General features: G+C 44.3%; 2 protein-coding genes across 2 annotated transcripts; one reads left to right on the top strand and one right to left on the bottom strand.

Moving 5' to 3' along the window:
• Positions 1-19,082: 19,082 nt before the first annotated feature.
• On the top strand, positions 19,083-20,780 carry LOC311138583 (G-protein coupled receptor 22-like; the record flags this gene model as incomplete). Its single annotated transcript, XM_084173332.1, has 1 exon — positions 19,083-20,780. One exon carries the CDS (start codon positions 19,083-19,085, stop codon positions 20,778-20,780), a length of 1,698 nt encoding a protein of 565 aa, XP_084029458.1.
• A 23,708-nt stretch (positions 20,781-44,488) lies between these two features.
• LOC311138809 (transmembrane and coiled-coil domains protein 2-like) lies at positions 44,489-62,789 on the bottom strand (the record flags this gene model as incomplete). The annotated part of the gene is made up of 4 exons (XM_084173622.1): positions 44,489-44,788; positions 44,944-45,639; positions 46,087-46,497; positions 62,745-62,789. 4 exons carry the CDS (start codon positions 62,787-62,789, stop codon positions 44,489-44,491), a joined length of 1,452 nt encoding a protein of 483 aa, XP_084029748.1.
• Between the last annotated feature and the right edge of the window lie 9,300 nt (positions 62,790-72,089).

Below are 72,089 nucleotides of genomic sequence, written 5' to 3'. Positions count from 1 at the left end.
TATATCTCCTTCTATTTCTTCTGTGCCAATCATTGTTGAATAAAATCCTCTTGAACATAAAGCACCTTTAATCTCTAAGTCTTCATCTTCCCGAACCTCATTCTTCTCTTAGTTTCCAGACATCTCGGTTTTTCCTTACTTCTGGAGTTTTGGATTCATCTTTCTGGTCGTTTCTGCTTGTCCTCTATCTATTATTCGTTCATCTTCATCTCTGATGCAATAATCACCCTGCTGGATGATCCCTGGAAGCTGAGGATAAACATCCCTAAGCTCTACTTTCTTCTCATAAGGTGGGTGTCTTTTTGCTGAATCCGTATGTGAGAAAGGTGTACTAACTTCTGCCATTAGTTTTTCTGTCGCCTTTTCTTCCTTTAGCATTTTCTCTATACCTTTATCTTATCGCTGGAATCTTTTATCAGTTTTTGTTTGAGAATGAAGGGCAACTTTTGTTTCATTTGCCGGATAACCTAACACTACTTTAGTTAAAGGATTACTATTTTGTACTATATAAACCGGTGTAATCACTTTCATAGCCTTGATGTCGTTTTTCCCCATTGTAACAACCCTTTTATATTCCTTTATCGTGAATTATTTTATTTTAGACTATATAGCCTATGGCTTCCCCCCTTTAGTTATTAATATAAACCTAACCTTTAATTATTTTTAAACCAATCAACCAAAATATGAATATGAAAAAATTCAATTAATTTTTTTATTCAAAAACCATTTCTAATTAAAATAAAAAATCAATTAAAAAATCAATTAAAAATTATGAATAATTAAAACCAATTTTGATTTCTATATCATATCTTACCAATTTATATGTTCTAATATTAGTGGTGGTTATCTTACCACAACCCATCAGGAAAGTAAATGTAAGTTAGTCAACTTCAAAGCAATCCCAAAAACAAAGCCTTCTAACCTTACAACACTACAATTCCCATAAACCCCCTTGCTCTATAAGCACCTAATTATCTTAATTTTACCGAATAATGTCAGTACTCGATTCCCAACACAACTCCAATCAAAGTGATGAACATAGCCTCCAAAATGCAATTTTTAATGAATCAGTATTTGCCAAGCCTATGTGAAACTGTCATAACATCAGACATCCTGTAGGGGAAGATTTTGTAACCAGACCAGTACCAAAACCCCGTGACTCGATCCTCTGTCGCGTCACGTGACGTCACGTCAGCACCCACTCTCTTTCTCTCTCTCTCTCCTGTCGTATCGTCCTATTGCTCCTCTCATATGACAAGGGAACAAAACGGGACAGACAAGCATTTAAAGTTTATACACTTAACTAAGTTATCCACATTCAATATTCCCCCACTCATATTCGCTATAAGACTTAATTCAGGACTAAATAGCTCAATAACATTTTTATTTAATTTTTATTTATTTTAATCGTCTTTTAATTTAATTTATTATATCCGTCAACATATATCTAATTTATAAATTCACTACATCTCAACAAATAGTTTCATTTTCGAACAATAGTTTCTTTAACGATTAGAAGATTCGTGTCCAAATCTCTCTTGTCTGTGGCTATTTCTCTGTCTCTTCCTGCAGCACGCAACCCCACAGAAATATGACCCTTTACCCACAATCCCGTGTTGTAGTTTAACCAATCTCCTCGTGTTGTAGTTTTAGCGCCGTAAAATCAAGCGCATGCGCAAATCCATTTAACAATACGATTGCCACACAATAGAACGCCAGCGTTCTACCTCAGTTCTCTATTTTACACTTATAGTCAGACAATAACTTAACAGAGCTCACACACACACAAACACATTTAAGAGGGTTATCCTATCGCAATGGGACCTCTAAGGACACCCGTTAGCATGTAGCACGCAACACAATTAGCATTTAGCCTTAGCATTTAGCATTAGCCTTTATGTACAATGTGACCTGAACCAACATTTAGCATTAGCATTAGCATTAGCCTTTAGCTAACTGCGGCCTACCCCACACAAATAAGCCTCCTGCACTGCCCTTTTTCTTTTTGACTTATTATCCTACCGTTTTGTGCTACCGTGGATTTAATGACCATTCACCGAGAAATTACACCCAACAGACCCCCCGTCGGACGAAAGTCGAGCAATAATCACAAATCAGATAAATTCCATCAACCCGAGTTTTCTTTAAAACCCACCGACTGCACATTCTAACGTGCAACCGGATTTGTCGGCCCATTTCTAAATGGCCCCCCAGGGGTCTTAAGCGGTACAGTGCTCTAATGTATGCATATCTGCCTTAATTGTACACCTGCCAATACTTAATTCCTACCGTTTTGTGCTCTAAAATTCCAATTATCTACCGTTTACCAATGCAACCACATTTTAGAATAATTATTACAGACTCCTAGTCGACCACAATAGCACCACAGCCCAATCCCAAGTAATTTTAACGGTGCATACTATCCAATTCCCCCCAATGAATCAGCGGAATAACTAATGCCCAAATTTTGTGAGTAATCTCACCTTTAAAGCCGGCTTGAGCAGTAGTCAACTCGCGACTCAGGAAGGGAACCAAGAACGATGCAATCAATATCTCAGCGGAGCCTCCATTGTGTCGTGTCCCGTCGGCTGTTGGTGGCTTATTGCTGTCAATCAAAGAGTCCGCTTAGGCTGCACCGTGATTAGAGGCTTTTATTAATATCACAAGGTTACAGCATAAGTTACAGACCCGCGGTGTCTGGAGAAGACCCCCCCTTTGTCTAGCTCCTACTTATAAACAATGGCAAAAATGGGTTGCTCCCTCTTTCGTCCAATCACCGGTCTCCCCTGGGGCGTCACCCTACAACTGCTACATTTAAACTAAGATAAACAGTTTTTCTTTGTCCCTCAAGACTAGTCATAATCTTCATACACGACACTAGCACCAGTTAGCCTTGAGCTAGCCTCGAACCAGGACCATCTCCCGGCTATCCACCCCTCTGTCAACCGGACGGGACCTCCTAGTGTCGACACGGAGCCCCGCCGATCCATCACGACTGGTCTGCCGACGTAATCGTCTGATGTGGTTACAACAGGCTTCCCAGTGCGACGGCCACGAAGATCCATCTGCTAGCACCGGCCCGCTAGCACGCGCAATCAACAGCCGTGCCTCCTGCTCGCCTGTGCTGTAGCAGCCTTTGAACTGCTCCTGGACTTACCTATTGCTGTTCACTGGACCTTATGATCACTCAGCTAAACATCTGCTGTCCGCTTGACTGTTCCTTTACAGAGTACCTCATCCTGGGTATCTGTTTAGCCTCAGCCCAAACTTTCGTCGCCATTACCAGTTGTTGTCTTAGCTCTCTCAAATAACACCTGTGATTGCATTATGTCTCTCTCCCGTGTCAATATGCCTAGCCTATTGCTGTTTGGGTTAGTTGTTACTGTACTATTTCACTGTAAAGCCCCCAGTCCCGCTCAACCTGCCTCAGATAGCTTCTTTGTCCCACCCTCCATACACGCGGAGACCGGCTCAATCGGTACCTCCAGTGATGCTATCTCTTTCATCGTTACCCAATGCTTAGGTGTACCACCACTGTACTCATATCCTTCCATATCCTTGTCTGTACATAATGCCCTGAATCTATTCTACAACGCCCGGAAATCTGCCCCGTTTATTCTCTGTACCCAACGCACTAGAAGACCAGTTCTTAAAGCCTTTAGCCGTATACTTATTATATTCCTCCTCTGTTCGTCTGGTGATGTAGAGGTTAACCCAGGCCCTGTAGCCCCCAGTATCACTCCTACAACCCCAGGCGCTATCATTTGTTGACTTCTGTAACCGTAAAACCCTTGGTTTCCTGCATGTTAACATCAGAAGCCTCCTCCCCAAGTTTGAGTTATTCACTGCGTTAGCACACTCTGCCAACCCTGATGTTCTAGCAGTGTCTGAATCCTGACTTAGGAAGGCCACCAAAAATTCTGAAATTTCCATCCCGAACAACAACATTTTCCGTCTAGATAGAACTGCCAAAGGGGGCGGAGTTGCAATCTACTGTAGAGATAGCCTGCAGAGCTCTATCATACTATCCAGGTCTGTGCCCAAACAGTTTGAGCTTCTACTTCTAAAAATCCACCTTTCCAGAAATAAGTCTCTCACTGTTGCCGCTTGCTACAGACCCCCCTCATCCCCCAGTTGTGCCCTGGACACCATATGTGAATTGCTTGCCCCCCATCTATCCTCAGAGTTCGTACTGCTTGGTGACCTAAACTGGGATATGCTCAACATCAAGATTTCCTCATTACTTTTTATTTTTTTCGACTTTGTGTGTGTGAGTGCCATTGACGGTATTAACTGTAAAATACCATATTTGGAGGAGGATTTGTTTTTTGGGGGGAAGTATTACATTTGACAGATGTTGGAATCTGTCTCTTGGGTCTGACAATCTAAACTAGATGCCCTCAATCTCACACAAATGATCAAGGAACCTACCAGGTACAACCCTAAATCCATAAACAGGATCACCCTCATAGATATCATAATGACTAATTTACCCTCTAAATACACCTCCGCTGTCTTCAACCAGGATCTCAGCAATCACTGCCTCATTGCCTGCGTCCGTAATGGGTCCGCGGTCAAACGACCGCCCCTCATCACTGTCAAACGCTCCCTAAAACACTTCAGCGAACAGGCCTTTCTAATTGACCTGGCCCGGGATCCTGGATGGATATTGACCTCATTCCGTCAGTAGAGGATGCCTGGATGTTCTTCAAAAGTGCTTTCCTCCATCTTAAATAAGCATGCCCCATTCAAGAAATTCAGAAATAAGAACAGATATAGCCCCTGGTTCACCCCAGACTTGTCTGCCCATGACCAGCACAAGAACATCCTGCATTAGCATCCGCTGCAACTTGCCCATGCCCCCCCCCCCCCCCCCGCTTCTCCTTCACCCAAATTCAGATAGCTGATGTCCTGAAAGAGCTGCAAAATCTGGACCCCTACAGATCAGCTGGGCTAGACAATCTGGACCCTTTCTTTCTAAAATTAGCCGCCAAAATTGTTGCAACCCCTATTACTAGCCTGTTCAACCTCTCTTTCATATTGTCTGAGATCCCCAGAGATTGGAAAGCTCTTCAAAGGGGGTGACACTCTAGATCCAAACTGTTACAGACCTACACTGCTCAAAAAAATAAAGGGAACACTTAAACAACACAATGTAACTCCAAGTCAATCACACTTCTGTGAAATCAAACTGTCCACTTAGGAAGCAACACTGATTGACAATACATTTCACATGCTGTTGTGCAAATGGAAAAGACAACAGGTGGAAGTTATAGGCAATTAGCAAGACACCCCCAATAAAGGACTGGTTTTGCAGGTGGTGACCACAGACCACTTCTCAGTTCCTATGCTTCCTGGCTGGTGTTTTGGTCACTTTTGAATGCTGGCGGTGCTTTCACTCTAGTGGTAGCATGGACGGAGTCTACAACCCACACAAGTGGCTCAGGTAGTGCAGCTCATCCAGGATGGCACATCAATGCGAGCTGTGGCAAGAAGGTTTGCTGTGTCTGTCAGCGTAGTGTCCAGAGCATGGAGGCGCTACCAGGAGACAGGCCAATACATCAGGAGACGTGGAGGAGGCCGTAGGAGGGCAACAACCCAGCAGCAGGACCGCTACCGCCGCCTTTGTACAAGGAGGAGCAGGAGGAGCACTGCCAGAGCCCTGCAAAATGACCTCCAGCAGGCCATAAATGTGCATGTGTCTATTCAAACGTCAGAAACAGACTCCATGAGGGTGGTATGAGGGCCCGACGTCCACAGGTGGGGGTTGTGCTTACAGCCCAACACCGTGCAGGACGTTTGGCATTTGCCAGAGAACACCAAGATTGGCAAATTCGCCACTGGCGCCTTGTGCTCTTCACAGATGAAAGCAGGTTCACACTGAGCACATGTGACAGACGTGACAGAGTCTGGAGACGCCGTGGAGAACGTTCTGCTGCCTGCAACATCCTCCAGCATGACCGGTTTGGCGGTGGGTGTGGGGTGGCATTTCTTTGAGGGGCCGCACAGCTCTCCATGTGCTCGCCAGAGGTAGCCTGACTGCCATTAGGTACCGAGATGAGATCCTCAGACCCCTTGTGAGACCATATCCTGGTGCGGTTGGCCCTGGGTTCCTCCTAATGCAAGACAATGCTAGACCTCATGTGGCTGGAGTGTGTCAGCAGTTCCTGCAAGAGGAAGGCATTGATGCTATGGACTGGCCTGCCCGATCCCCAGACCTGAATCCAATTGAGCACATCTGGGACATCATGTCTCGCTCCATCCACCAACGCCACGTTGCACCACAGACTGTCCAGGAGTTGGCGGATGCTTTAGTCCAGGTCTGGGAGGAGATCCCTCAGGAGACCATCCGCCACCTCATCAGGAGCATGCCCAGGCGTTGTAGGGAGGTCATACAGGCACGTGGAGGCCACACACTACTGAGCCTCATTTTGACTTGTTTTAAGGACATTACATCAAAGTTGGATCAGCCTGTAGTGTGGTTTTCCACTTTAATTTTGAGGGTGACTCCAAATCCAGACCTCCATGGGTTGATACATTTGATTTCCATTGTTAATTTTTGTGTGATTTTGTTGTCAGCACATTCAACTATGTAAAGAAAAAAGTATTTAATAAGATTATTTCATTCATTCAGATCTAGGATGTGTTATTTTAGTGTTCCCTTTATTTTTTTGAGCAGTGTATATCCATCCTACCCTGCCTTTTGAAAGTATTTGATGGCCAAGTTAACAAACAGATCACCGACCACTTCGAATCCCACCGTACCTTCTCCGCTATGCAATCTGGTTTCCGAGCTGGTCATGGGTGCACCTCAGCCATGCTCAAGGTCCTAAACGATATAATAACCACGATTGATAAAAGACAGTACTGTGCAGCCGTCTTCATCGACCTGGTCAAGGCTTTTGACTCTGTCATTCACCGCATTCTTATTGGCAGACTAAATAGCCTTGGTTTCTCAACTGACTGCCTCGCCTGGTTCACCAACTACTTTTCAGATAGACTTCAATGTGTCAAATCGGAGGGCCTGTTGTCTGGACCTCTGGCAGTCTCTATGGGGGTGCCACAGGGTTCAAATCTCGGGTAGACTCTATTCTCTGTGTATATCAATGATGTCGCTCTTGCTGCTGGTGACTCTCAGATCCACCTCTACGCAGACGACACCATTTTGTATACATCTGGCCCTTCATTGGACACTGTGTTAACAAACCAAACGAGCTTCAATGCCATACAACACTCCTTCTGTGGCCTCCAACTGCTCTTAAACGCTAGTAAAACTAAATGCATGCTCTTCAATCGAACGCTGCTTGCTCCCGCCCGCCCGACTAGAATCACTACTCTCGGCGGGTCTGACTTAGAATACAGTGGGGGAAAAAAGTATTTAGTCAGCCACCAATTGTGCAAGTTCTCCCACTTAAAAAGATGAGAGAGGCCTGTAATTTTCATCATAGGTACACGTCAACTATGACAGACAAAATGAGGAAAAAAAATCCAGAAAATCACATTGTAGGATTTTTAATGAATTTATTTGCAAATTATGGTGGAAAATAAGTATTTGGTCAATAACAAAAGTTTCTCAATACTTTGTTATATACCCTTTGTTGGCAATGACACAGGTCAAACGTTTTCTGTAAGTCTTCACAAGGTTTTCCCAGATCGAGGGAGATTATCAGTGGTCTTGTATGTCTTCCATTTCCTAATAATTGCTCCCACAGTTGATTTCTTCAAACCAAGCTGCTTACCTATTGCAGATTCAGTCTTCCCAGCCTGGTGCAGGTCTACAATTTTGTTTCTGGTGTCTTTTGACAGCTCTTTGGTCTTGGCCATAGTGGAGTTTGGAGTGTGACTGTTTGAGGTTGTGGACAGGTGTCTTTTATACTGATAACAAGTTAAAACAGGTGCCATTAATACAGGTAACGAGTGGAGGACAGAGAAGCCTCTTAAAGAAGAAGTTACAGGTCTGTGAGAGCCAGAAATCTTGCTTGTTTGTAGGTGACCAAATACTTATTTTCCACCATAATTTGCAAATACATTCATTAAAAATCCTACAATGTGATTTTCTGGATTATTTTTTCTCAATTTGTCTGTCATAGTTGACGTGTACCTATGATGAAAATTACAGGCCTCTCTCATCTTTTTAAGTGGGAGAACTTGCACAATTGGTGGCTGACTAAATACTTTTTTCCCCCACTGTATACCCTTTGTTGGCAATGACACAGGTCAAACGTTTTCTGTAAATCTTCACAAGGTTTTCACACACTGTTAGTGGTATTTTGGCCCATTCCTCCACGCAGATCTCCTCTAGAGCAGTGATGTTTTGGGGCTGTCGCTGGGCAACACGGACTTTCAACTCCCTCCAAAGATTTTCTATGGGGTTGAGATCTGGAGACTGGCTAGGCCACTCCAGGACCTTGAAATGCTTCTTACGAAGCCACTCCTTCGTTGCCCGGGCGGTGTGTTTGGGATCATTGTCATGCTGAAAGATCCAGCCACGTTTCATCTTCAATGCCCTTGCTGATGGAAGGAGGTTTTCACTCAAAATCTCACGATACATGGCCCCATTCATTCTTTCCTTTACACGGATCAGTCGTCCTGGTCCCTTTGCAGAAAAACAGCCCCAAAGCATGATGTTTCCACCCCCATGCTTCACAGTAGGTATGGTGTTCTTTGGATGCAACTCAGCATTCTTTGTCCTCCAAACACGACGAGTTGAGTTTTGACCAAAAAGTTCTATTTTGGTTTCATCTGACCATATGACATTCTCCCAATCCTCTTCTGGATCATCCAAATGCACTCTAGCAAACTTCAGATGGGCCTGGACATGTACTGGGTTAAGCAGGGGGACACGTCTGGCACTGCAGGATTTGAGTCCCTGGCGGCGTAGTGTGTTACTGATGGTAGGTTTTGTTACTTTGGTCCCAGCTCTCTGCAGGTCATTCACTAGGTCCCCCCGTGTGGTTCTGGGATTTTTGCTCACCATTCTTGTGATCATTTTGACCCCACGGGGTGAGATCTTGCGTGGAGCCCCAGATCGAGGGAGATTATCAGTGGTCTTGTATGTCTTCCATTTCCTAATAATTGCTCCCACAGTTGATTTCTTCAAACCAAGCTGCTTACCTATTGCAGATTCAGTCTTCCCAGCCTGGTGCAGGTCTACAATGTTCTTTCTGGTGTCCTTTGACAGCTCTTTGGTCTTGGCCATAGTGGAGTTTGGAGTGTGACTGTTTGAGGTTGTGGACAGGTGTCTTTTATACTGATAACAAGTTCAAACAGGTGCCATTAATACAGGTAACGAGTGGAGGACAGAGGAGCCTCTTAAAGAAGAAGTTACAGGTCTGTGAGAGCCAGAAATCTTGCTTGTTTGTAGGTGACCAAATACTTATTTTCCACCATAATTTGCAAATAAATTCATTAAAAATCCCACAATGTGATTTTCTGGATTTTTTTTCCTCAATTTGTCTGTCATAGTTGACGTGTACCTATGATGAAAATTACAGGCCTCTCTCATCTTTTTAAGTGGAAGAACTTGCACAATTGGTGGCTGACTAAATACTTTTTTTCCCCACTGTATCTCCCTCATTAACTTTAAGCATCAGTTGTCAGAGCAGCTTACCGATCACTGTAGCTGTACACAGCCCACCCAACTACCTCATCCCCATATTGTTATTTATTTTTGCTCATTTGCACCCCAGTATCTCTATTTGCACATCATCTTCTGCACATCTATCACTCCAGTGTTAATACTAAATTGTAATTATTTTGCACTATGGCCTATTTATTGCCTTACCTCCATAACTTACTACATTTGCACACACTGTATATATAATTTATATTTTCTATTGTGTTATTGACTGTACGTTTTTGTTTATTCCATATGTAACTCTGTTGTTGTTGTTTTTATCGCACTACTTTGCTTTATCTTGGCCAGGTCACAGTTGTAAATTAGAACTAGTTCTCAACTGGCTTACCTGGTTAAATAAAGGTTAAAAAAAAAAAGTAAAAAAAAAAAAGTGTTGAGAAAAAAAGAGCAGAAGTAAAATAAAATAACAGCAGGGAGGCTATATACAGGGGGGTACCGGTGCAGAGTCAATGTGCGGAGGCACCGGCTAGTTGAGGTAATATGTATATGTGGGTAGAGTTAGAGTATGCATAAATAGTTAACAGAGTAGCAGCAGCGTAAAAAGATGGGGTGGGGTGGGGTGGGGTGGGGGGGCGCAGTGCAAATTGTCCGGGTAGCCATGATTAGCTGTTCAGGAGTCTTATGGCTTGGGGGTAGAAGCTGTTGAGAATCCTTTTGGACCTAGACTTGGCGCTCCGGTACCGCTTGCCGTGCGGTAGCAGAGAGAACAGTCTATGGCTAGGGTGGCTGGAGTCTTTCACAATTTTGAGGGCCTTCCTCTGACACCGCCCGGTATAGAGGTCCTGGATGGCAGGAAGCTTGGCCCCAGTGATGTACTGGGCCATACGCACTACCCTCTGTAGTGCCTTGCGGTCGGAGGCCGAGCAGTTGCCATACCAGGTGGTGATGCAACCAGAGTGTATGTAAACTTCTGACCCACTGGGAATGTGATGAAAGAAATAAAAGCTGAAATATATCATTCTCTCTACTATTATTCTGACATTTAATATTCTTAAAATAAAGTGGTGATCCTAACTGACCTAAGACAGGGAACTTTTACTAGGATTAAATGTCAGGAATTGTGAAAAACTGAGTTTAAATGTATTTGGCTAAGGTGTATGTAAACTTCCGACTTCAACTGTAGGTATTCCGTGCAGCTCCAAAAAATAATAGATATTGAGAGAATTTGAAAAATGTCTCTTCCTCTCATTTGGGTTGCCAACCCCTGGTTTAGAAGATAATAATAATAATAATAACTTTATTTGTATAGTGCTTTTCAATACAGTAACCAGTGGTGTAAAAATACTTTAAAGTACTACTTAAGTCGTTTTTTGGGGTGTCTGTACTTTACTATTTTTGAAAACTTGTACATTTACATTTTAGTCATTTAGCAGACGCTCTTATCCAGAGCAATTAGGGTTAAGTGCCTTGCTCAAGGGCACATCTACAGATTTTTCACCTAGTCGGCTCAGGGATTAGAACCAGCGACCTTTCGATTACTGGCACAACGCTCTTACCCACTAAGCTACCTGCCGCCCCTTCACTACATTCCTAAAGAAAAGAATGTACTTTTAACTCCCTGACACCCAAAAGTACTCGTTACATTTTTAATGCTTAGCAGGACAGGAAAGTGGTCCAATTCACACACTTATCAAGAGAACATCCCTGGACATCTCTACTGCCTCTGATCTGGCAGACTCACTAAACACAAATGCTTTGTTTGTAAATTATGCCTGTGTGTTGGAGTGTGTCCCTGTCTGTCCATAAATAATAAAAAACACATTGTGCCATCTGGTTTGCTTAATATAAGGAATTTGAAATTATTTATACTTTTACTTTTACTTTTGATACTTCAGTATATTTTAGCAATTACATTTACTTTTGATACTTAATTATATTTAAAACCAAATACTTAAAGACTTTTACTGAAGTAGTATGTTACTAGGTGACTTTCACTTTTACTTGAGTCATTTTATATAATGGTATCTTTACTTTTACTCAAGTATGATAATTGGGTACTTTTTCCACCACTGCAAGTAACAAGGTGCTTCACATTATAAAATAATAAACTAAAAGTACAAAAAATAAAGAGAGCTAATTAAAATCATATACACTCAACAAAAATATAAACGCAACATGTAAAGTGTTGGTCCCATGTTTAATAAGCTGGGGAAAAAAATCCCTGAAATGTTCCATACGCACAAATAGTTGATTTCTTTATATCCCTGTTAGTGAGCATTTCTCCTTTGCCAAGATAATCCATCCACCTGACAGGTGTGGTATATCAAGAAACTGATTAAACGGCACGATCATTACACAGGTGCACCTTGTGCCAGGGACAATAAAATACCACTTTTAAATGTGCCACAAATGTCAAAAGTTTTGAGGTAGTGCGCAATTGGCATGCTGATTGCAGAAATGTCCACCAGAGCTGTTGCCAGAGAATTGAATGTTCATTTCTCTACCATAAGCTACAGCCAACATCGTTTTAGAGAATTTGGCAGTACGTCCAACCGGCCTCACAACCGTAGACCATGTGCAACCACGCCAGCCCAGGACCTCCACATTTGGCTTCTTCATAGGTGGGTCCTGGGCGGGGTGCTGAGGAGTATTTCTGTCTGTAATAAAGCCCTTTTGTGGGGAAAAACTCATTCTGATTGGCTGGGCCTGGCTGCCAAGTAGGTGGGCCTATGCCCTCCCTGGCCCACCTATGGCTGCACCCCTGCACAGTCATGTGAAATCCATAGATTAGGGCATAATTAATTTATTTTAATTGACAGATTTCCTTATATGAACTGTAACTCAGGCAAATCTATGAAATTGTTGCATGTTGCGTTTATATTTTTGTTCAGTATATAAAGTCATACATTAAATTCAATTTTCTAAAAGTGTCTTCAGCAGGGATGTAAAAAGAGGCACTGAATCTGCAAGCCTGATCTCCTCTAGGGACCCTAATGGCAAATGTCCGGTCTCCTTTCGTTTTCAACCTAGACATTGGCTGCGTCCTGGCTCATAGGGAGATAAAATATCTGAGATATAGGATGGGGCTAAACCAAGCATAGCTTTAAACGTGATTAATACAATTATTTTATGTGTTCTAAAAGTGACTGGTAGCCAAAATTGGTGTGATATTGTTACGTTTCCTGGTGCCTGTTAAAAGCCGAGCTGCAGCGTTTTGGACAAACTGTAGACAATGGAGTGATTCTAACTGAGACAGGTTTACAAAGAGTTACTGTAATCTAGGTGTGCGGAAATAGGTGCGGGCCCAATACAACAACCTCTGATTTTTTATCATTGAGCTGGAGAAAATTGTCAGACATCCAACATTTTATATCAGCAAGACACTTGTGAAGGGTAGCTAAGCTAGCTTGGTCACTTGGTCTGATTGGTAAAGAGCTGCGTGTCATCCGCATAGCAGTGAAACTGAATGTTATGATTGCAGATGATGTCACCAAGGTCAACAAGGATGTTACGATAAATAGTGTAAAATGTGTCACTGAGATCCAAAAGAACAAGAATAGAGCATTCACCATCATCCGCAGTCAACAGAAGGTCATTACTGACTTTCAATAAAGCAGTTTCCGTGCTGTGAAGTGAGTGGAAGCCCGACTGGAATTTGTCAAATAAGCTGATTCATACTCAAATGAGCCACCAATTGCTTGAAAACAACTTATTTCTAAAATCTTGGATAAAAAAGGAAGCTTAGAAATGGGTCTATAATTATTCAGTGAGGAGGGGAATAGATTGGTATTTTTAAGGAGAGGTTGAACCAGAGCAGTTTTAAAGTAGACTGGAATGGAGCCAGAGGTCAGGGAACTAGGTGTTCATGTGAGCAACAGTATGCAGGTTTCTATTGACCCAAGTTTATTCAACAAAAGCAATGTCGCAAAAAAAAAGTGTGACGTGTAATGGAAACGGCAGATATGGGAGACATTTTCTAAAGATCGATAAAAAATTTATCTGTCTGACAGGATTTTACTTTTCTCTAACTTTCTTTACTGCAACAAATGTTGATGGAAACTGTGTTTTTCAGATAAATGATGATTGCCGAATACTTTTGAAGGTACACGGAGCACGTGATGCCATCACGTAACTATAAGCTCCACTCCACATTTAATTCTAAATGCCTACTGCTTGCAAAATCTATTTTTCAACTATAAAAATAATGTTTCTTTGCAGGACATACGTTGGCAGATGAGAATTATTAGAATAAAATATGGTAAATATTAGTCAGTTATTGCATTCTATCCATGCTGGCTTTCACATGCTTCCTGAGACATGAAACAGATAGGTGAGAGGGCATACAGGCTGTTGCCTCTTTATTAATGCGCAATTAGCCTAAATGGGTATTGGAAACACTTCAACCACTACATTTTTATTCGACACTGTAGGTTTTAGAGATAATTTCTTTTTTTTTGGGTGTGACGTCATTACATCAAGCTGTTTTTATTGACACAAGATAGTTTAATGGAAACACACCCTAGCAGGCAATTGTCTCGTCTGTTGTCATGCAAACTTTCTAGAAGCAAAAGGAAGCAGACGGTCTCAGAGTAGTAGCCTCAAGTGCCTCCTGTCCAGAAATGCTGGTATGGGGCCTAATATTTTCTATATTTTCTGTAATGAATTGTACAACTGTTGACAGAGATCAGGGGATGCGAACATGTCACTGTTAAGGGGGGCAAAAACAACACGCTCAATTGTCAAACAGAATTTTCTAGTTAATAATTAGGTAATTTCTCATCAGATCCTTCATTTCTTATAGACTACTTCAAGTTTGCAGGCCTTCCATTTACATTCAGCTTTTCTAAGTTCAATTTTTAAAGCACGAGTGTGGTCATTGAGACACTGGCAGACAATTTATTATTGGTTTTAACTGGTGCCACTGAGTATGCAAAACGTATCATACTGTGACACTTTCTGTATTTTGATATGTCTATATCTTGAAAACTTGATTGCTGACATGCAAAACATTTTGGGACTGTATCCATAGTGAACTAATGAAACAAATACTAAAAGAAAAAAGTGTTTGGGTGGATTTTTCCTTTAATATAGAATTATGTAGTAAACTGTAGTATACTGTAGGATACTATACTACACACTGTAGTATCCCTCAATGATGTGTAGTACTTACTATATAATTGTTTAGTATACTGTAGAATACTACAGTATTATCCACACAAAAAAAACACTGTAGTAAACACTACAGTCCTCAACAACACTACCATTTTTTAGCTATAGTAAATACTACAGTATTTATTAAGCATATACCTTGCCCATTCCCCTCCACCATATCCCAATTTGTGCCACCCATAAGTGAGAAACCTACAGTGGGGAGAACAAGTATTTGATACACTGCCGATTTTGCAGGTTTTCCTACTTACAAAGCATGTAGAGGTCTGTAATTTCTATCATAGGTACACTTCAACTGTGAGAGACGGAATCTAAAACAAAAATCCAGAAAATCACATTGTATGATTTTAAAGTAATTAATTTGCATTTTATTGCATGACATAAGTATTTGATACATCAGAAAAGCAGAACTTAATATTTGGTACAGAAACCTTTGTTTGCAATTACAGAGATCATACATTTCCTGTAGGTCTTGACCAGGTTTGCACACACTGCAGCAGGGATTTTGGCCCACTCCTCCATACAGACCTTCTCCAGATCCTTCAGGTTTCGGGGCTGTCGCTGGGCAATACGGACTTTCAGCTCCCTCCAAAGATTTTCTATTGGGTTCAGGTCTGGAGACTGGCTAGGCCACTCCAGGACCTTGAGATGCTTCTTACGGAGCCACTCCTTAGTTGCCCTGGCTGTGTGTTTCGGGTCGTTGTCATGATGGAAGACCCAGCCACGACACATCTTCAATGCTCTTACTGAGGGAAGGAGGTTGTTGGCCAAGATCTCGCGATACACGGCCCCATCCATCCTCCCCTCAATACGGTGCAGTCGTCCTGTCCCCTTTGCAGAAAAGCATCCCCAAAGAATGATGTTTCCACCTCCATGCTTCACGGTTGGGATGGTGTTCTTGGGGTTGTACTCATCCTTCTTCTTCCTCCAAACACAGCGAGTGAAGTTTAGACCAAAAAGCTCTATTTTTGTCTCATCAGACCACATGACCTTCTCCCATTCCTCCTCTGGATCATCCAGATGGTCATTGGCAAACTTCAGACGGGCCTGGACATGCGCTGGCTTGAGCAGGGGGACCTTGCGTGCGCTGCAGGATTTTAATCCATGACGGCGTAGTGTGTTACTAATGGTTTTCTTTGAGACTGTGGTCCCAGCTCTCTTCAGGTCATTGACCAGGTCCTGCCGTGTAGTTCTGGGCTGATCCCTCACCTTCCTCATGATCATTGATGCCCCACGAGGTGAGATCTTGCATGGAGCCCCAGACCGAGGTTGATTGACCGTCATCTTGAATTTCTTCCATTTTCTAATAATTGCGCCAACAGTTGTTGCCTTCTCACCAAGCTGCTTGCCTATTGTCCTGTAGCCCATCCCAGCCTTGTGCAGGTCTACAATTTTATCCCTGATGTCCTTACACAGCTCTCTGGTCTTGGCCATTGTGGAGAGGTTGGAGTCTGTTTGATTGAGTGTGTGGACAGGTGTCTTTTATACAGGTAACGAGTTCAAACAGGTGCAGTTAATACAGGTAATGAGTGGAGAACAGGATGGCTTCTTAAAGAAAAACTAACAGGTCTGTGAGAGCCGGAATTCTTACTGGTTGGTAGGTGATCAAATACTTATGTCATGCAATAAAATGCAAATTAATTACTTAAAAATCATACAATGTGATTTTCTGGATCTTTGTTTTAGATTCCATCTCTCACAGTTGAAGTGTACCTATGATCAAAATTACAGACCTCTACATGCTTTGTAAGTAGGAAAACCTGCAAAATCGGCAGTGTATCAAATACTTGTTCTCCCCACTGTACATGCTAAATCTAGATCATATATTGTGTTCCCTACCTATTCCAAAAATGGAGCAGAAGCACTGTACTATCCGTTGAGACCTGAGTTCTTCCTACCTGCTTACAGGTTATGTAAAATGTGCTATTTAAAAATGATCCAGTAGGTTTCCTCACGGAGAAAGCTTCCACTTCTATGTCAAAGATAATAAAACAAAAACACTACAGTCTGCAAAAACTCTACAGTATACTACAATACGCAAAAACACTACAGTAATTACTATAGTATATACTACAGTTTTCTTTTACTATAATATTTATAATATATTTAACTGTAAATACTCAGTGTTAGAAAAAGTACCCAATTGTTATAATTGAGTACAAGTAAATATACCTTAATAGAAAATGACACAAGTATAGGTGAAAGTCACCCAGTAAAATTATTAGTAGTTGTTTTTTTGTTGTTGTAATTTTGTTGTAATTTTTGTTGTTGGATCGAACCCCAGGCTGTAGTGACGCCGCAACACTGTGATGCAGTGCCTTAGACCGCTGCACCACTCGGGCGGCCCACCCAGTAAAATTCTACTTGAGTAAAAGTTTAAAAGTATCTGGTTTTAAATATACAGTACTTAAGTATCAAAAGTAATAGTAAATGCTAAAATATACTTAAGTATCAAAAGTAAATGCTATAAATAATTTAAAATTCCTTATATTAAGCAAACCAGAAGGCACGATTTTCAAGTTTGTTTTATTTACGGATAGCCATTAGCACACACCAACACTCAGACATAATTTACAAACAAAGCATTAGTGTTTAGTGAGTCCTTCAGATCAGAGGCAGTAGAGATGAACACGTGTTCTCTTGATAAGTGTGTGAATTAGAGTACTTTTGGGTGTTAGGGAAAATTTATGGGAGTAAAAAGTATACATTTTATTTAAGACTGTAGTGGAGTAAAAGTAAACTTTGTGAAAAAATAGTATACTATTTATACCATAGTATAGAAATAGAAGGTTCAGGAGACATTATCTATAGGAGGCATGCAGGAGAGAGGAATAACAATACAACACTGAAGTGCCCTAAGTGAGTTCTGTATTGTCATTTTATCTGACCAGAATGAATTTAGCCCTCGATTAAGTGTGTGTTCTGATGCAGTTTGAACATGAAAAGGTCCACCCAGTCCACCAGAGAATTTGTGCTATTTCAAGCTGAGCAGTTAGTTTAACCAATTCAACTTGGTTACATGAGGTTCTGAGGGAGGGAGGGAGGAAAGAGATGGAGGGAGGTAGGGAAGAGATGGAGGGAGGGAGGGAGGGAGGGAAGAGATGGAGGGGAGGGAGGGAGGGAGGTAGGGAAGAGATGGAAGGGAGGGGGGAGGGGGGGGGGGGAGGGAGGGATGCTGCTGGTTCTTGTTTATGTGCCACTGTCTGTGGCTCATTGACCCATTCGTCTTCATTACGACACGCCCCTCTGAAAACTATTAACTGTCGCCCTGTACACTCTCTAACGCACCCCAACAAGGAACGCTGAAACCTGCTCATCAACATGGCAAACCTCTCCTCTCGTTAGCTATCCACGGTTGATATTAAGCAATGAAAGCGTGGGATTTAACAGAGATTTGGAGGGTGTTTGTTTTGTAAAAAGGGTTAATTGTGTTTCACCTTCTCATCTGTGGGCAGAGAAAGACTGGCTGGACTCATATGTAGATTGATCATCACCGATATCATTGGAACAGTGCTTGAATGTGTCTCCTATCTGGAGATGTATTTATGAGATTTTTTTGGAGAAAATATGACTTTTCCATAACATACGCATGTTATCTGACCTAGTTAATGGAGGGTGTATGTTGTGTAAGGATGAACCACCCACCCACTCACTCAGAATGTGAGCAGTGAGAAATGCAGCTCCTCCTTACTGGTTCAGGGATACAGCCAGGCTGCAGAATACAGGAGGTAAGGAGTTCTGTAGGCCAATATCTCCCCATTGGCTTGTTAAAAAGCTGTGGGGGCTGTTTGTGGCACTTCCATCTGCTCACCTCTAACTGCACGGCACTCACTCACACACACACACACACACACACACACACACACCTACCACACTCCGTGCCATCCTCAGAGAGGGAAAAGTACTCCCACCACTCTCTACCCCCCAGAACTATTTCCACTGCCTCCATGATACATGTTGTTGTCTCAGCTCTGATTATACATCATACCTCTAGTCTAGTCTATACAGTCAGTTATCTGCCAAGAAAACAGATCAAACTGATCACACTGTTTCTGTCGTCTCTCCTCATAGCTCCACCCTATTTCATGAAAAAAAAATTTTTTTGTCACATATTTGTTGTTAGAGGCTTCAGAGGAGCTCTAGGTCCTATAGCTATACGGTGATAGATACTAGCTGAGCTATTCACCCTCCTCTCCCTCTCTCTCCACAGAACTTCAGAGAGCTGCAGACCTGTCAATTACCCTCATCAGCGTCCAGTCAAAGCCAGGAGAAAAGGAGAGGGCGGGGCATGGACTGGCGTGGCCGTTGCTATGCATGAGCGAATGCCACGGTGTCCATGGAGACCAAGGGCTTTACTGACCTCCTGGAGACCAGCGATGGGCAGGGGTCGGGGCTTCTGGAGAAAGGGGACGTGCCGGGGACTGAGGAGGGCTGGAGCATCCCCTTACCCCTGGGCTTCCAGGTATCCCTCACCACCGTGCTGATGCTGGAGCTGGTGCTCGGCTTCAGCAGCAACCTGACCGTGCTGGTGCTCTACTGCGCCCAGTCCAACCTGGTCGACTCAGTCAGCAACATGGTCACGGTCAGCTTGCACGTGCTGGACATCATGGTGTGTGTGCTGTGTCTGCCGCTGACCGTGGCGATCATTCTGCTCCCAGTGGACGGTAGTGGCGGGGGCAGCCTGGCTACGCTGTGCTGCTTCCATGAGGCCTGCGTCACCTTCACCAGTGTGGCCACGGCCATCAATGTGCTGGTCATTAGTCTGGACCGCTACGACATCTCTGTCCGTCCGGCCACGCGGCTGCTGACCCCTCGACGTGCTGCGCTCCTCCTGGCTGCCGTCTGGGCCGTATCACTGGCTGTCTTCTTCCTGCCCTTCCTGGAGGGGGACTTCTTCTCAACGGGGTCCGACGTGGAGGACAGAGAGGTTGGAGGAGGGTGGGAGATGGACATGGGGGATCTGATCCCTGAGTCTGATTCTGAAGACCCTACTGGGCTGACCCCCACTGGGCAAAACCACACTGGGCTGACCCTCACCCCCTCCACCCCCTACTACTCCCACCCCCTGCCGCCATTGTGGCAGAACCGTACGCTGCTATGTGTGGGCGGACAGGGCTACCACACGGGCCTGGCCATGAACTACCACCTCCTGCTGCAGGTGCCCTGCTTCTTCATCGCCGTGGTCGTCATGCTGTTCACATACTCCCGCATCCTACAGGCCCTCAACATCCGCATCGGCACCCACATCAAGAGGGGCCCACGGGCCTCCAATAAGGACTTAGGCTGCAGGATCCGCAGGCGGAGACGAAGGAGGAAGGGGCTGAGTCTGGCCACAGAGGGGGGAGGTTCCTCCAGCCAGAACCAGCACCTCACCCACCCGCCCCTCATCCCATCCCCCAGCTCCCTCCCGCCCCTCTCCTCCATGCCCCTGGTCACCTCTGACAGCGGGGCCACGGGGGTCACCAACACCGCCGCCACCACCCCCAGCGCCACCACTCCAGCAACCTGTGCCCCCCAGGCCCCAACCCCCACTGACATCATCTCCCTTCCGCCGGCGGCAGAGCGCCCAGGCGTCCAGGCTTCTGTGTCGGCTATCATCGCCCTGAGGAGGGCTGTGAGGCGCCATCGGGACCGGCGGGAGCGCCAGCGGAGAGTCTTCAAAATGTCCCTGATCATCATCTCCTCTTTCCTGGGCTGCTGGGCTCCTCTGTCCATGGTGAACGTGTTGATACTATGTCTGGGCCCCAGTGATGGCCTGGTACGCGTGAGGCTCTGCTTCCTGGCCATGGCATACGGCACCACCATCTTCCACCCGCTGCTCTACGCCTTCACCAGGCAGAAGCTACGTAAAGCGCTGAAGACCCATGTCAAGAAGAGGGTGGTGTCCCTGCTGCAGGTGGACACGGCGCCCAACGGGGGAACTGTTATTCACAACTCCTGGGTGGAGGGGGGTGGACAGAGGAAGGGACGCAAGCCCCGACTGGAGGGCAGTGACGCCACCAGTAACTGTCTAACAGTGGCTGTGAGAGAATGAGAGGGCGTGTAGCTGTGTGTGTGCGTGCGTGCGTGAGTATGCATGTGTATGTGATAGTTGACAAAGGTCACAAGACATCATCAGCACCTCCCTCCATCCAGATGTGATGATGGCAGGTGGGCCCAGAGCTCTAATTAACATCAGACCTGCTCTGTGATCTATGTACACAGCTCATCATTAGTCCCCCAGGCAACCACAAGATGTCCTCTCCTTCTCCATGGCAATTCCAAGCTACAAAGCAATATGTGACATCACCTGCGTTGTCGCAACCTTAGTTACTGTATATATACATCCCTGTATAGGTACAGAGCAAAAATATCCACACACATTTATCAACCTGTTGTCATTCACGGAACAAGTAAGCACACAATATCTACCTGCACACATCTCAATGAGAGTCAATATCCAGTGACAGTTTATCATTTGATTAGTCATACATTAAAGGAGAACTTTTCTTTTTTACAACCTATTTTTGATGTACTGTAAATGGCATGTTATAGAAGGGTCCAGACACCTTTTTTGTGATTTCATTTTTTGTTTTACTTACCCCAAACAGCAAATCGCATCCTCATCCTCGTTGTGTAGTATGGGGGCCCCGAAAAACATGAACAAAGGCTCCAAAAACACCTAAATAAAATAAAATAAACATGTATTTGTCGCATACAGATATTTAGCAGATGTTATTGCGGGTGTAGCGAAATGCTTGTGTTCCTAGCTCCAACAGTGCAATAATACATAACAATACAAACAATTCTAAAAAGTAAAACTATGGAATTAAGAAATATATAAATATTATGATGAGGAGTATATATATATATATATATATATATATATATATAATATAAGTGTGTGTGTGATGGGCTGTATAGACAATATGGATGGTATATGGATAGAATATGTAGTATATATGAAGAATAGTATATGTACAGCAATAGTTAAATAGGATAGGCCTTGACTAGAATACTGTATATACATATGAAGTGGGAAATCAGTATGTAAACATTATTAAAGTAACCAGTGTTCCATTATTAAAGTGACCAGTGCTATGTAAACTGCTAAAAAAAATAAAGGGAACACTTAAACAACACAATGTAACTCCAAGTCAATCACACTTCTGTGAAATCAAACTGTCCACTTAGGAAGCAACACTGATTGACAATACATTTCACATGCTGTTGTGCAAATGGAATAGACAACAGGTGGAAATTATAGGCAATTAGCAAGACACCCCCAATAAAGAAGTGGTTCTGCAGGTGGTGACCACAGACCACTTCTCAGTTCCTATGCTTCCTGGCTGATGTTTTGGTCACTTTTGAATGCTGGCGATACTTTCACTCTAGTGGTAGCATGAGACGGAGTCTACAATCCACACAAGTGGCTCAGGTAGTGCAGCTCATCCAGGATGGCACATCAATGCGAGCTGTGGCAAGAAGGTTTGCTGTGTCTGTCAGCGTAGTGTCCAGAGCATGGAGGCGCTACCAGGAGACAGGCCAATACATCAGGAGACGTGGAGGAGGCCGTAGGAGGGCAACAACCCAGCAGCAGGACCGCTACCTCCGCCTTTGTGCAAGGAGGAGCAGGAGGAGCACTGCCAGAGCCCTGCAAAATGACCTCCAGCAGGCCACAAATGTGCATGTGTCTGCTCAAACGGTCAGAAACAGACTCCATGAGGGTGGTATGAGGGCCCGACGTCCACAGGTGGGGGTTGTGCTTACAGCCCAACACCGTGCAGGACGTTTGGCATTTGCCAGAGAACACCAAGATTGGCAAATTCGCCACTGGCGCCCTGTGCTCTTCACAGATGAAAGCAGGTTCACACTGAGCACATGTGACAGACGTGACAGGGTCTGGAGACGCCGTGGAGAACGTTCTGCTGCCTGCAACATCCTCCAGCATGACCGGTTTGGCGGTGGGTCAGTCATGGTGTGGGGTGGCATTTCTTTGGGGGTCCGCACAGCCCTCCATGTGCTCGCCAGAGGTAGCCTGACTGCCATTAGGTACCGAGATGAGATCCTCAGACCCCTTGTGAGACCATATGCTGGTGCGGTTGGCCCTGCGTTCCTCCTAATGCAAGACAATGCTAGACCTCATGTGGCTGGAGTGTGTCAGCAGTTCCTGCAAGAGGAAGGCATTGATGCTATGGACTGGCCCGCCCGTTCCCCAGACCTGAATCCAATTGAGCACATCTGGGACATCATGTCTCGCTCCATCCACCAACGCCACGTTGCACCACAGACTGTCCAGGAGTTGGCGGATGCTTTAGTCCAGGTCTGGGAGGAGATCCCTCAGGAGACCATCCGCCACCTCATCAGGAGCATGGCCAGGCGTTGTAGGGAGGTCATACAGGCACGTGGAGGCCACACACACTACTGAGCCTCATTTTGACTTGTTTTAAGGACATTACATCAAAGTTGGATCAGCCTGTAGTGTGGTTTTCCACTTTAATTTTGAGGGTGACTCCAAATCCAGACCTCCATGGGTTGATACATTTGATTTCCATTGATCATTTTTGTGTGATTTTGTTGTCAGCACATTCAACTATGTAAAGAAAAAAGTATTTAATAAGATTATTTCATTCATTCAGATCTAGGATGTGTTGTTTAAGTGTTCCCTTTATTTTTTTTAGCAGTGTACATAGGGCAGCAGCCTCTAAGGTGCATGGTAGAGTAACCGGGTGGTAGCCGGCTAATGACAGTGACTAAAGTTCAGGGCAGGGTACTGGGTGGAGGCCGGCTAGTGGTTATTATTTAACAGTCTGATGGTCTTGCGATAGAAGCTGTTTTCCAGTCTCTCGGTCCCAGCTTTGATGAACCTGTACTGACCTCGCCTTCTGGATGGTGGCGGGGTGAACAGGCCGTGGCTCGGGTGGCTGAGGTCCTTGATGTTCTTCTTGGCCTTCCTGTGACACCGGGTGATGTAGATGTCCTGGAGGGCAGGCAGTGTGCCCCCAGTGATGCATTGGGCAGACTGCACAACCCTCTGGAGAGCCCTGCGGTTGCGGACGGTGCAGTTGCCGTACCAGGCGGTGATACAGCCCGACAGGATGCCCTCAATGGTGCATCTGTAAAAGTTTGTGAGGGTCTTAGGTGCTAAGCCACATTTCTTCAGCCTCCTGAGGTTGAAGAGGTGCTGCTGCGTCTTCTTCACCACACTGTCTGCGTGGGTGGACCATTTCAGATTGTCAGTGATGTGTACATCCTTTAGAAACTGCAAAACTCTAAGGATAGTAATGCAGGTATTTATATGTTGTACACATGAAATTGTATAATTCCAAACTTTATCTGCAATGTTATATTCCCTTTTGCGCGACTCGATCTCTTTCCCCTATCCAGCTGTTCCATTCTCCTTGTAGCCTGCTGCTACAGGTAACTACCAAAATAAAGGAAAGACCAACATAAAGTGTCTTAATAGGGCATTGGGCCACCATGACCCGCCAGAACAGCTTCAATGTGCCTTGGCATAGATTCTACAAGTGTCTGGAAATTCCTGTGTGGTAGCACCTGCTTTCAATATGCTTTGTATCCCTCATTTACCCAAGTGTTTCCTTTATTTTGGCAGTTACCTGTATAATAGACCGAGTGGTATCGCTAGAGATGCAACAAAATTGAATATAACATTACGTAAATTCAGAATTACACAATTTCATGTTTACAACATCTAAAGACCTGCATCACTATACTGAGTGCTTTGCAGTTTCTAAAAGGACGCCTTTGTTCATGTTTTTTCGGGGCACCCATACTACACAAATAAGATGAGGAAGTGATTTGGTGTTTGTGGTAAGTTTCTCAAAAACATGTGAAATCACAAAAAAGGTGCCTTGACCCTTCTATGCCACTTACATCAAAAATAGAGATTTGGAAAATAAAACTAGTTTAGTTCAGTTCCCAATTGATTCTGAATGTTTTACTGTACAGTCATGGTCAAAAGTTTTGAGAATGACACAAATACTAATTTTCAGAAAGTTTGCTGCCTCAGTTTTGATTATGGCAATTTGCATATACTCCAGAATGTCATGAAGAGTGATCAGATGAATTGCAATGAATTGCAATGTCCCTCTTTGCCATGAAAATTAACTTAATCCCCCAAAAACATTTCCACTGCATTTCAGCCCTGCCACAAAAGGACCAGCTGACATCATGTCAGTGATTCTCTCGTTAACACAGGTGAGAGTGTTGACGAGGACAAGGCTGGAGATCACTCTGTCATGCTGATTGAGTTAGAATAACAGACTGGAAGCTTTAAAAGGTGGGTAGTGCTTGAAATCATTGTTCTTCCTCTGTTAACCATGGTTACCTGCAAGGAAACAAGTGCCGTCATCATTGCTTTGCACAAAAATCGGGGCACCACTAGTGCAGAGCTTGCTCAGGAATGGCACCAGGCAGGTGTGAGTGCATCTGCACGCACAGTGAGGCGAATACTTTTGGAGGATGGCCTGGTGTCAAGAAGGGCAGCAAAGAAGCCACTTCTCTCCAGGAAAAATATCAGGGACAGACTGATATTCTGCAAAAGGTACAGGGATTGGACTGCTGAGGACTGGGGTAAAGTCATTTTCTCTGATGAATCCCCTTTCCGATTGTTTGGGGCACCCGGAAAAAAGCTTGTCCGGAGACAAGGTGAGCGCTACCATCAGTCCTGTGTCATGCCAACAGTAAAGCATCCTGAGACCATTCATGTGTGGGGTTGCTTCTCAGCCAAGGGAGTGGGCTCACTCACAATTTTGCCTAAGAACACAGCCATGAATAAAGAATGGTACCAACACATCCTCCGAGAGCAACTTCTCCCAACCATCCAAGAACAATTTGGTGATGACCAATGCCTTTTCCAGCATGATGGAGCACCTTGCCATAAGGCAAAAGTGATAACTAAGTGGCTCGGGGAACAAAACATCGAAATGTTGGGTCCATGGCCAGGAAACTCCCCAGACCTTAATCCCATTGAGAACTTGTGGTCGATCCTCAAGAGGCGGGTGGACAAACAAAAACCCACAAATTCTGACAAACTCCAAGCATTGATTATGGAAGAATGGGCTGCCATCAGTTAGGATGTGGCCCAGAAGTTAATTGACAGCATGCCAGGGCGGATTGCAGAGGTCTTGAAAAAGAAGGGTCAACACTGCAAATATTGACTCCTTGCATAAACTTAATGTAATTGTCAATAAAAGCCTTTGACACTTATGGAATGCTTGTAATTATACTTCAGTATACCATAGTAACATCTGACAAAAATATCTCATAACACTGAAGCAGTGAACTTTGTGAAGACCAATACTTGTGTCATTCTCAAAACTTTTGACCACGACTGTATGTCTTGTGTTTACAAGAATGTAGTGTGTGTCTGTCTGTGTGTGTGTGGTTCTATATAGTGCCAAATAAGGGTTATTTGGCTTGTAAATGTAGCGGATTCCTTTTTGGTGCTATATAGAATCCTTTTTTGAAGGTTCTGTAAAGAACCATGCTTATAGGGTTCTAAATGGAACCTTTATGGTGCTATAAAGAACCATTTCCTATGGTTCTATATAGCACCAAAAAGGGTTCCGCTATGTTAACAACCTTTTTGGGGGCTATATAGAACCTGTTTTAAAGAACCTTTGTCAATCTCAAAGGTTCTACAGAGACCCTTTTGAAGAACAATACAGGGTTTTTCATTTTGGTTAGAAGCCATTTGATATTGTTACATTTCCAAAGGTGTTAATTCACAAGTTGAATCAGGTGTGCTAGCTCCAGAACAGCTCAGGGTCCTTGAGGAGAAAAATGAAAATCATTGATTTAGTCAACAGTTCATAGTTGAAACAAAACCTTATGTTAGTCTTTCAAAAGACATCATTATTGGCCTGTTATTTTAAACATGCAATGACATAACACAACAGATTAGATAAACTGGAATGGCACTCTCACTCATGGTTACACAAAAAGAGCTGTGAGCAAACCACACCCCAAATATATTCTAATGAGCCACTGCCACTACATTTTAATTATCACTAAAAGATGAAATAACCCTTTTCTGAACTGCAAAGAACCATTGAAGGGCTCAAAGGGTTCTTTGAGTCATTACGGTTCCACATAGAACCATCACCCTTACCAAAGAACCCTTGAGGAACCCTATTTTTCTTAGTGGGCAGATGGTTGCACCACTGTGAACCATCCCAAGCTTCAGAGGTAGACAGGTCTTGGAGCAGCTTTTAGAGGTTGTTTTCTATCTGTGTCTACCTCCTCTTCAGGGCTTTATATCTAAAATAGATGGCATTATATTGTTATGATTTGTTAGATGTTTAATGTGTTAGAATTGGTTTTGTTTATGTAACTTTTCTAAACTTAATATTTGAACTTGATTATTGAATGATTTCATTGAACAAACAAAAAAACACAAGAACAAAATAAACTGGTAATGACTTTTGGAAAAATAACAAATAGAATGACTTTTATATCTACAGTGCTTTTGTAAAGTACTCAGACCCCTTTACTTTTTCCACATTTTGTTACGTTACAGCCTTATTCTAAAATTGATTAAATAGTTTTTCCCCCTCATCAATCTACACACAATACCCCATAATGACAAAGCAAAAACAGGTTTGTAGAAATGTTAGCATATTTATAACACATACAAAAACTGAAATATCACATTTACATAAGTATTCAGACCCTTTACTCAGTACTTTGTTGAAGCACCTTTGGCAGCAATTACAGCCTCGAGTCTTCTTGGGTATGACGCTACAAGCTTGGCACACCTGTATTTGTGCAGTTTCCCATTCTTCTCTGAAGATCCTCTCAAGCTCTGTCAGGTTGAGTGGGGAGCATCGCTGCACAGCTATTTTCAGGTGTCTCCAGAAATGTTAGATCAGGTTCAAGTCCGGGCTCTGGCTGGGCCACTCAAGGACATTCAGAGACTTGTCCCGAAGCCACTCCTGCGTTGTCTTGGCTGTGTGCTTAGGGTCGTTGCCCTGTTGGAAGGTGAACCTTCGCCCCAGTCTGAGGTCCTGAGCGCTCTGGAGGTTTTCATCAAGGATCTCTCTATACTTTGCTCCGTTCATCTTTCCCTCGAGCCTGACTAGTCTCCCAGTCCTTGCCGCTGAAAAACATCCCCACAGCATGATGCTGCCACCACCATGCTTCAGCGTAGGGATCGTGCCAGGTTTCCTTCAGATGTGACGCTTGGCATTCAGGCCAAAGAGTTCAATCTTGGTTTCATCAGACCAGAGAATCTTGTTTCTCATGGTCTGAGAGTTCTTTAGGTGCCTTTTGGCAAACTTCAAGCGGGCTGTCATGTGCCTTTTACTGAGGAGGGGCTTCTGTCTTGCCAGTCTACCATAAAGGCCTTATTGGTGGAGTGCTGCAGAGATGGTTGTCCTTCTGGAAGGTTCTCCCATCTCCACAGAGAAACTCTGGAGCTCTGTCAGAGTGACCATCGGACACTTGTAGGACCAAGGCCCTTCTCCCCCAATAGCTCAGTTTGGCCGGGAAGCCAGCTCTAGGAAGAGTCTTGGTAGTTCCAAACTTCTTCCATTTAAGAATGATGGAGGCCACTGTGGTCTTGGGGACCTTCAATGCTAAAGACATTTTTTGGTACCCTTCCACAGATTTGTGCCTCAACACAATCCTCTCTTGGTGCTCTACGACCAATTCCTTTGACCTCATGGCTTGGTTTCTGCTCTGACATGCACTGTCAGCTGTGGTACCTTACATAGACAGGTGTGTGCCTTTCCAAATCATGTCCAATCAATTGAATTTACCACAGGTGGACTCCAATAAAGTTGTAAAAACAGCTCAAGGATGATCAATGGAAACAGGATGCACCTGAGCTCAATTTCGAGTCTCGTAGCAAAGGGTCTGAATACTTACGTAAATAAGGTATTTCTGTTTTTTTATTTTTTATACATTTGCAAACATTTGTAAAATCCTGTTTTCGCTTTGTCATTATGGGGTATTGTGTGTAGATTGATGCAGATTTTTATTTATTTAATCCATTTTAGAATAAGGCTGTAACATAACAAAATGTGGAAAAAGTCAAGGGGTCTGAGTACTTTCCGAATGCACTGTATCTCCCTCTGAAGCATGTTGAACATATACAGTTACACGACCGCACCAGTCCTCAGTTATTGTTATACGTATTAGCCTAGTTATAGCCATGAAGTAGGTAGGCTACATGTGATCAACAGTTTGGGTAGACTATGTATGGCTCTCAAGTGTGAAGGAGCTTTTTTAGTCTCTTTTGTGGGGTACTATGATATACAGTTGAAGTCGGAAGTTTACATACACTTAGGTTGGAATCATTAAAACTTGTTTTTCAACCACTCCACAAATTTCTTGTTAACAAACTATAGTTTTGGCAAGTCGGTTAGGACATCTACTTTGTGCATGACACAAGTAATTTTTCCAACAATTGTTTACAGACAGATTATTTCACTTATAATTCACTGTATCACAATTCCAGTGGGTCAGAGGTTTACATACACTAATTTGACTGTGCCTTTAAACAGCTTGGAAAATTCCAGAAAATGATGTCATGGCTTTAGAAGCTTCTGATAGGCTAATTGACACCATTTGAGTCAATTGGAGGTGTACCTGTGGATCTATTTCAAGGCCTACCTTCAAACTCAGTGCCTCTTTGCTTGACATCATGGGAAAATCAAAAGAAATCAGCCAAGACCTCAGAAAATACAATTGTAGACTTCCACAAGTCTGGTTCATCCTTGTGAGCAATTTCCAAATGCCTGAAGGTACCACATTCATCTGTACAAACAATAGTACGCAAGTATAAACACCATGGGACCACGCAGCCGTCATACCTCTCAGGAAGGAGACGCGTTCTGTCTCCTAGAGATGAACGTACTTTGGTGCGAAAAGTGCAAATCAATCCCAGAACAACAGCAAAGGACATTGTGAAGATGCTGGAGGAAACAGGTACAAAAGTATCTATATCCACAGTAAAACGAGTCCTATATCGACATAACCTGAAAGGCCGCTCAGCAAGGAAGAAGCCACTGCTCCAAAACCGCCATAAAAAAGCCAGACTACGGTTTGCAACTGCACATGGGGACAAAGATTGTACTTTTTGGAGAAATGTCCTCTGGTCTGATGAAACAAAAATAGAACTGTTTGGCCATAATGACCATCGTTATGTTTGGAGGAAAAAGGGGAAGGCTTGCAAGCCGAAGAACAAAATCCCAACCGTGAAGCATGGGGGTGGCAGCATCATGCTTTGGGGGTGCTTTGCTGCAGGAGGGACTTGTGCACTTTACAAAATAGATGGCATCATGAGGAAGGAAATGTATGTGGATATATTGAAGCAACATCTCAAGACATCAGTCAGGAAGTTAAAGCTTGGTCGCAAATGGGTCTTCCAAATGGACAATGACTCCAAGCATACTTCCAAAGTTGTGGCAAAATGGCTTAAGGTCAACAAAGTCAAGGTATTGGAGTGGCCATCACAAGCCCTGACCTCAATCCTATAGAAAATGTGTGGCCAGAACTGAAAAAGCATGTGCGAGCAAGGAGGCCTACAAACCTGACTCAGTTACACCAGCTCTGTCAGGAGGAATGGGCCAAAATTCACCCAACTTATTGTGGGAAGCTTGTGGAAGGCTACCCAAAACTTTTGACCCAAGTTAAACAATTTAAAGGCAATGCTACCAAATACTAATTGAGTGTATGTAAACTTCTGACCCACTGGGAATGTGATGAAAGAAATAAAAGCTTAAATAAATCATTCTCTCTACTATTATTCGGACATTTCACATTCTTAAAATAAAGTGGTGATCCTAACTGAACTAAGACTGGGAATCTTTACTAGGATTAAATGTCAGGAATTGTGAAAAACTGAGTTTAAATGTATTTGCTTAAGGTGTATGTAAACTTCCGACTTCAACTGTAGGTCCTCCTTCTCTCCTCCTGTTCCCTCCTGCTTCACTTTGGAGCCAGATGGAGGGAATTAAGTCCTGTGTATTTATATATGTACATGTTCAGGGATGTAAATATTCTAATATCTAGCTCTTAGGGGTTTGAGTGGAAGGATTATTTTGGGTTGCAGCAGTCATCTGCTGGCCAGAATATCAGCCGTGCTGAGTGAGAGGGTAAGAAAACACACATGGAAGAGATCAAACATCTAAATGTATTTTGTTTCTGTATATGCGTACCGTACTGTACATTTATTGCCATGTATATAGAGATAGTATTGTACATGATTTCTATTGTGTTGTTATATTGTATTTCTTATTAGAACAGAACAAAATCTGTATTAATAAAAAAAAAAGACTATTTATGCTTTTGTGCCTATCGTTTGTATGAAGGGCAAAGTTAGGTTTAGGTATCACTTAGCAACATACTGCTCCTGAGCTGCCATGTGCACATGCCTACGTGGACGCATTCCTTTTCATTTACATAGTGAGTTGTTTACAGAGAGAGAGGAGCTTGAGCGTGTGTGTGGGAGAGAGAGCACTCCCAGTCCCATCATGCACCTGTCCTACTGTCAATAAACTGCACAGCACAAATTTCATTCCATTGGGATTGTGGTGAGACCTGATTCATTGTATTGTAGGCTACATGGTTTGCCATTTTCGATTAATGTTAGCTGCTCAGTTAGCCTTGACTGTGGCTCTGAGCATTCAGGAATTGGTGCTGTTCGATGTTTAGTGTGAATAGCTCTTATAGGACCTAAAGGCAGTCAGTATGATGCATGTGATGAAAGTTAAAATGTATCACATATCCTTTAAAACCAATCTCTGTTACAATTTCCATGTTGATTAAAATCTCTGACAGGACGCTCTGACAGGTTCCTCGAATTAATCAGGTATTTAACCTTTTGACGACATGGGGCCTACAATATTAATCATTAACAACTATTGACTTACAATTTCTATGAATATTGCAACGAGATTGACACAAAAAAACCAGTCATTGACAATCGATGTAACACCACTCTTTACATGCTGTAAAATAATAAATGTACCATTTGCTAGCTATGGAGTCAAGTTTTGCTAGGATTGTCACAAATTATGTTTTGTGCAGGCTAATGTAGCGGATGTTGGTTTCTCCCGTTGGAGACCTGGGTTCAGATCCCACCCATGACACAAACACTTGTGGAGAGATTGACCTTCCTTGCAGAGCTATAGCCATATAATATACAGAGCTTGGGTCTCAGCAGTCCAATCTAGCTTAGTCAATAGGAGGACCTGTCAGGTCTGCTTAGCCCTGGACTGACTTTATAATCATCCATTCCAACTGTCCAAATCTCTTTCTTTCTACCCCTGACTGTCCCTCCCCTTCTCCATTCTCCATCCCCTGCTACCACGCTCCCTCTTCTCTCTCTTGCTCTGATCCCTACATTTAGCAGCTCTGTCCCAGATTCTTACAGTATTTACTGCTGACTGCAGGCACTCTGCTTTTCTTGAATAATAATATATGCGTCATCCCTCCCTCATTCCCTCTCTCCAGTGCTGTGACAATAGGAAACTAATGAAGATTACTGCTGGTGTTCATGTAAACTTGTCCTCTACCAACATCTTTCACCACTTTACCAGGCAATTCTTTGTTACTGGGCCAGGAATTGTATTGGGTCATTTAATTTCACTATGTGGGTGAGTAGAGAGGGAATCTGCCCTAGGGTCAGATTGCTTGCTCTTACTTAAATCCATGGCTGTCTTATCTGATGAGACACTGAAACTAGCTTATGGCCTTTTGTCTCTCTCTTCAAACACAGTGAAGGGAGCGGCACCAGGGTTGAATAGAGTTTGGGCTAGACCTTTGTCTCCTTGGTATCTTCTTGATTAATTAAAGCATGAGGGCGTGAGGTTTGTGTATGATTCAAGAATGTAGGGCCTTGTCATGTTTAAACTAAACATGAGTGTGTGTGCAAGACAGGGGAGTGAGTGATTGGTTGGAGTAATAGTTCAGCCATCTTCAGGGACAAAGGAAGTGGGTGTGGAGTGATAAAGAGCGGGAAACTGAAGAGGGAGGGATTTAGAGCTAGAAGAGTTGGGGATGATGGTATATAATGTGATGTGAGGGAGGGAAAACGGGGTGCCACTCTGCAGACTGGTATCGGCTTTGTTGAAAACTTTAATAAAGTAATTTCTTGATGTAACAAAAACTCTGTAAGACCTTATTTGTAATAAAGTATAGTGGTTATTTTCCACAACAAGGTTCACCTTCCAGCAGGACAATGACCCTAAGCATACTGCTAAAGCAACACTCGAATAGTTATGCAGGCTCAAGGTTTCAGTTTTTATGTCTTATTTCTTGTTTGTTTCACAATAAAACATATTTTGTATTTTCAAAGTGGTAGGCATTTTGTGTAAATCAAATGATACAAACCCCCAAAAAATCATTTTAATTCCAGGTTGTAAGGCAACAAAATAGGAAAAATGGCAAGGGGGGTGAATACTTTCGCAAGCTACTGTAAGAATGATGGGGGCCACTGTGTTCTTGGCGACCTTCAATACTGCAGACATTTTTTGGTACCTTTCCCCATATCTGTGCCTCGACACAATCCTGTCTCGGAGCTCTACGGGCAATTCCTTCGACCTCATGGCTTGGTTTTTGCTCTGACAAGCATTGTCAACTGTGGACCTCATATGGACAGGTGTGTGCCTTTCCAAATCATGTCCAATCAATTGAATTTACCACAAGTGGACTCCAATCAAGTTGTAGAAACATCTCAAGGATGATAAATGGAAACAGGATGCACCTGAGCTCAATTTCGAGTGTCATAGCAAAGGGTCTGTATACTGATGTAAATAAGGTATTTTTTTGTTTTTATAAATGTGCAAACATTTATAAAAACCTGTTTTAGCTTTGTTATTATGGGGTATTGTGTGTAGATTGATGAGAAAAAAATATAATTTAATAAATTTTAGAATAAGGCTGTAACGTAACAACATTTGGAAAAAGTAAATGGGTCTGAATGCACTTTAGCCATGTTATTTTTAACGATATATTTATTGTACTGTCCTAACGAATAGAAATGTAACAATGACATTTGGCTAAGCAAAAATTCACTTGGTTAAGTCCACAAAACTGAAAATGAACAGATTCAACAACCATATCTCTGTCACTCACAAATACAGTCATTGGTGGTAATTCTACAATTAACTCAGAAAGGCAAGGCACACCGGGAAAGTATAATGGAGGCGTGGCTTAGTAGGGGCGTGGCTTTCAAATTGTTTTTGGCCACCCGTGAGTGGAAGTGTTGTACCAGTTTAAGTGTTGGTTATGGTTATGCTAATGAAATTAAAGTTTGAGCATGTTTACTGCAAGGTCTGAGGAATTCGTAAATGCTTATGTAAGCGCATGTGGCATTCTAAACTATTAAATAATATTGTGATGCCCTTTAATCCAACAAGAGTGACCTTGTCAAAATATATGGTTCTCTTTATGTGATGGTTAAAAATACTGTATGTGCAAACTATATACCCTTCCTATTGTTAGAAATACTACGTGAGGTGTTATTGCGTGAGACTAAAAGAGTTGATGCTCTAACACTGACGAAGTGTAATAGCATCAGCACTGAGCAAAATGTTAATTTAACCCGTATAAACACAGTGTTAAGTTCAAAAACTGTCAGTGTTGATTTAACACTGGAGAATTTGCTGTGGGTGTTTGAAGGATGTACATTTGTAAGTCCCATTGCATTGAGTGTAATTTCCATCCAGTTGAGGTCCAAGGATACTTTGTGAGGGGGTATTTTGGGGTGGTAAATCTTTTGATCTCTGAGATTTATGCCCTGCTAGAAAACGACGAAGGGAGGGTCCGAAAACACATTACTGATACTGTCATCGGATCTTAGAATGTGCCATTGTTTGTGAACGATTCCCTTAATTTGTTCAGAGCATTTTGAGTACCGTGTAGTGAGAATGCAATAATGATTATTTTAGCAAAACTGTGCATGTAAGACATCAGGTCTCGATTTGTTTAGGATTTTTTCAACTGCAGTATTGATCTGACAATCTTTGTACCCCTTTAATTTCATTTTCTTAGCATTTCAACCATGTTTCTGTCAGAGTCTGATTGTTTTTTTGCTAATTATTTTGATTAGACAGAATTGGCTGTAGGGCAAACAGTTTTTCAAGGGAATACGGAAGTGGTCCAATGAAGCGGATGCTAAGCTACAGGACTGTTTTGCTAGCAGATCCTGGAAAATGTTCTGGGTTTAGTCCAATGGCATTGAGGAGTTTACCACATCAGTCACTGGCTTCATTAATAAGTGCATCGACGACGTTGTCCCCACAGTGACTATACATACTGTATCCCAACCAGAAGCCATGGATTACAGGCAACATCTACACTGAGCTAAAGGCTAGAACTGCCGCTTTCAAGGAGCAGGACACTAATCCGGACGCTTATAAGAAATCCCGCTACACCCTCCGACGAATCATCAAACAGGGAAATTGTCAATACAGGACTAAGATTGAATCCTACTACACCAGCTCTGACTCTTGTCGGATGTGGCAGGGCTTGCAAACTATCACGGATTACAAAGGGAAAACCAGCCAAGAGCTGCCCATTGACGCAAGCCTACCAGATGAGCTAAATGCCTTCTATGCTCACTTTGAGGCAAGCAACACTAAACCATGCGTGAGAGCACCAGCTGTTCCGGGCGACTGTATGATCACGCTCTCCGTTGCCAATGTCAGTGAGAGGTTTAAACAATTTATCATTCACAGGGCCGCAAGGCCAGACGGATTACCAGGATGCGTATTCAGAGCATGCGCTGACCAGCTGGGGTCTTCACTGACATGTTCAACCTCTCTCTGACCCAGTCTGTAATACCTACATGTTTCAAGCAAGCCACCATAGTCCCTGTTCCTAAGAACGCCAAAGTAACCTGTCTAAATGACTACCGCCCTGTAGCACTCACATCTGTAGCCATGAAATGCTTTGAAAGGCTGGTCATGGCTCACATTCACACCATCATCCCAGAAACCCTGGACCCACTCCAATTCGCATACCGCCCCAACAGATCCACAGATGACGCAATTATATTGCACTCCACACTGCCTTTTCCCACCTGGACAAAAGGAACACCTACGTGAGAGTGCTGTTTATTGACTACTGTTCAGCGTTCAACACCCTAGCGCCCTCCAAGCTCATCACTAAGCTAAGAACCCGGGGACTGAACACCAGGTGGGGAGGGTAGGCAACAACACATCCACCACGCTGACCCTCAACACAGGGGCCCCTCAAGGCTGAATGCTTAATCCCCTCCTGTACTCCCTGTTCACCCATGACTGTATGGCCACGCATGACTCCAACACCATCCTTAAGTTTGCCAATGACACAACGGTGGTAGGCCTGATCACCGATGACGATGAGACAGCTTATAGGGAGGAGGTTAGAGACCTGGCAGTGTGGTGCCAGAACAACAACTGCTCCCTCAACGTGGGCAAGACAAAGGAGCTTATCGTGGACTACAGGAAACGGAGGGCCGAACACTCCCCCATTCACATCGACAGGGCTGTAGTAGAGCGGGTCGAGAGCTTCAAGTTCCTCGGTGTCCATATCACTAAGGACATATCATGGTTCAAACATACCAACATAGTCGTGAAGAGGGCACGACAACGCCTCTTCCCCCTCAGGAGGCTGAAAAGATTTGGCATGTGCCTTCAGATCCTCAAAAAGTTATACAACTGCACCATTGAGAGCATCTTGACTGGCTGCATCACCGCTTGGTATGGCAACTGCAGTACATCACTGGGGCCGAACTCCCTGCCATCCAGAACCTCTATACCAGGCGGTGTCAGAGGAAGGCCCTAGAAATGGTGAAAGTCTCCAGCCACCCAAGTGATATACTTTTCTCTCTGCTACTGCACAGCAAGCGGTACCGGAGCACCAAGTCTGTGACCAAAAGGCACCTGAACAGCTTCTACCCCCAAGCCATAAGATTGCTGAACAGTTAATCAAATGGCTACCTGGACCATTTACATTGACCCCCTTTATTATTTATTTATCTTAATTATTTTGCACTGACTACCTTGCACTGGCTCTATGCACACTCACTAGACTCTACCCACACACTCACACATTCTACACTGACACTGCAATACACACACACACACGCATATTGACGCCACACCCTCACACATAGACACACTTTACATACGCTGCTGCTACTCTGTTTATTATATATCCTGATTGCCTAGTTACTTTTACCCCTTCCCACATGTACAGTCGTGGTCAAAAGTTTTGAGAATGACACAAATATTAATTTTCACAAAGTCTGCTGCGGGTGGGCATTCCTCCTCGGAGGCGGTTCCGGCTCCGGGCTTGACCCCCACCCTCCAACAAACCCCCCAAAGCGCCCCTAGTCCGGTCTGGCCCTGCTGGCCAAGCAGCTTGGTTTGAAGAAATCAACTGTGGGAGCAATTATTAGGAAATGGAAGACATACAAGACCACTGATAATCTCCCTCGATCTGGGGCTCCATGCAAGATCTCACCCTGTGGGGTCAAAATGATCACAAGAACGGTGAGCAAAAATCCCAGAACCACACAGGGGGACCTAGTGAATGACCTGTTGAGAGCTGGGACCAAAGTAACAAAGCCTACCATCAGTAACACACTACGCCGCCAGGGACTCAAATCCTGCAGTGCCAGACGTGTCCCCCTGCTTAAGCCAGTACATGTCCATGCCCGTCTGAAGTTTGCTAGAGTGCATTTGGATGATCCAGAAGAGGATTGGGAGAATGTCATATGGTCAGATGAAACCAAAATATAACTTTTTGGTAAAAACTCAACTCGTCGTGTTTGGAGGACAAAGAATGCTGAGTTGCATCCAAAGAACACCATACCTACTGTGAAGCATGGGGGTGGAAACATCATGCTTTGGGGCTGTTTTTCTGCAAAGGGACCAGGACGACTGATCCGTGTAAAGGAAAGAATGAATGGGGCCATGTATCGTGAGATTTTGAGTGAAAACCTTCCATCAGCAAGGGCATTGAAGATGAAACGTGGCTGGGTCTTTCAGCATGACAATGATCCCAAACACACCGCCTGGGCAACGCAGGAGTGGCTTCGTAAGAAGCATTTCAAGGTCCTGGAGTGGCCTAGCCAGTCTCCAGATCTCAACCCCATAGAAAATCTTTGGAGGGAGTTGAAAGTCCGTGTTGCCCAGCGACAGCCCCAAAACATCACTGCTCTAGAGATCTGCATGGAGGAATGGGCCAAAATACCAGCAACAGTGTGTGAAAACCTTGTGAAGACTTACAGAAAACGTTTGACCTGTGTCATTGCCAACAAAGGGTATATAACAAAGTATAGAGAAACTTTTTTTATTGACCAAATACTTATTTTCCACCATAATTTGCAAATAAATTCATTAAAAATCCTACAATGTGATTTTCTGGATTTTTTTTCTCATTTTGTCTGTCATAGTTGACGTGTACCTATGATATAAATTACAGGCCTCTCTCATCTTTTTAAGTGGGAGAACTTGCACAATTGGTGGCTGACTAAAGTATTTAGTCAGCCACCAATTGTGCAAGTTCTCCCACTTAAAAAGATGAGAGAGGCCTGTAATTTTCATCATAGGTACACGTCAACTATGACAGACATTGAGAATTTTTTTTCCAGAAAATCACATTGTAGGATTTTTAATGAATTTATTTGCAAATTATGGTGGAAAATAAGTACCTACAAACAAGCAAGATTTCTGGCTCTCACAGACCTTTAACTTCTTCTTTAAGAGGCTCCTCTGTCCTCCACTCGTTACCTGTATTAATGGCACCTGTTTGAACTTGTTATCAGTATAAAAGACACCTGTCCACAACCTCAAACAGTCACACTCCAAACTCCACTATGGCCAAGACCAAAGAGCTGTCAAAGGACACCAGAAACAAAATTGTAGACCTGCACCAGGCTGGGAAGACTGAATCTGCAATAGGTAAGCAGCTTGGTTTGAAGAAATCAACTGTGGGAGCAATTATTAGGAAATGGAAGACATACAAGTGTCACACCCTGGCTCTGGGGACTCTATATGTTGAGCCAGGGTGTGTAGATTCTATGTGTTTATGTTCTGTGTGGGAGTTCTAGTTGTTGATTTTCTATGTTGGCCAGAGTGGCTCCCAATCAGAGGCAACGAGTGTCAGCTGTTACTGGTTGTCTCTGATTGGGAGCCATATTTAAACAGTCTGTTTCCCTTAGTGTTTGTGGGATCTTGTTTCCGTTTGGTTTGTTTCTTTGTTAACCGTAGGACTGCACGTTTGGTTTATTGTTTTGTTGTTATATTATCACTTAAGATAATAAAGTTCAGTATGTTCGCAACCAACGCTGCGCATTGGTCTACTCTCTACGACGATCGTGACAGAAGATCCCACCATACCAGGACCAAGCAGCGTGTCCAGGAGCAGGCAGCCTGGACGTGGGAGCAGATCTTGGACGGGCAGGGGTCCTGGACCTGGGAGGAAATCCAGGCCGGGATGGATCGCCGGCCATGGAAGGAGACGGTAGAGGCGCGACGGAGAGAGGAGCAACGGCGTAAACAGTGTCGTCGTCCGTCGGACGAGAGGCAACCCCAAAACATTTTTAGGGGGGGGCACACGGCATGGGCGACTGGGCAGCAGGAGGCTGCCACAGGGCGATTTGGGAGATTTGGAGAGGAGGCCACCGGGTTTGGGGGGCCAGAAGGCAGGTTGGCGGAGCCTGGATGGAGAGCGGAACCAACTTCCTGTACTCAGGCATGGCAGCATGGGACTGGGCAGGTTCCGCGGTATGCGGAGCGGCGTACTGTGCCACGAGTGGTCCGGCATAGTCCGTTACGTCCTGTGCGAGCACCCCGCACGTGTCGTGCGAAGGTGGGCATGCAGCCAGGACGGAGTGTGCCGGCTCAGCGCTCGTGGTCTCCAGTGCCTCTCCTCGGTCCCGGATATCCTGCGCCAGTGTCGCGTGCTGTTATGCCAGTACGGGTACACAGCCCTGTGCGTCCTGTGCGGATGCCTCACACAGAGTGTGTGAAGGTAGGCATTCAGCCAGGACGGGTTGTGGCCGCTCTTCACTCCAGGTCTCCTATCCGTCTCCACAGCCCGGTCCGGCCTGTTCCTGCCCCTCGCACCAAGCCTACGGTGCGCGTCGCCAGCCCGGCCCGGCCTGTTCCTGCCACTCGCACCAAGCCTACGGTGTGCGTCGCCAGCCTGGCCCGGCCTGTTCCTGCCACTCGCACCAAGCCTACGGTGCGCGTCGCCAGCCCGGCCCGGCCTGTTCCTGCCACTCGCACCAAGCCTACGGTGCGCGTCGCCAGCCCGCCCCGGCCTGTTCCTGCTCCTCGCACCAAGCCTACGGTGCGCGTCGCCAGCCCAGCCCGACCTGTTCCTGCTCCTCGCACCAAGCCTACGGTGCGCGTCGCCAGCCCGGCCCGGCCTGTTCCTGCCACTCGCACCAAGCCAGGGGTGCGAGTCGTCAGCCCGATACGGTCCGTTCCTGCTCCACGCACCAAGCCAGGGGTGCGTATCGTCAGCCCGGTCCCGCCCGTTGCTGCTCCACGCATCAAACCAGGGGTGCGCATCGTCAGCCCGGTCCGGTTTGTTCCTGCTCCACGCACCAAGCCAGGGGTGCGTATCGTCAGCCCGGTCCGGCCCGTTGCTGCTCCACGCACCAAGCCAGGGGTGCGCATCGTCAGCCCGGTCCGGTCCGTTCCTGCTCCACGCACCAAGCCAGGGGTGCGCGTCGTCAGTCCTGCACAACCCGTGCCTGGGTCACCGGTGCCTGATCAGGTACCGGTCAGCTGCTCCACAACGGAGCTTAAGCAATCCGCTCCTTCGATGTCCAGTCCAGCTCCAGCCAGCGGGGCCAGACCGGACCAGGGGCGCTACGGGGGGATTATTGAAGGGTGGTGGTCTAGCCCGGAGCCGGAACCGCCTCCGAGGAGGAATGCCCACCCAGCCCTCCCCTGTTTGGGTTTTGTTGAGGCGCGGTCGCAGTCCGCGCCTTTGGGGGGGGGGGGGTGCTGTCACACCCTGGCTCTGGGGACTCTATATGTTGAGCCAGGGTGTGTAGATTCTATGTGTTTATGTTCTGAGTGGGAGTTCTAGTTGTTGATTTTCTATGTTGGCCAGAGTGGCTCCCAATCAGAGGCAACGAGTGTCAGCTGTTGCTGGTTGTCTCTGATTGGGAGCCATATTTAAACAGTCTGTTTCCCTTAGTGTTTGTGGGATCTTGTTTCCGTTTGGTTTGTTTCTGTGTTAACCGTAGGACTGCACGTTTCGTTTATTGTTTTGTTGTTATATTATCACTTAAGATAATAAAGTTCAGTATGTTCGCAACCAACGCTGCGCATTGGTCTACTCTCTACGACGATCGTGACAACAAGACCACTGATAATCTCCCTCGATCTGGGGCTCCACGCAAGATCTCACCCCGTGGGGTCAAAATGATCACAAGAACGGTGAGCAAAAATCCCAGAACCACACGGGGGGACCTAGTGAATGACCTGCAGAGAGCTGGGACCAAAGTAACAAAGCCTACCATCAGTAACACACTACGCCGCCAGGGACTCAAATCCTGCAGTGCCAGACGTGTCCCCCTGCTTAAGCCAGTACATGTCCAGGCCCGTCTGAAGTTTGCTAGAGTGCATTTGGATGATCCAGAAGAGGATTGGGAGAATATCATATGGTCAGATGAAACCAAAATAGAACTTTTTGGTAAAAACTCAACTGGTTGTGTTTGGAGGACAAAGAATGCTGAGTTGCATCCAAAGAACACCATACCTACTGTGAAGCATGGGGGTGGAAACATCATGCTTTGGGGCTGTTTTTCTGCAAAGGGACCAGGACGACTGATCCGTGTAAAGGAAAGAATGAATGGGGCCATGTATCGTGAGATTTTGAGGGAAAACGTGGCTGGGTCTTTCAGCATGACAATGATCCCAAACACACCGCCCGGGCAACGAAGGAGTGGCTTCGTAAGAAGCATTTCAAGGTCCTGGAGTGGCCTAGCCAGTCTCCAGATCTCAACCCCATAGAAAATCTTTGGAGGGAGTTGAAAGTCTGTGTTGCCCAGCGACAGCCCCAAAACATCACTGCTCTAGAGGAGATCTTCATGGAGGAATGGGCCAAAATACCATCAACAGTGTGTGAAAACCTTGTGAAGACTTACAGAAAACGTTTGACCTGTGTCATTGCCAACAAAGGGTATATAACAAAGTATTGAGAAACTTTTGTTATTGACCAAATACTTATTTTCCACCATAATTTGCAAATAAATTCATTAAAAATCCTACAATGTGATTTTCTGGAGAAAAGAAATCTATTTTTGTCTGTCATAGTTGACGTGTACCTATGATGAAAATTACAGGCCTCTCTCATCTTTTTGAGTGGGAGAACTTGCACAATTGGTGGCTGACTAAATACTTTTTTTCCCCACTGTATTTACAATATTTTATATATTTATCAAATAAATGTGTTGGATGAAACAAGTTTATCTTCTCAGCCACATCTATATCAAGATGTATTTATATCTCATACACTCTTAAAAATAAAGGTGCAAGTTTCAACTAAATAAGGTTCTTAAAAGTGATGCTATAGGGCAGGGTTGTCAAACTCATTCCATAGAGGGCCTAGTGTCGGCTGGTTTTTGGTTTTTCCTTTCAATTAAGATCTAAACAACCAGGTGAGGGGAGTTCCTTACTAATTAGTGACCTTAATTCATAAATCAAGTACAAGGGAGGAACGAAAAGCCGTAGACACTCGGCCCTCCGTGGAATGAGTTTGACACCTGTGGCATAGGGGAACCATTTTTCAGGGTCTCTGAAGAACAAGAAATGGAATGAAAAATGAAATGAAGAATTCCCCAAAAAAGAAATGTTTTGGCCCTCCCGGACCGGAATTGAATAGCCTTGATTTAGGGTTTTGAGCCTTATTTATACATTTCTCAGGGTTACTTTTCGAGTGACTTTTCGAGTTACCAGTATCACCCATGACTGTGCTTGCTAGTGACAGAGACATGGTTGTAGCATTCATAAATGTTTAGGCCTATAGCCTTCACCAAGTGAGATTCTAAGTGAATATGTTGTTGTGAAGCAGAAGCTGATGTGGTGGATTGGACAGTGAGGAGGCAGACATGATGTTCTGTTGCTCACCTCTCTTAGATGCTTTTATTTACTATATTAATAGGTGCAGGATGAAAAGGCCAATAAACTTTGTACAGAAAATACTGTTCTCAGCATAAACTATTCTGGCAACAACTCCTTGCCTAAAACAAAACTCAGGTATGGCTCTACTCTAGCCAACCTGTTACCTGCCCAGTCTGCTTTCCTCCCAGGCAAAGGCCAACTGAGCACTTAAGTACTCTTTCCATGAACTCTCTTCCACTAGGAATGTTCCACCATGATAGCCTCAAAACACATTTCTACCATAAATGCATCATTTCCCATGGACGTATAACATCATAAACAATAGTTTTACATAAACCCACACTTCACTAACTTGTGCCATATCTTCTTCTTTAAGTCACACAATACACATTCATGAAGTAATTCACCCCCGGGATAATTCATCACTTTGGTTATTCCCATCAACCAATAAATGTTCCTCGATGACTCGCAGACTAATGTAGGTCTTGCGTAATGCAAACCTACATTTCAACAAGGGAACAGAGCGGAGCTTCAAACAAACACATCAGGTAGGTTAAGTTGTATGATTATTGTATACCAACACTTCGATCGTTATTCAAATAATATATTTCACATTGCTAGAGCATGTACGTTTAAAGGGGCATCTGTATACACGGTAGAAATATGGTTAACAAGTTACATTGTTTTAGTTACTGGCGTGCACAACAAACACTCGACTTCGGCGCCTTATGTCAAAGTATTGTTGGCAAACGGAATGTGCAACTCTAACCAACATATTCTCTTTTAGGATTCTTGGCTATACCTTGATGAGATACAACAGAGTCTTTCTCAAAGCAATAATTTGTTTGTGTCATTGTCTATAAGTGACGGACATGCGTTCCATGACAGTTGTCATTAAAAGTATTTGTTTCACTACAATACATATTTCATAAGGCCTTCTTTTGAGGGCCTAGTTATACCCTAATAGTGGCATCATAGTTTACAGGCCACATCAGGCCTGCTGCAAGTGATATTATGCTGGCTTGCAAAGTGATGTGTAATTCCTATTGGAATCCAGCCAGTGGGGATATCCAACATTTGTACTTTTTATTCACAAGCAACCTGCATTCAGAATGACTGCTGGGGTTGGGAATACTAAAATATGAGACTACCTTAAACATCTAAACTGGAACAACCATTTCACTAACGGGTACAATAAATCCAAGTAACAGATTGGAATAGTTTAGAAAACTGTATGCTATTTATATTTGAGTAGCGTAAGATTAATTAATTAATGCAAAAACATAGATATTAAAACTGGGGTGTGGTTTTGGTTCAACTCTGGTTATTAACACCAACACTGGGGTTATTTTACACCACTGAGTGTTAATTGAACTCTTTACAATGTTAATTTAACTCATGAATCAACACTATACATTTTACACTGAAAAACACTGGCCAATTTGCTGCGTGCTATGAAAGGGACATCTGCAGGCTTCCATACATTTCAATAACCTTTTAGAATTCTGAAGAACTGTAGATGCCACGTCAAGAATCCCACACTTAACTCAAAGGTAATTTAACGGACAAGAGTTCTCTAAGGAACCTTAAGAGCTGAGGAAGAACCATTTAAGAACCTTCATTTTTTTCAGGGTAGGTGGTAGGTCAAGTCAAAACAATGTCAGCCTGGCAGTAGCCAAAGTTCCAGGAAGTCTGAGTACTTCCAGAGGATGAAGAGAAAAAGGGCCAGCATGACAGTGGCCGCCACCCGTGCTCGGGTCTTTATGAGCGGGGTGATAAAGTTGGCGGGGGTGGAGACGAACACTAGCACTACAGCCATGACAGCCAGGATGATGTTGATGAGTTTTCCCAGCAGGGCGTGGGCGTTGGCGTTCTCCACACCCTCCAACTGCAGCATCTGCTGCTGCTGCTGTTGCATCTCTAACTTAGTGATGCGGTTCATGCATGACTCCACTGCCTCCTGTACAGACACACACATATAACATAATATGTATGTACAAATACAAACACAGGCAAACATAAAGTTATAACAGCTTTAGGGGTACTATAGGCTCCTTTTTGCACTCATACTTGTGTTTCAATGCATATTATACATCCAGGTTTTTGCCTCTTTACCTGAGAGTCTCTGGTTCTCTCATAGGACTGGTAGGTCACTTTCTCTTCCATGCTGGCCAGCTCCTGTATCAGGTTGGACATCTGGTTCTGGTGCAGCTCTGTTAGGTCATTCAGCTGCTCCTCCAGTAACTCATACCTGTATTTCTCTTCCTGTAGGCACTGGGTCATGTAGGAGTAGCTGCTCTGCAGCTGACTCTTCATGTCCTCGATGGCGTCCTCCATGTGGGCCTGGCTGGCTTTGATCTCCTGCAGGTCCACCAGCAGGGTGTCCCAGGAGCTGTGGTGGTGGTGGTGGCTCCAATCCAGCCTGGCCGGCCCGAGCCCCAACATCCCCCCTCCTCCCCCAGCCCCAAAATAATGACTGCCTGTCACAGAGTCACTGGAGCACTCGTCGTCACTGCTGTACTTTGAGCTAGAGGCCAAGGTGACACTGCTACTCAGGGGTGCATCATCTGAATGCCCCTTCACACCATCCTCCAGCGAGTGTGTGCTGCTGAATTTGTTGCGGATCAAGCTGACAAACTCCAGGGGCTTAGACACCACAGCTGTATGGGTGAGTTCTGACACGCCTCCTTTGACACCCTCCACCACACCTCCACCAAAGCCACTGATCCCTGCTCGTACGTTGGCCCCTACATCCTTCAGCCCCTGTTGCATGTCCCCCAGCACATCCTTAGGCTGCCGGCCCAGACCATGCTATAAGGAGAGGGAGGTTATGTGGATGGGGAAAAGGTGTTAACGCAAAAGAAGACCAATGAGTTCTTGCTTCCCATACACACTCCCACTCTCTGCTCATGAGCTTAGCAAGCCAATTCATTTGTCAAATCAAAACAGTTTCTGATAGTCCAACAGATTTACACCTCCAGATGACAACTACACTCAACTTCCACCATAGTCCTTGGTTTGTACAATAGCGTTACCTTTGGTGGCCATTTTGTAAGATTGTTGCCAAAGCAACTGAAATTATTTCAGTGAACATTTTTCTACCTCAGTACCAAATTTGGTGCATTTATATCAAAACAGTCCTTCTGAATTGTACAATTATTTTACTTTCAAAGAAAAAAGAAAAAAAAAGAAGACCAATGAGACATGGAGGACAATATTTTGCTCTCGCTCTCTCCTCATACACACACACACACACACCTGCTGTATCTCCTTAATCTTCTTGTGGTAGTGATCTAGCTTCTTGTGCAGGTGGGCGATGGTATGTGCAGACTTCTGGTTCTTCTTCTCAAACACCTGTTTGATACGAAAAGCCTGATGCCTGTTGGCATTGTGGGCCAGCTTCAGGTACTCTGCCACGTTGTCGTTTCGTGCCTCCTGTTCTATCCGAATCTGCTCAATGCTCTTCAGGATCTTCTGCTGTAGCTGCTCCAGAGCAGCCCGTTTCCGCTGGGCCTCGGCTACCACTGACCCTTCAGCCCCCCCAGCCAGAGCTCCCACCCCGGCCATAGCCCCTACCCCATCCACGCTGATGTTAGAGGCAGAAGCATCAGATGCGCCGTGGATGGCTGAAGGGGGCAGGCCAAACGTTGTCACCTCGCTCTTATCTAGCTAAGGGGGGCGGGGGGACAGAGTACAGGCAAAGAGACAGAGTGGAGTGAGCATGATTGATTTGAGGGCAGCATTAGATGGTAAAATTTCCCTTTAAAGCAGAAAACCCATCCAGAAAACCCATCACAATGACAGATCTGGTGATTTTTATTTTTTTCTCCCCTTGCCCAACCCCCAACCTCATATATACAGTAAGTTCCTGACAGAGATGCCTTCAAACAGGACTAGGTGCTCAATAAATACCACTTTCACATAAATACCATTTTCACATATGCTGCTAAACTAGGAAATCAGATTGCATTGATTCTAACTATAATTATGTTTTTCATTGTGAAGAAACAATTGTTACTTTATATGGACAAACATCTGTATTATCAATTGATAATTGTATCTTCTTTGAAACCGCAATCTAAGATTTCCAACAGCTCATTGGTAATTTCAACTAATGTAGCATCCTGTTGATTTTGGGAGATTTTTGTCTTACCTTTAAAAAGAGTAACTAAGGACCCATAACTGCATAGCTGAAATAGTTTTGTAGACCACTTATGACATCACCAGGTTACAGGCTGTTCCTTTTATGGAATAGGAATGAAATAGAATGTATCTCTATGGTAATTACATTGATTATGACACAGAACTGAACAACATTGTTTTTTTTGCAGGAAGATGAGATGGGCCTGCTCTTCAACTTGACTGATGTCACACTCAAACATGGATGTGCTGAGCATCTGCAGATGATTTATTCCATTTAACTATAGAAGAGGCACCACTATGTTGGCATGGCTGTGGGAAGTAGGGGAGCTGGAGGTGCTGCAACACCCTCTGATAAATTGAAATAATTTTGCAAAAATGATATATAAAAAAAATGCCCAAAATGATATTACTCCTGTCTGAACAGACATAAATAAAAGCATTCTAAATACTACACCAGAAAACACAATTTAGCCACAGAGGATCAATAGCTGATAAAGAATTGCTGTGGATAAAGTTTTATCACAAGCAAACAGTCAGGAAGGCTACAATTCGTGCAGCATACGCCAAATATAGAACAGCTTGTTGCATTGTGACCATAGACATATAATCCATAGAAGGGTTTTGGAACCTCTAACCATGGCAATTAAACTCATGGGCAATGGCTGCCAGTCCTGACTTGAATGGGAACTGCAATCTATGGATTATACACTGCTCAAAAAAATTAAGGGAACACTAAAATAAAACATCCTAGATCTGAATGAATGAAATAATCTTATTAAATACTTTTTTCTTTACATAGTTGAATGTGCTGACAACAAAATCACATAAAAATTATCAATGGAAATCAAATGTATCAACCCATGGAGGTCTGGATTTGGAGTCACCCTCAAAATTAAAGTGGAAAACCACACTACAGGCTGATCCAACTTTGATGTAATGTCCTTAAAACAAGTCAAAATGAGGCTCAGTAGTGTGTGTGGCCTCCACGTGCCTGTATGGCATCCCTACAACGCCTGGCCATGCTCCTGATGAGGTGGCGGATGGTCTCCTGAGGGATCTCCTCCCAGACCTGGACTAAAGCATCCGCCAACTCCTGGACAGTCTGTGGTGCAACGTGGCGTTGGTGGATGGAGCGAGACATGATGTCCCAGATGTGCTCAGTTGGATTCAGGTATGGGGAACGGGCGGGCCAGTCCATAGCATCAATGCCTTCCTCTTGCAGGAACTGCTGACACACTCCAGCCACATGAGGTCTAGCATTGTCTTGCATTAGGAGGAACCCAGGGCCAACCGCACCAGCATATAGTCTCACAAGGGGTCTGAGGATCTCATCTCTGTACCTAATGGCAGTCAGGCTACCTCTGGCGAGCACATGGAGGGCTGTGCGGCCCCCCAAAGAAATGGCACCCCACACCATGACTGACCCACCGCCAAACCGGTCATGCTGGAGGATGTTGCAGGCAGCAGAACGTTCTCCACGGCGTCTCCAGACTCTGACACGTCTGTCACGTGCTCAGTGTGAACCTGCTTTCATCTGTGAAGAGCACAGGGCGCCAATGGCGAATTTGCCAATCTTGGTGTTCTCTGGCAAATGCCAAAAGTCCTGCACGGTGTTGTGCTGTAAGCGCAACCCCCACCTGTGGACGTCGGGCCCTCATACCACCCTCATGGAGTCTATTTCTGACCATTTGAGCAGACACATGCACATTTGTGGCCTGCTGGAGGTCTTTTTGCAGGGCTCTGGCAGTACTCCTCCTGCTCCTCCTTGCAAAAAGGTGGAGGTAGCAGTCCTGCTGCTGGGTTGATGCCCTCCTCCACGTCTCCTGATGTACTGGCCTGTCTCCTGGTAGCGACTCCATGCTCTGGACACTACGCTGACAGACACAGCAAACCTTCTTGCCACAGCTCGCATTGATGTGCCATCCTGGATGAGCTGCACTACCTGAGCCACTTGTGTGGGTTGTAGACTCCGTCTCATGCTACCACTAGAGTAAAAGCACCACCAGCATTCAAAATTGACCAAAACATCAGCCAGGAAGCATAGGAACTGAGAAGTGGTCTGTGGTCACCACCTGCAAAACCAGTCCTTTATTGGGGGTGTCTTGCTAATTGCCTATAATTTCCACCTGTTGTCTATTCCATTTGCACAACAGCATGTGAAATGTATTGTCAATCAGTGTTGCTTCCTAAGTGGACAGTTTGATTTCACAGAAGTGTGATTGACTTGGAGTTACATTGTGTTGTTTAAGTGTATTTATATGGTTTGTTGCGGCTGTCAGTTTGCAAATTTCAAAATACAGTTCTGGGAAAAACATACAGTTTGAAAAGCAAATGCCTCCTGCTGAAAAGAGAAGACTAATCTGTCTGTAGTAGAAGCAAAGAAAATGTTTCTCAACAACATCAAAATTTGACCGAACAGCACTGTTTTTCAAAGTAGCTTATCTTGAGATAGACTATTGGCACAAGCGCATTGGCCATCACCGGTGAGTAGCTTAGGCTTCATCTTCATCATTAGGTAAATCAGTGCCAAAGTATACAGTTGAAGTCGGAAGTTTACATACACTTAGGTTGGAGTCATTAAAACTTGTTTTTCAACCACTCCACAAATTTCTTGTTAACAAACTATAGTTTTGGCAAGTCGGTTAGGACATCTACTTTGTGCATGACACAAGTAATTTTTCCAACAATTGTTTACAGACAGATTATTTCACTGATAATTCACTGTATCACAATTCCAGTGGGTCAGAAGTTTACATACACTAAGTTGACTGTGCCTTTAAACAGCTTGGAAAATTCCAGAAAATGATGTCATGGCTTTAGAAGCTTCTGATAGGCTAATTTACATCATTTGAGCCAATTGGAGGTGTACCTGTGGATGCATTTTAAGGCCTACCTTCAAACTCAGTGCCTCTTTGCTTGACATCATGGGAAAATTAAAAAAAATCAGCCAAGACCTCAGAAAAAAATATGCAGACCTCCACAAGTCTGGTTCATCCTTGGGAGCAATTTCCAAACGCCTGAAGGTACAACGTTCATCTGTACAAACAATAGTACGCAAGTATAAACCCCATGGGACCACGCAGCCGTCATACCGCTCACGAAGGAGACGCGTTCTGTCTCCTAGAGATGAACGTACTTTGGTGCGAAAAGTGCAAATCAATCCCAGAACAACAGCAAATGACCTTGTGAAGATGCTGGAGGAAACAGGTACAAAAGTATCTATATCCACAGTAAAACGAGTCCAATATCGACATAACCTGAAAGGCCGCTCAGCAAGGAGAAGCCACTGCTCCAAAACCACCATTAAAAAGCCTGACTATGGTTTGCAACTGCACATGGGGACAAAGTTCGTACTTTTTGGAGAAATGTCCTCTGGTCTGATGAAACAAAAATAGAACTGTTTGGCCATAATGACCATCGTTATGTTTGGAGGAAAAAGGGGAAGGCTTGCAAGCCGAAGAACACCATCCCAACCGTGAAGCACAGGGGTGGCAGCATCATGCTGTGGGGGTGCTTTACTGCAGGAGGGACTGGTGCACTTCACAAAATAGATGGCATCATGAGGAAGGAAAATTATGTGGATATATTGAAGCAACATCTCAATACATCAGTGGTCCTCTGTAGCTCAATTGGTAGAGCATGGCGCTTGTAACGCCAGGGTAGTGGGTTCGATCCCCGGGACCACCCATACGTAAAAATGTATGCGCACATGACTGTAAGTCGCTTTGGATAAAAGAGTCTGCTAAATGGCATATATCAGTCAGGAAGTTAAAGCTTGGTTGCAAATGGGTCTTCCAAGTGGACAATGACCCCAAGCATACTTCCAAAGTTGTGGCAAAATGGCTTAAGGACAACAAAGTCAAGGTATTGGAGTGGCCATCACAAAGCCCTGACCTCAATCCTATAGAACATTTGTGGCCAGAACTGAAAAAGCATGTGCGAGCAAGGAGGCCTACAAACCTGACTCAGTTATACCAGCTCTGTCAGGAGGAATGGGCCAAAAATCACCCAACTTATTGTGGGAAGCTTGTGGAAGGCTACCCAAAACTTTTGACCCAAGTTAAACAATTTAAAGGCAATGCTACCAAATACTAATTGAGTGTATGTAAACTTCTGACCCACTGGGAATGTGATAAACGAAATAAAAGCTGAAATAAATCATTCTCTCTACTATTATTCTGACATTTCACATTCTTAAAATAAAGTGATGATCCTAACTGAACTAAGACTGGGATTTTTTACTAGGATTAAATGTCAGGAATTGTCGCTCTGGATAAGAGCGTCTGCTAAATGATGTAAATGTAAATGTGAAAAACTGAGTTTAAATGTTATTGCTTAAGATGTATGTAAACTTCCGACTTCAACTGTAGGTCCTCCTTCTTTCCTCCTGTTCCCTCCTACTTCACTTTGGAGCTAGATGGAAGGAATTAAGTCCTGTGTATTTATATATGTACATGTTCAGGGATGTAAATATTCTAATATCTAGCTCTTAGGGGTTTGAGTGGAAGGATTATTTTGGGTTGCAGCAGTGCTGAGTGAGAGGGTAAGAAAACACACATGGAAGAGATCAAACATCTAAATGTATTTTGTTTCTGTATGTGCGTACCATACTGTACATTGAGCAAAGAGTCAATACAGGACTAAGATTGAATCATACTACACCGGCTCCTACGGTCGTCGGATGTGGCAGGACTTGAATACTATTACAGACTACAAAGGGAAGCACAGCCGCGAGCTGCCCAGTGACACAAGCCTACCAGATTAGCTAAATCACTTCTATGCTCGCTTCGAGGTAAGCAACACTGAAGCATGCATGAGAGCACCAGCTGTTCCGGATGACTATGTGATCATGCTCTCCGTAGCCAATGTGAGTAAGACTTTTAAGCAGGGCCAACATTCACAAGGCCGCAGGGCCAGACGGATTACCAGGACGTGTACTCCAAGCATGCGCTGACAAACTGGCAAGTGTCTTCACTGACATTTTCGACATGTCCCTGACTGAGTCTGTAATACCAACATGTTTCAAGCAGACCACCATAGTCCCTGTGCCCGAGAACACTAAGATAACCTGCCTAAATGACTATTGACCCATAGCACACACGTCTGTAGCCATGAAGTGCTTTGAAAGGCTGGTCATGGCTCACATCAACACCATTATCCCAGAAACCCTAGACCCTCTCCAATTTGCTTACCGCCCCAACAGATCCACAGATGATGCAATCTCTATTGCACTCCACACTGCCCTTTCCCACCTGGACAAGAGGAACACCTACATGATAATGCTATTCATTAACTACAGCTCAGCGTTCAACACCATAGTGCCCTCAAAGCTCATCACTAAGCTAAGGACCCTGGGACTAAACACCTCCATCTTCAACTGGATCCTGGACTTCATGGGTGCATGCTCAGTCCCCTCCTGTACTCCCTGTTCACCCATGACTGCATGGCCAGGCACGACTCCAACGCCATCATTAAGTTTGCCGACGACACAACAGTGATAGGCCTGATCACCGACAACGATGAGCCTATAGGGAGGAGGTCAGAGACCTGGCCGTGTGGTGCCATGATAACAACCTCTCCCTCAACGTGATCAAGACAAAGGAGATGATTTTGGACGATAGGAAAAAAAGAGGACTGAGCACGCCCACATTCTCATCGACAGGGCTGTAGTGGAACAGGTTGAGAGCTTCAAGTTCCTTGGTGTCCACATCACCAACAAACTATCATGGTCCAAACACACCAAGACCGTTGTGAAGAGGGCACGACAAAGCCTATTCCCCCTCAGGAGACTGAAAAGATTTGGCATGGGTCCTCAGATCCTCAAAGTTGTACAGCCGCACCACCGAGAGCATCCTGACTGGTTGCATCACCGCCTGGTATGGCAACTGCTCGGCCTCCGACCGCAAGGCACTACAGAGGGTAGTGCGTACGGCCCAGTACATCACTGGGGCCAAGCTTCCTGCCATCCAGGACCTCTATACCAGGCGGTGTCAGAGGAAGGCCCTAAAAATTGTCAAAGACTCCAGCCACCCTAGTCATAGACTGTTCTCTCTGCTACCGCACGGCTACCGGAGCGCCAAGTCTAGGTCCAAAAGGCTTCTTAACAGCTTCTACCCCCAAGCCATAAGACTCCTGAACAGCTAATCATGGCTACCTGGACTATTTGCATTAGTCTGGGTAGACCCACCCCCTCTTTTACGCTGCTGCTACTCTGTTTATTATCTATGCATAGTCACTTTAACTCGATCCACATGTACATATAACCTCAATTACCTTGACTAACCGGTGCCCCCGCACATTTACCGGTACCCCCTGTATATAGCCTCCCTACTGTTATTTTATTTTACTGCTGCTCTTTAATTATTTGCTATTTTTCTTTTTTACTTAACACTTTTTTTTCTTTTTTCTTAAAACGTAATTGTTCGTTAAGGGCTTGTAAGTAAGCATTTCACTGTAAGGTCTACACCTGTTGTATTCGGTGCATGTGGCAAATACAATTTGATTTGATTTGATCATTCTGTTGGATTTACCCTGTTTATTTGTTTCTCTCTACTTTACACTACAAACATAACTGTAAACACCTGCAAGACACCTACAAAGATACATTTTACTGGTTGAAGTTGAAGTGTTTTTTAAGTATAATGTAGTTGATTTGCGATGATAACACAAACATTATTTTAAGCAGGACATTCATACGAGCCTTAAAATCCAATTATAATCCAAAAGTAGTGCTTCTCTATCTGCATTGCTTGCTGTTTGGGCTTTTATGCTGGGTTTCTGTATAGCACTTTGTGACATCTGCTGATGTAAAAAGGGCTTTTTAAATAAATTTGATTGATTGATGTAAATAGAGGCTTATTTTTTTTGCTGGCGTTCTATAAGAGCTCCCCCATGTTCTGCCACCAATTTGCGCGCATCGCCCTCGTGCTGCAATGTTTTCAAACACAGAAAGGGGTCTCTGCTCAAGCCCATAGCAGGTCTATTATGCTAAACAAAAATATAAACGCAACATGCAACAATTTCAGAGATTTTACTGAGTTACAGTTCATATAAGGAAATCAGTCAATTTAAATTAATTAATTAGGCCCTAATCTGTGGATTTCACACAACTGGGCAGGGGGTGCAGCCATGGGTGGGCCTTGGAGGGCATAGGCCCACCCACTTGGCAGCCAGGCACACCCACTGGGGAGACAGGCTCAGCAAATCCCCACAAAAGGGCTTTATTAGTTATTCCCCACAAAAGGGCTTTATTACTGACAGAAATATTAATCAGCACTCCCCCTCAGAAGATCCAGCAGGTGAAGAAGCTGGATGTGTAGGTCCTGGGCTGGCATGGTTGGAGGCAGTTTATGGTATAGAAATTAACATTCAATTCTCTGGCCTCAGCTCTGGTGGACATTCCTGCAGTCAGCATGCCAATTGCATGCTCCCTCAAAACTTGAGACTTCTGTGTCATTGTGTTGTGTGACAAAACTGCACATTTTAGAGTGGCCTTTTATTGTCCCCAGCACAAAGTGCCCCTGTGTAATGCTCATGCTGTTTAATCAGTTTGTTGATATGCCACACCTGTCAGGTGGATGGATTATCTTGGCAAAATAGAAATGCTCACAAACAGGAATGTAAACAAATTTGTGCACAACATTTGAGAGAAATAAGCTTTTTGTGCGTATGGAAAAAATCTGGGATTTTTTAAATTTTACTTCGTGAAACATTGGACCAACACTTAACATGTTGCGTTCATATTTTTGTTCAGTTTATGTTACGAAGTGTCCTTCCTTGCCCTGACAAGCAGTTAATTGTTGTAGTTTGAGCATCACCATGTGGTCACACCCGGTATTATTAACCGTTTGATATATGTACAGATGGATCATTACACCAGAGCGCCGAAATAGCTCAGTTGGGAGAGCGTTAGACTGAAGATCTAAAGGTCCCTGGTTCGATCCCGGGTTTCGGCAGCCGATGGGTGTTCACCCTTTTTTTTCTCTGAAACCTCGTGTGCGCTACAGCACACGTGTGCACCTCAGTAGGGTATAACCTCAGTAGTTCATATGTTTTTGAGCACAGGTTTTACTTCAACAATTTAACCTATTGTTAAGTAATGGTGCTAATGGTGGTAGGAATGTTGAATAATCCAAGTAAATGGTGTAATAACCATTCTATCATGTAATTCCTATTAAATGGTGTAATAACCATTCTATCATGTAATTAATGAAGTTAATTAATGAAGTAATAAATCCCTTGTAAATGCTGTACTGTCAATAAAGCAGCCTCAAAATATGATGGTACACAATTTCACCAGGGGGCGATGTTGACCTATTAATTTACTGTTGCACATATATATACTCTACAATGGAACATCATTTTATTAGGTAAACATCCGAGGAGGTTGGAGTTGAACCGATTACAACGAACAAACAGAACAAAGTAAACTAGCTTGACCTTTTCTTGGGTCCTTCTCAGGGATCGAATTTCCCGGCGGCAACGGCGGCCATGGCAGTCGATGCCCCCTTGCCATTGTGCCCTTGGGCTGAATATAATCACTATAATCCCCTTCTCCCGCCTGCCAATCGCCATAGCCTACTCCGAAGCACCTCTCACTCACATGGCTCTCTCAGATCTCTCAATTCTTTTTAGCCAATGCCCATCACGTGATCAGGTACTTCTCACAGGCATCACAGCGCTGAAGTAGGCTACAAGTGAAAACAGACACATCTGGGATGCAACAGCGCGTGTCCTTCTTATCGAATTCCGAGGTGCATATTGAAGATAGAAGAACTGTCCATATTTACTTTTAGTCAGCCAACAAGATGAGTAGGCCTAACGAACAGCAAAAGCACTAACCTATGTCAATCTATTATCCCCCATAGTACAAAAGTTGACCTATTCTATTGGTCAGCTTGTCCTTCTGTGCGAGAAATAAATTGTATTCCAAACATACTCTAGGACAGTTGTGGGACACGATAGATCCCAAATTAATATGCGGCTGATGCATCAAATCAGAACGTTTAGCATAAAAAGTTGATAAACTATTAGGCTATTTATTCACATTATAAACGTAGCAATGCGTACCGCAGTAGGCTATAAATGTGAATATTAAAAAATACAATTACTGGGAAAACACAATTCTCAAAAGTGCACAGCAAATGCTTAGCGGTTTTATATGACAGAGATGAAAATATCCTTCAGAAATATAGAAACAGTGAAGATCTAAAGATACAACAACTAGCATGGGTTGTTAATATGACTAGGATCCAGGCTCTGTCGCAGCCGGCCGCGACCGGGAGACTCATGGGCGGCGCACAATTGGCCCAGCGTCGTCCAGGGTAGGGGAGGGAATGGCCGGCAGGGATGTAGCTCAGTTGATAGAGCATGGCGTTTGCAACGCCAGGGTTGTGGGTTCGTTTCCCACGGGGGGCCAGTATAAAAAAAATATGTATTCACTAACTGTAAGTCGCTCTGGATAAGAGCGTCTGCTAAATGACTAAAATGTAAATGTAACGATTGTGTCTTTGGCTGCTGGACAACGAAAGAAGGTTGATAACATGAGAGAAATACTGGTGTAACATGAGAGAAATACTGGTTTCAATGGCATATGAGGAAGTGTTTATAAAATAATCCCCTTAACATTCCTATGGTCGGAACATGGTAAGACATGCCTCATAAAATGGTTGGAACATGGTAAGACATGCCTCATAAAATGACAAAAAACGTCCAGGTTTTAAGTCATTACATTTATTTTTAAATACTTTCCTAATGTTGACTGCATAGTTCCAAAATGTTGACTGCCTCCGCTCAGATTGCAAGGTGGGTGATGTTGCAGTGTGCAACAGGCACAGGCTTTTCTCTCCTATTGCAACAGGCAGTGGCCTTCCTGTCCTATCGGAATGAACAGTGCCTCAAGTATGTCACAGAATCAAGCCTATAGATATTAATAATTACCCTACATTATATTAGTAAAACATGACTGGTGTTTAGCCTATTTACTGTATATATATATATATATATATATATACATATACAGTGGGGAGAACAAGTATTTGATACACTGCCGATTTTGCAGGTTTTCCTACTTACAAAGCATGTAGAGGTCTGTAATTGTTATCATAGGTACACTTCAACTGTGAGAGACGGAATCTACAACAAAAATCCAGAAAATCACATTGAATGATTTTTAAGTAATTCATTTGCATTTTATTGCATGACATAAGTATTTGATACATCAGAAAAGCAGAACTTAATATTTGGGACAGAAACCTTTGTTTGCAATTACAGAGATCATACGTTTCCTGTAGGTCTTGACCAGGTTTGCACACAATGCAGCAGGGATTGTGGCCCACTCCTCCATACAGACCTTCTCCAGATCCTTCAGGTTTCGGGGCTGTCGCTGGGCAATACAGACTTTCAGGTCCCTCCAAAGATGTTCTATTGGGTTCAGGTCTGGAGACTGGCTAGGCCACTCCAGGACCTTGAGATGTTTCTTACGGAGCCACTCCTTAGTTGCCCTGGCTGTGTGTTTCGGGTCGTTGTCATGCTGGAAGACCCAGCCACGACCCATCTTCAATGCTCTTACTGAGGAAAGGAGGTTGTTGGCCAAGATCTCGCGATACATGGCCCCATCCATCCTCCCCTCAATATAGTGCAGTCGTCCTGTCCCCTTTGCAGAAAAGCATCCCCAAAAAATGATGTTTCCACCTCCATGCTTCACGGTTGGGATGGTGTTCTTGTTGTTGTACTCATCCTTCTTCTTCCTCCAAACACGGCGAGTGGAGTTTAGACCAAAAAGCTCAATTTTTGTCTCATCAGACCACATGACCTTCTCCCATTCCTCATCTGGATCATCCAGATGGTCATTGGCAAACTTCAGACGGGCCTGGACATGCGCTGGCTTGAGCAGGGGGACCTTGCGTGCGATGCAGGATTTTAATCCATGACGGCGTAGTGTGTTACTAATGGTTTTCTTTGAGACTGTGGTCCCAGCTCTCTTCAGGTCATTGACACGGTCCTGCCGTGTAGTTCTGGGCTGATTCCTCACCTTCCTTATGATCATTGATGCCCCACGAGGTGAGATCTTGCATGGAGCCCCAGACCGAGGGTGATTGACCGTCATCTTGAACTTCTCCCATTTTCTAATAATTGCGCCAATAGTTGTTGCCTTCTCACCAAGCTGCTTGCCTATTGTCCTGTAGCCCATCCCAGCCTTGTGCAGGTCTACAATTTTATCCCTGATGTCCTTACACAGCTCTCTGGTCTTGGCCATTGTGGAGAGGTTGGAGTCTGTTTGATTGAGTGTGTGGACAGGTGTCTTTTATACAGGTAACGAGTTCAAACAGGTGCAGTTAATACAGGTAATGAGTGGAGAACAGGAGGGCTTCTTAAAGAAAAACTAACAGGTCTGTGAGAGCCGGAATACTTACTGGTTGGTAGGTGATCAAATACTTATGTCATGCAATACAATGCAAATTAATTACTTAAAAATCATACAATGTGATTTTCTGGATTTTTGTTTTAGATTCCGTCTCTCACAGTTGAAGTGTATCTATGATAAAAATTACAGACCTCTACATGCTTTGTAAGTAGGAAAACCTGCAAAATCGGCAGTGTATCAAATACTTGTTCTCCCCACTGTGTATATATATATATATATATATATATATATATATATATATATATATATATATATGTGTGTGTGTGTGTGTGTGTGTGTGTTATTAAAACTCTCATTAAAGTTTGGCTACATTTTCAGGTGCCTCCCTCATGTCAGCATAGGTCTGGACATGACAGGCTGTAACCAAAGGCTATCACCTACACTTTGACATGTAGGGAATTATTTATGTACATTTACATACACTTATGTTTTTCTAAACAGAATAGCTACTGTTTTTCAGTTTTCAAATAAATGTAAATTATCTATTTTGGTTAATGGCCATGGTGCCCTAGCAGATGGCCTTGGTGCCCTGGCTGATTGGGCACCTCTTGAAGGCCAAATGGCCTTGCCCCTAAAATCACAAAATTCCAGGCCTGGTCCTTCTAGCTCAACCCAGTTGCTGACAGTTTAAATATGGGTTTTATTTACATTACTTTTATCAATATATTTGCCTGTATTTACCTCCCAAAAATGAAATGCTAATTAGGTGCTAATGTGGCTATCACAAAGAACTTCAAATGACATGATGTTCTGGATGAGACTTCCGAATCGAGGCAAAGGTAAGAATCTCAGGATTAACTAAATAATGTTAGTTAAATGTAGTAATTAATTTTTGGCAACATTTCTTTAAGTGGACAATTCTGTGAACTGTCTTGTGCAAGTTTAACATTTACACAATACCTGTTAGCTAGAGATGACGTGCAGGAGATTGCAGGGATTTGTAGTTTTGCATGATGTCTACTTTGATACTAATTAGCAATTTCGAATCTGAGAGTAAATAGAGCTGAATATATTGATAAAAAATGTCACCTTGTTCGAGAGGGATTTACATGGTTATCAAAACATCACGCCAGGGTAAGCCTACACGAAACACAGCCCTTATTTGAAGTGTTTCTAAAATCCCCTATGGGGAAAATGAATGGTGGAAAAACGATTGGAACCATTTCCCTGTTTGACCGCTAGGTTTTATGGGTATTATGACACCTCCACTGTGGGGCTCTATTTGAAGCACCATTGTAACATGAGCAAGGAACATTCCAGTGGCAAAAAAAGTATTTATAATAGGAATGACTGGACAGGCCAACCCAGGTGCTATATCTTCCATAGACTCATCCTCTGTTTGAACTATGTGTGTACGATGGTGTACCCCATCAAATACAGCATACTGGCTTTATATTGATTTATAAAAACACTCGTATTACGCCTACTTAACCTGTTATGATACACTCGTTAACTCCTGAATAATTTACAATTGGAGGTTGGCGGTTAACCCGTTGTACTTTTATACAACGGGTTACCAACATATTCAAATAATGATTGACATATTTTCATTAAAAACTTTATTTTGATGAATTTATTCATACTATTTCATCCTTCCACAAGATATAGTCCCGACACAAATCTAGGGTTGCTACAAGCCGGCTGGTCGTTCGTTCTATCGGTTCAGTTGCCTGAGATGAGACCCAGTCGTTCAGTCTTTTTGTTCTGTATCTACAGTGCATTCGGAAAGTATTAAGACCCCTTGACTTTTTCCACATTTTGTTATGTTACAGCATTATTCTAAAATGGATTACATTGTTTTTTCCCCTAACAGAATACCCCATAATGACAAAGCAAAAACAGGTTTTTAGAAATGTTTGCAAATTTATTTTAAAAAATATTACATTTACATAAGTATTCAGACCCTTTACTCAGTACTTTGTTGAAGCACCTTTGGCAGCGATTACAGCCTCGAGTCTTCTTGGGTATGACGCTACAAGTTTGGCACACCTGTATTTGGGGAGTTTCTCCCATTCTTCTCTGCAGATCATCTCAAGCTCTGTCAGGTTGGATGGGGAGCATCGCTGCACAGCTATTTTCAGGTCACTCCAGAGATGTTCGATTGGGTTCAAGTTCTGGCTCTGGCTGGGCTACTCAAGGACATTCAGAGACTTGTCCCGAAGCCACTCATTGTCTTGGCTGTGTGCTTAGGGCCGTTGTCCTGTTGGACAACGACCCAGTGTGATGCCCAGTGTGATGTCCTGAGCGCTCTGGAGCAGGTTTTCATCAAGGATCTCTTGGTACTTTGCTCCGTTCATCTTTCCCTCAATTTTTTTGTCCAGCTCTTGTGCCACATTTAGATGTAAGTAAATATTTGCCTTTCATGGTTTGATTGTACCCTCATTGAACCTGCTCATTGTGTTGGAGAGGGTTAATATGCTAGTGTCTATCAGTGTGTGAGTTTTGGTCATTCACTCAGTCTGGCTTAATGTGAGATTTAGCTGAATCACGTTGGATCATCACTCCATTGTGTCTGTGTCCACTCATCTAAATAAATCTCTCTCTCTCTCTCTGTCTCTGTCTCTCTCACACACACACTTGCTCACTCAGGGCTTGCAAACTGTCTTTCTGTGAATAAGTAAACCACTAAACAACACAAAGTGCCTTGGGCCTGTTATTTGTTTAACTTTGCTCAGTTTCGCTTTGTTCTCCCAACCTGAAAGCAGTCAGCCACATCTCTATACGTCTCTATACCGACGGAGATGGGAGACAGAGAGGGATATAACCCTATATATCAGACACACATAAAGAAAGATAGCTGTGTCTGTGCATGTCAGTGTGTCATCTACATGTGCTCCTCTTCCAGGAAAATACTATAGCTTCATTAGTGAATGAAACTGTGTGCTGTTTTAACTCTTTATTTGTTGTTAATGAAATTCGCTGTGGTTTAGTGTGTGTCTCTTTTTTAACCCTGTGTAGGTTAATGTGTGGTGGTCTTTATGACTATATACTGTAATTGTATGAGGTGAAGTGTAGGTTTACCCTTTAGGTCATAGAGTCTGCACATGGCAGTACAAACACACTGACCAAACTCTGTTACATAACAGCAACTGCAGACGACCCCCTACTCTCTCCTATCCCCCAACCATACCATAGATCTCCAGACTACACCCCACCTCCTCCAGCAGCTATGCAACGTATCCAGAACTCTCCCCTTGTCACCACCTCTGTCCCTGGGCATTCCCTCTTCATTCCTCTCCTCACATTTCACATGCAGTTCTTTATCCCACACCCTCTTTTCTCTTTCTCACTTTCTTTTTCTCCCTTTGTCTGTCTCTTTCCCTGGCCTGTTGGTCTCTATATCAGTGTTTGTTAGGGAGCCACTCCTTAGTTTATTAATACATACCTTTCCAGGAGGAGACTAAACCCAGTGCACCCTAGAATTGACACGTGAGACATGACTACTGTCTGTGTGCGTGTGTGTGAAAGAAAGAGATGTTTATCCATCTGTTTAATGTCTGAATGTGCTTGTGGGAATGGTTAGATGTAGGCTTAGAAAATGTGATGTGTGTGTGTTCTGTTAGTGTGGACTGTGAAGAGATGTTTGGTGGGTTGCTCTGCTTTAAAATCACACTGACTTGTGTAAATTTCCAATCTTGGTCATAATACAAGCAAAGCCTGACTCCATATCTGTGTCCTCTAATAACTGGGGTCTTATTGTGTAGCAGTCTAAACCCCTGTCCAAAGCCGCGGTTGCGAAAGTATTAAGTTGGCATCTTTCCCCAACCCATAACACACATTCTTTTTCATTGTCCAGACTTTTGCATTCTGAATGTCAAACCGCCTTCTGCTATTCCTCTCAGTATCTGTACAGTACATGTGGTTCTATGCAACTGGAATAACCATTTGTAACTGATTGGATTTGTTTAGAAAAATGTGTTATTTATCTTTGTGTAGCATAATATTAACCAATCAATGTAAATGCAAAAACACAGATATTAAAAACAATCCTAAAAAATCTAGCTGCAGTAGAGCATGCTGGGAAATATGATAATGATGGGCAGAGTAAATCTGAAACCATCACACCCTGACATTCAACACTGGTTATTAACACCAACACTGGGGTTCTTGATTCAGAGGGGTTGGGTTAAATGCAGAAGACGCATTTCAGTTGAATGCATTCAGTTGTACAACTGACTAGGTATCCTCTTTCCCTTTCACACCACTGAGTGTTAATTTCACACAGAGAGTTAATTTAAATCATGAATCAACACTAGAAATGTTACACTAAAATATCTAAACTACGTAACACTGGTCAATTTGCTGTGTGGACACCCTACTCCTTAACATCTTACTTTTGACCTCTGACCTGAGAGCACCTGCTGGCAGTAGCAGTGTTGATCTCCACGGTCATGGTCAGTGTGTGTTTAAACTGTCACTACTCTGTTAGCTGCCATTGTTCCTGTTTCTTAAGACCAGATACTGTATCACTCCTGGTTATTGAGTTAGTTCCCATCACAGAGTCAACCTCCCAGTTGGTGTAACACAAATATTGAAAAGTGCCATATCTGTTAGGGAATGAGGCAGTCTGTGGCAAGCAATGTCGGGAGAAGAGGAATATTGGGGCAGGGACACAGAAAGGTGGATTTCTGAGGAGGAATGGAAGGCAAAAATAGGAAGAAGAGGAAAGCAGAGGTTGGATTAGAATTTGAGGAAGATGACGATAAAAATGGAGACGGTGTGTCGAAGAAGATTGGTGTTAAGTGCAAACAGAGTGAGCCGTGCCCAGACCAAGTTCTGGAGTTCAAATGGAAGTGAATGAGGACGAGCTAAGTGAGGTGGAAGGTGTGGTGAAGAGCTCGGAGACTGGCATCGATGGACATGATTTTACTCATACTTGAGTAAAAGTAAAGATATCTTATGTGACGAGTACTGAGGATACGAAGAGGCAGGACGCAGACATTAACAAGGTAAAGGTTTACTTAACAATGAGAAAGAGAAATAACAAAGAGCGAGTAAATGACTCGACTCTAATAATCACACACAACAATGAACGAACAGTCCAGGGCTATATAGTGGTGGTGATGAGATGAGGTGCAGGTGCGCTGGAGATGATTAGGGTGCGTTGGGTTTCCATTCCTGTGTTTGCCGAGGTGGTGCGCTCAGAGCGGTGGCTCAGTAGACCGGTGAATCAGAGCGCCGGAGGGGAGCAACGGGAGGAGACATGACAGTACCCCCCCCCCCCATCCCCACCCCGGATGTGCAGCTCCTGCCGCAGGACGTCACCTGCCTAGACGACGACCCCGAGGAGCGGGCCAGTCAGGGCGGCGAAAGTCCAGAATTAGGTTGGGGTCCAGAACATCCCCAGCCGGAACCCAGCTCCTCTACTCAGGGCCATACATCTCCCAGTCCACCAGGTAACGGAGCCGTTGCCCACGTAACCTGGACTCGAGCAGATCCCTCACACCGTCAATGTCCAGGGGCGGAGGGAGCTTACCCCGGGGGATGGCATCCGCCAGAGGACCAGGAACCACCGGCCTGAGGAGAGACATAAAAAGTAGGTGAGACACGGTAGCGAGGGGGAAGGAGCAGCCGGTACGACACCTCATTAATCCGCCGGAGGACCTTAAACGGCCCAACAAACCGGGGGCTCAGTTTCTTGCAGGGCAGGTGGAGAGGGAGGTTGAGTGGACAGCCAGACACGATCACCAGGCTGGAATACGGGAGCCTCACTGCGGTGGCGGTCAGCTTGGTCCTTCTGCTGATTAATGACCCTCTGGAGACTGACATGGGTGGCGTCTCAGACCTGTCTGGCCCTGCGGAACCACTCGTCGACAGCGGGCACGTCGGTCTGGCTGGGTGTCCAAGGGGCCAGGGCAGGCTGGTACCCCAGGACGCATTGGAAGGAAGTGAGCCCCATGGAGGAGTGAACGAGGGAGTTCTGGGCATATTCTGCCCAGGGAAGAAACCTCGCCCACTCACCCTGCCGGTCCTGACAGTGGCAACGAAGAAACCTCCCCAGCTCCTGGTTCATGCGCTCCACCTGCCAATTTGACTGAGGCCTATACCTGCAAGTGAGGCTGGCCATGGCCCCGATCTTCTCCAGGATAGACTTCCACACTCATGAAGTGAATTGGGGGCCACGGTCCGAGACGATGTCCTCCGGAAGTCCATAGTGCCGGAAGACCGGTTGGAACCTCAGCGACCTGGAGAGCAGAAGGAAGACCAGTTAGTGGCAAAAAACGGCATGATTTTGAGAACCGATCTACGACCACCATCACTGTGGTGAAGCCGTCAGAACATGGGAGGTCGGTGACAAAGTCTATGGACAGGTGTGACCAAGGTCACTGAGGCACTGGTAGAGGAACTAGTTTGCCTGCCGGGGCGTTCTGAGGGGTCTTCGTTTGGGCACATACGGAACAGGAGTTGACATAGTGAGAGACATCAGTAGCCAAGGTGGGCCACAAGTATTTTTTTGATAGAGAATGCAGGGTGCGCATAACAGTGGTGTGCGCCCAGATCAGCAGGCGGTCACGGACACTGGTGGGTACATACACGCGCCCCGGAGGAGCGTTGGTAGGCGCTGGGTCCTCCTGAGCCGCCAGGCGGATGTCTTCGTCCACATCCCAAACGACAGGTGCAACGATGAGAGACGCAGGCAGGATAGGACCCCCCAGATCCTTCCTCTCTCCAGTATGGTGCATCCTGGAGAGTGCGTCGGTTTCACATTCTGGGATCCTGGGCGGTAGGACAGAATGAATTGAAAGCAAGTAAGAAATTGGGCCCACCTGGCTTGATGAGAGTTCATCCGTTTCGCTGCCCGTATGTGCTCCAAATTCTGGTGGTCAGTAAGAATCCGGAATGGATGGACTGCGCCCTCCAGCCAGTGTCTCCATTCCTCCAGAGCGAGGACACCCGCCAACAGCTCCCTGTCTCCAACTCCATAGTTCCTCTCTGCGGGGGTAAGCTTTTTAGAGAAAAAGGCACAGGGATACATTTTCTTTGGCTTACCGTGCCGCTGGGAGCAGATTGCACCCACGCCCTCCTCCGATGCATCCACCTCCAGGATGAAAGGACAAGATGTATCTGGGTGTTTTAGGATGGGCGCTGTGGTGAACCTCTCCTTTAGTTAGGGTTCCAGGCCAGCTTCTGAGGCCCACCCTTAAGGAGAGAGGTGAGCGGGGTGGCTATGAAGATGAAGGACCTGATGAAACGGCGGTAGTCAATGCACGGTCTCAGTCCTCCGTCTTTTTTGGCCACGAAGAAGAAGCTAGCGGAGGCAGGAGAGGTAGAGCGTCTGATGAACCCCTGTTTCAGGGTCTCTGCCACATACTTCTCCATGGCCTCAGTCTCCACCATGGAAAGGGGGTAAATGCGACTCGTCGGGGGGTGTTGTCCCTCCAGCAGGTCAATGGCGCAGTCCCAGGGCCTGTGAGCAGGGAGACACTTAGCCTTTGATGAAGAGAAGACGTCGGAGAGATCTGCGTACTCATGTGGAATGTTGGGCTGGAGGGCGGACTCCGGACTCTCCACTGACGTGGAACAACAAACCACCGGTAGGCAGGTCTTCCAGCATGAGGTGGACCAGGCTGTGATCCTCTTGGTGATCCAATTGATGGTGGGGTTGTGTAGTCTGAGCCAAGGCAATCCCAAGACGAATCGGTGAAGGGGTGATGTGGCGATGTGGAATGACAGCTCCTCGTGGTGCTCCGGTAGTGTGGGAATGGTGATGGGGAGAGTGACGTGTGTAATGGTGCCTGATCCAAGTGGTTTATTGTCCAGCAAGGTGACGTGTAGCGGAGAAGGCAGTGGCACGGAGGGCAATCCCCATTCAGAGACCAGCTCCCTATCTAGAAGGTTCCCTGCTGATCCGGAATCTATCATTGCAGTGGAAGTGGAAGAGAAGGAATAACCAGTCACCGTTATGGGAACTAAAAACAATGGTTGTGATAGGAGATGATGTAACACTCACGGAGCGGCTACGGGAGTCATACCGCCTAGATTGGGAGCCGCCAGGAGATCTGTGGTCCGTGGTGGTGTAGGGGGTGCTGCCCACTTCTATGGGTGAGGACTCGGAGGCTGGGTGGCTTCCATAGCTCAGATGGGGTGAGCGTCGAGGCTCCGGGAGGTGTTGGGAACACCGTCTGTCTCTCAACATGTGGCGATGAGGGTATCAAGGTCCATCTCATCATCCCGACATGCGAGTTCCATCTTGATGTCGTCCCGTAATCCTCTCCTGAAGGCCGTGCGCAGGGCACGCTCATTCCAGCCGGAAGACGCCGCCACCGTGCGAAAGTACTCGGACGCGGGCCACTCTCCCTGTTGTAGCTGGAGGAGACGCTCACCCCCATCCTTTCCCTCCGTGGGATGATCAAACACCGCCCTGAACCGAGCGAGGAAGGCAGAGTAGGGAAGCGCCACGGCCTCACCTCCTTCCCAGACTGCCGTGGCCCAATCCAGCGCCTTTCCTTTAAGTAGCGAAATCACCAGCGCTATCCTGGCTTGGTCAGATGGATATGCCCCAGGCTGATGCGCCAGATAAAGGGAAACCTGTTGCAGGATGCCGCAACATTTAGTAGTTTTACCGTCATAGCGGTCCGGTAGGGCGAGGATCCCCTCAGAAGTGGGTGATAGCACGGGAACGGGTGGATTGGGTGCACTCGCCGCTCCCTGAGGTGGAACCGGAGCACTGGACAGATTATGCAGAGTTTGGAGCACTTCCTGCATGGCGGTGTTCAACTGGGCTAGCTGCTGCTGGTGCTGGTCGAGGCACTGGGAAACTCCAGGAGGATTACCTGCTGCATCCATTTTCGTGAGTGGTGTGTAATTCTGTGACGAGTACTGAGGATACGAAGAGGCAGGACGCAGGAATTAACAAGCTAAAGGTTTACTTAACAATGAGAAAGATAAATAACAACGAGCGCGTAAACGACACGACTAACAATTACACACAACAATGAATGAACAGTCCAGGGCTATATAGTGGTGGTGATGAGATGATGAGGTGCAGGTGTGCTGGAGATGATTAGGGTGCGTTGGGTTTGCCGAGGTGGTGCACTCAGACCGGTGGCTCAGTAGACCGGTGAATCAGAGCGCCGGAGGGGAGCAACGGGAGGAGACGTGACACCTTTGTAGAAAATGACTCAAGTAAAAGTGAAATTCAGTCTAAAAGTATTTGGTTTTAAATATGCTTAAGTATCAAAAGTAAATGTAATTGCTAAAATATACATAAGTATCAAAAGTAAAGGTAAAAGTAGAAATATTTCCAAATTCCTTATGTTGAGTATCAAATATTTTTACATTTGACATTTTAGTCATTTAGCAGACGCTCTTATCCAGAGCGACTTACAGTTAGTGAGTGCATACATTTTCATACTGACCCCCCGTGGGAAACGAACCCACAACCCTGGCGTTGCAAGCGCCATGCTCTACCAACTGAGCTACACAATTATATAAATTATTAATGTGAATGAATAAGGCTTTTCACCATTTGAATCCTTGTACAAATATTGTTTCAAACAGAGGGTTCATGACATGACATGAAGGATTATGTGTCTTATACTGTTCGAATGTGTTATGAGTCATAAAACAATACAAATAAAAACATATTTTGATGTACTAGTTCCATGAATTTGACTGTAGCGTTGGCCCCTCTGTCGGACAAACGATACACCATACAACTCGGAAGGCCCAGGCGCTTCTTTTGGTACAACTTGTGTCCAAATCAGACAAACACACACATATTTATTGAAATGGTCTTGTATTTGACCTTTTAAGAGGTTTGGGGGGGCTGATGTCTAGTCCTACAGAGACTAAATACATGTCTTTGTGTTGCCCCGGTCAAGACACGTTTAATGGTACCTCGCAGTTCACTCTACCTCACACGGAAGTCCGTCTATAGCTGTTGACATCACATGAACCTCTCTGAGCCAATGAGCATTTTGCAGACACGCTTATGAAACTAGGTGGTCTAGTATAATACGCACCATTGGAAGGACATCAGCGAGCTGAATCCAGTCATATGTCACACTTATATGTCAGACTTATAGTTTTTGTTGTTGTTGATAAAAACAAAAACTGTTGTTTTTGTTTAAACAGCCTAGTGCACTTTATGTAACATCCAATAACACATCCTATTGAAGTGGCGTTTACAGTAGCTAGACTGTACTGTAAAATTCCAGTATTCAACTCCTACCACCATCATCAGAAACATTAGTAATGCCAGCGGCCTGCTGACTCAGTGCAGACTCAGCTCCTGACCCACAACTGTGGTGAAGCTACTGTACGCATCATGCTGTGGGCGGGGAGAGGGGCTTAGAGAGATCAGAGGGGATACACTAATGCTATGACAGTTTGAGTGTGAAAGCCCTGAGATAGAAGGGATTGATAAGGCCTTATCAGCACAGCTGTAAATTCACTGTCACTTGCCTAAGCTCTGAACCAGTGCTTACATTTACACTTCTCCACGGTCACTCAACACTAACAGTGGAAATGGCTGTCTAGTCTGTCCCATGTGTCTCATGGTAAACAAGGATAATAGCTCACACACAGCTAGCGTGACCAGCCCTTAGTGTATACCCATTGTATTGCTCTGTGGAGGATTGATCAGAGATACTGTATTCTGTTGAATTATGTAAGCACTCTCGGAATCTCCCTGTATTTGCATGCCTATAGAGCCATTTGTTAAATGCCAAGTAGTGAAGAGATGTTCAGAGATGTGTGGATTTAAATGTCACACAATGGTCTGAGTGGCTAAATCAGCGAAGCGGGTAGCGAGGACAGGGTGAACCATTAGTTTCCTTCAGCTGACGCCCTCAATAGGCCCACTTCCTCATAAACCCTATATCTGAATACACTACCTCTATCATGCATCTGGTAGAATGAACTTGTGTAGACCCTATTGTACTAACAAGGCTAAACAAATCATGTACTGTAAAGTCACCCTTGTACTTGAGCAGGAGAGGAAACAGGATGGCTGGCGCCTTATAGCTGAGCTGAGAGGCAACTTCTGGTTCGCTGTTGGAGAGGTTTCTGTAGGTCAAATGGTTTAAGCTGTATTAGCTAATCACGTTCCTAGACAGGAGAGAGAGGAAGAGACAGACAGACACACAGCCATGCACACATAACCTCTGTGATGTATCTCCTATTTCGTTCTCTAGACATTCCACATCTTTACTCGTAAACTAGAGCCTATACTCTCAGACAACAGCCCACACAAACACACACACACACACACACACACACACATACACACACACACAAGGCCAGCACTAGCCTTTTAGGGGCCCCACACCTTGCGGCAAAAACATTTTAGTTTTCCCCCTCTTGACGGTAGAGAGAATGTTGCAGCTTTTAAGCAAGTCTACAGATTTTGCCATAGGGAAGAGAGCAGTTTTACAGCTAATTCCCAGCAATTCTACCTATTTTGCCAAGGGATGTGTAGTAGGGATTTTCAAGGTGAATAAAAGAGAAAAGCAGTCACAGATGAAGTCAATCAAAACCAATATGGTTTAATACAAGTAGCTACAGAGAGACAACGTCCAGCATTAGAGCACAGAAAATGTCTAACTCACCTAAGTAGGCGCTTATATTCGAATCTAACAGCACCAACCCACTGGAAAAAACTGGTGTGATGACGTTGAATCAAGGTGGAAAACTGATTGGATATGAAAAGAGTCATTAAGGTAAGGGAATTTTGTATTTTTTTTAAGCTAAATCCAATGACATGGTGAAATTTTTTGTTGATTTCATGTTGAATTCACATTAGTTGACAACTCAACCAAATGTAAATCAAAACTAAACGTTGAACTGACATCTGTGCCCAGTGGGAATGTTCTGTAAACACCTGCCAAGAGGCTTGTAGGAAGTCACAACATCAGCTGCTACAGAATCACAGTGTCATAGAAAACAATAACAACCAGTGTCCTTGGTCCTTGTACCTCCAGTCTGGCGTCAATCAACAGATATTATTCTTATTTTCCTTTTTGAAAATTTTATTTAACCAGGGAAAAACACATTGAGACCGAGGTGTGGGAACAATACAGAAAAGAAAATTATACACAATTTAAAACACAAAATTAAACATACACAATAAACAATCAAACAAAACAAACACATTTATCAATGTAAAAACCCCTAGCCTTTCTCCTAAACTGACCCTGAGACAACACCACATCTAAATGAAATGTTACTTGGAGATTATTCCACATGATAGGGGCCTGGTAGGAAAAGGCAGATTTACCCAACCCTGTGATCTAGTGTTGTAATCCGAGTTTCTATATTTCAACAATGATGTTAAGTAAATTGGTAGTTTATTGAGTAAGGCTTTATAAACAAAAACAGAATAATGAAGTGACCTACGTGTTTTTAGCGAGGTCCAACCAACTTTATGATAAAGGATGCAGTGGTGAGTGTCAAAACTGTCAGATGTTATATGAGAACAATCCATAACATTCTCTATCAAGTCTAGTGATCATCAACACGTACACAAATGAGTGTCACAAATGGAACACTGGAAATCATGTGTATTACAGAAAAGGAAAACATATAAACATGCCTAGCATTGTGTTAATTACTCTTAACTGGATATGAACTTTATTCATCTTACATTTCCCGATTAGAGGGTGGAGAGACATTTTTGCAGTTTTAAAGATTATTTTTCTGCAAATCTACACTTTTGCCATGAGTTATGCCACGGTAATATGATATCTGAGTGAGAGTGACTAACAAAATCAATGTGGGCCCCCTGGAGGTCAGGGCCCCTGGGCACATGCCCTGCATGCCCAGTCAGTATTCCACCATGATTACTACAAGTTTAGGTAGCTGGCTAGAATAATTTACCAATCTAATCATTTTTAGCTGACATACTGTAGTTATTTGAGTGACTGTCAGTGACTGACATAATAAGAGAAAAACTGCTGATGCACAACCAAATTTCGAAATTGCACTTACTGTATTTTATTATTCTAACTCTCAACAGTAAGTTCAGACCCGACTGAGTTTCTTAAAAAAATTAATATTAACAGCGGCCCCTTATGTGGCTAGGGCCGGACCTGCGCACACACACACTCGTGCAAAAACATGCACATTACGCGCACACACACCACAAACGTTTTTCCCTGAGCTGGCAGCAAGAGCACTCTGCAGCCTGTAAACAGATATTTCACCCACTCCCTGGTGACAAACACACAAAAGCAAGTCTTGCTCCCTGGTGACACAAGGACTTCTGCACAAAACCAGGTCTAGACACCCACACCACGGCCGGCTGACTATGCTTCCAGGAACTATAAAGGGGACATTTTCTGGTGCCATGACTAAACACATAATACAAAAACATTAACAACAACAACAACATCTAAATGAGGTCTATGTCAAGATGCTGCAGAGCTAGACAGTAAACAACTAACTTCACTAAATAATTGCTTGATGTAGGCTATGTTTTTTTTTGCCAAAACCGAAATCCCCCTCACCCAAACACAGGTACAGTGTATGTGCACTGCTTGTGAACTCTGCAGAGTTGAGCTGTCACTTTAGCCAATCACATGCCAGATGTACAACAAGTTATTTTACAGAGAGACAAAAAAACTGGATTCCTGAAAGTTCTCTCAGCATGCTGTTGTGGAAGGAGTGGGTTGAGGGAGAGAGAGAAAGAGAGGGGGGTTGGCACCAAGCCAAATTTTCCCACACTGACATCTTTGAGACTTCACGCTTTATG

Source organism: Coregonus lavaretus (assembly GCF_964263955.1).
Source record: "Coregonus lavaretus genome assembly, chromosome: 12".
Taxonomy (NCBI): Eukaryota; Metazoa; Chordata; class Actinopteri; order Salmoniformes; family Salmonidae; genus Coregonus; species Coregonus lavaretus.
Note: the sequence above shows the minus strand (reverse complement) of the source record. Positions and strands in the feature narration are given on the sequence as shown.